Source organism: Silene latifolia, chromosome Y (genome assembly GCF_048544455.1).
Source record: "Silene latifolia isolate original U9 population chromosome Y, ASM4854445v1, whole genome shotgun sequence".
Taxonomy (NCBI): domain Eukaryota; kingdom Viridiplantae; phylum Streptophyta; class Magnoliopsida; order Caryophyllales; family Caryophyllaceae; genus Silene; species Silene latifolia.
In genome coordinates this window covers 231,432,973-231,490,943 of record NC_133538.1, presented here as the reverse complement: position 1 = coordinate 231,490,943, position 57,971 = coordinate 231,432,973, and the positions used below count along the sequence as shown (strand labels likewise).

At 37.9% G+C, this 57,971-nt stretch overlaps 2 protein-coding genes across 2 annotated transcripts; both read right to left on the bottom strand.

Moving 5' to 3' along the window:
- Nucleotides 1-25,542: 25,542 nt before the first annotated feature.
- On the bottom strand, nucleotides 25,543-32,361 carry LOC141630229 (uncharacterized). Its single transcript, XM_074443080.1, has 10 exons — nucleotides 32,191-32,361; nucleotides 30,511-30,752; nucleotides 29,713-29,833; nucleotides 29,463-29,638; nucleotides 29,244-29,367; nucleotides 29,005-29,131; nucleotides 28,394-28,743; nucleotides 27,413-28,016; nucleotides 26,559-27,319; nucleotides 25,543-26,445 (listed from the first exon to the last, which is right to left on the bottom strand). The coding sequence occupies exons 1-10, from the start codon at nucleotides 32,359-32,361 to the stop codon at nucleotides 25,543-25,545; spliced, it is 3,579 nt and encodes a 1,192-aa protein (XP_074299181.1).
- A 1,445-nt stretch (nucleotides 32,362-33,806) lies between these two features.
- Nucleotides 33,807-46,612, bottom strand: LOC141627007 (putative WRKY transcription factor 65). The gene is made up of 3 exons (XM_074440530.1): nucleotides 46,479-46,612; nucleotides 46,047-46,196; nucleotides 33,807-34,609 (listed from the first exon to the last, which is right to left on the bottom strand). The coding sequence occupies exons 1-3, from the start codon at nucleotides 46,610-46,612 to the stop codon at nucleotides 34,051-34,053; spliced, it is 843 nt and encodes a 280-aa protein (XP_074296631.1). The 3' UTR covers nucleotides 33,807-34,050.
- Between the last annotated feature and the right edge of the window lie 11,359 nt (nucleotides 46,613-57,971).

Genomic DNA, 57,971 nt, shown 5'->3' with positions numbered 1-57,971 from the left:
AACAAGCGTGATAAACCATGGCATTGGACACACACCACCATATTATAGTATGCATCGGCGATACGCAGATATGTCCGTTTCCACCATTTGATACCATGATTATGGAGAACACATATTGTATGCACGATCTCATTCTCTCAAATACTTGGTTACCTTCAATATATCATCTGATCTTCAGATTGAGGTATTATCGACAACAAAGTTTAGACTAACCAGACGTTTCAGATTTGTTTTATTCGAGTTTCAGAATCATCTATAAAACTATAAGTTGTTGTCCTCCCCTTAGATTTGCATCTCGAGTCGGGATGAGTCCCATTTGATATGGTCTGGCGACCAAAAGAAGATCTTCAAGAACAACTGTCTCATATATCCAAACTTTAAATGAATTCCTTCCAAGAATTCGATATATTTTCCTACTTTTCAAACGCGCTGTTGATGGAGATTTGTTAAATTGCAAAATAAAATAAAATGTAGAAATCGTAATAGCATGAAAATAACCCTTGGTCATTGGAAGTTCCCATAAAATTTAATTCCTACATGAACAACCAAAACATTTTTGTCAAATTCACCCGAATTGGATGCAGGAACTTAATTCCCATGAAATTGAAGTTCCTAGGAAAATTAAGTTCCTGATCAAACAAACGACTCCTTAAAAAGCTATGCTCTTCAGTACCATTAATATGGTTCGATTAATCAATCAAGGGTTCCTTATCTTTTCCGGACAATATTCCATAATTAATTAAATTATGGGTCAATTTCATCCTAAATCACAATATACGAAACCCCTAAATACAAAAGAAAAAGAAATTAAAAACAATCGAAACAACCCAAATAATGCAACCATCATCCTATCATCACTACTATCATATTGAAGTTCAACCTTTACTTATACATTCATATACAACGCCAAATTTCACATATAAATCACGAATTTTCACTTAAGGCACTTTTAAGACGGAATTTTAAGGCAACTTTCTAAGGTGAAAATCATCAAAATTCATTCTCCAATATGATACAAACTATGTATTATACTTAATTCCATCATCTAATCAATGTAAATCAATCAAAAATCAATTTCAATTTTGTAAACCCTAGAATTTTCGGCCCCCTAATCGCAACTTTCTAGTCTAATTTACAGCATTTAATCACCAACAAACACGAAAAGTAGGCATGTGAATCATATTTCAACCATTAAAAGCAACAATCTATCCATACAAATCGAAAATTTCAGATTACATAACCATCCTCAACAAGTTTAAAGCATAAAAACATAGAAATAGAGAAGAAATCATACCTTGATTAAGTAATAAAGTAAAGGAACGAAATTAAACAAGGAAATTAACCCCCAAGAATCACTACTAACCCAAGAGTATATGAGATTTGAGAGGAATGAAGGTTTAGGTATGTCGAAATATAGATGAAGAATGATGAGATTGGGAAAGAATTGGGGCTTTAAGAAACCCGTATGTCTCACTGCACAGTAACCTACTCGATCGAGTGCCTAGGGTACTCGATCGAGTACCACCCTACTCGATCGAGTAGGAGCCATTTCATCGAGTGTCCGCAGAAATTTCTGCATCCCGACGTCATAGCTTCCTAACTTGATCAAGTGAGGTCTACTCGGTCGAGTAAGCACCCGCACTCGGTCAAGTGTAGTTAAGTACTCGGTCAGAAGAACTAAGTAACTTTGAAGATACATGTAAAACAACACCGCGTGTCGATTCCAAACTAAGTTCGGGATTCGGCACTAATTATCACATTCAATCACGTTTTACAATCATTACCCACGCATAACATATCGCCTTCCTAGTAAGGTGTATGCCACCCTACGCTACACAATTACCCAACTCGATTTACCCGCGGCCGAGTCATTCATAAACATAATCATGCCATCATGTTATACTTGAACTTACTTTATACATTACTACCCATTTGCGTTCATTCAACTTGAAACATGTAAATAACATTAATTCATTCTTTCACATGACATATAACTGCATATACTTCATAACAAATTATTCTATCACTTTCCACATTCAATCATAAGTAAATCATCTTACACAAATCAATTATTACGCAGCGGAAAAATTTCGACCAATAAACAAGACATTAACGCATTACTATATGCCACGCTTCAGATTACAACTCAACTATTCTATAGCTATCATCATAGCAATTACGATATAACTCATAAGCTCGTATTTGACTACCGTAAACTTATAACATATACCAACACTTTCACTTTTCATGTCCCGACATTCACTTTCACATTCTCACGCATCTCTACTACGTAACTTTTATCACGTACCTTATAACTATTGTGTAAGCTTACTAATCACGCCAAGAACCTTACGAATGCCACCAAAGATTACTTGACATGGCCCAAACGCCACTATCACACTTATTAATTCTAGCAACGACTTAACCAGAGGTAACTCCGGCTCGGTTAACATACATATCACACATACACACACGGACTCCACATTCCCATACCATGTGACTGGCTTAAGTGTCACGGGGCCAAGATTTTGAAATGAGGGCGCCTACTCACCCAAAATCTAGCATCAGCGGGGCTCCCATTACACATACACCAGGTTCATTTTATTAGACTCACTACGTTCATTATTTTATATCAGTAGGGGGTTACTCGATCGAGTAGGTTGTGTACTCGATCGAGTATCGAGTTTGCAACGAGGGTTTTATATCGCATTTTGTTAAATCCGCAAATCATTTCCGCCTCATTTCTTTCATCCATCAGTCACCTCTTTCCCTTCCCTTCACCACAAAACCTCCATGGAAGCCCTTTGAAGGTCCTTGTGCGTTAGGAGAGCGTAGCTTGAGTCGGGTAGCGGTCTTTTGCCGGGTTTCTCCTTATAGGTATGTCTTAATCATCATCACTTTTCCCATTGTTGTGATTAGGGTTTTGCTTGATAGTAATAGATAGTTGTTTTACCCTTATAGGCTTTGCTTGGTTGCTGGTTATGACATGTGTCGGCGTGGATTGGTTGCGGTTGCGTAAAGGTAGGTTCGCCTACTCAGTTTCTGTAGATAGTCTAGTGTGTCGATTGTGGTGTCGTTGTATTGCGATTGTATTGTGTGGCAGCGTATATACGGTTGTGGTTGCTGATTGTTTGTCTCTGGTTCTCGAGATGCGTTCTCGGCTGAGTGGAGTCACTTGCGGGAGTGGCTTCACGCCCTAGTTTCGCCCTTCGTGGAACCCGCCACGGAAGGGGATGTGCACATTAATGGGACAGGGTTATCGCTCGGTATGATGAGCGGGGCTTAGGTGGGAACGGCTGCGGTTCCCCACTGGTAGGGCTGGTCCAGTGGACAGTCGGTGACGGAGATGGAGTGGAGTATCTGATTGTGGTTGATTGTATTGGGTTGTTTTGTTGGTTGTGGTTAACTTGGTTGTGTCTTATCTCAGTACTGACCTTGTGTGGTTGTCTTGTTTGTTTATGTGTGTGGACAAGGCCCTCGGGAACTGCGTCCGCGGGATCCACACCAGGCATAATCGACTCGAGGTTCTTTCGAATCGAATTAAGACAAATTAGAGTCGCCACCAAGTTTTTTGGGAACTTGGAACCGTTCAAGTCAACTTTACACCTTTCATCGAAAAGCATAAAGCCAATCGACTACGAGTGATTAAAGATAAAGACTTGTACCCTATATCACTCGATTTGAATGACTCTCGTAATCCAATGGTATTTAGACGGATCCACAAACCATAGATCTTGAGTAAGGGGTGAGGGTACGTGTTGGGAAGCCCATAAGGACACCCAACCCCGCCCGTCAATAACGGCCTCTACTAAGTCAAGTGTCGGATTTCAAACAAGGTCATAGCTACTACGATGTATGATATGCAAACGTTGTTTTAACCCTATCATGTGACAACAATTTCTATGTCGTTTTAGATGCAACTAAACTAACTTTGTCAAAGTTGTAATTTAGCATGTGGGTTGATTGATCTAACAACATACAAACGAAAGCAAACAAGGCATAGGGGGAATGGGGGAGCCGTTGGGATCTACCTATTACAAACCAGGCATTTCATGCCGACACAACAACAAATTAAAGATACAACTCGATCTAAATACAAAGCTATACACACGACGCAATACATGGCCGTTTGGCCTAGAAAACCGTGCACAAGGGGGGGTGACTCACGGCCTACATGACACACGGCCTTGGGTCACTCCTCGTAATGCGTGCTTTCACTTAATCTCATCGAATTAGACATAGGGCTACGCACCAAAGCATGCATTAGCATAAACCGGGCCATGTTGCTTTAAACAACACGCGGTTTACTACGCTCCTACAAGCATTGGGGAACAACCGTCTAACCAAACAAGACTAAGGTTTTTAGAAAAGGTTTTGACTCAATAAAAGTAAAACAAACTTGAAAGATTACAACTCGATAAACAAACCGTAAATTACAAGCTACCAAGACAACAAAGAACAAATGATAAACAAAGAAAGAGAAACGAAATAAGAAAGCCAAAACCCACGACCCACTCACGGCCCAAACCGACGGCCACCCTCACGGCCAAGACAAGGCCAAGACAAGGCCAACCTAGTTCCTAAGTTAGGTTCATTAGTTAGATCGAATGATTGCAAAACGGATTAGAAAACGATGATAAAAAAGGGTCAGAAAGCTTCGCTTAAGATCGAGTGTTCCACACGGCCCAAAGGGGTTGAATTAGGTCAAGTTTGCAAATTAGATTAACTCATCGAGTGTTGATAAGAAGGTGCTAATCACGCACTCTTATGCTAGCGAGAGATTAGGTGAAAGAGAAAGATGCGTTCAATTATTTACAGAATTGTTAGTTGATTTTTAAAACTATGTCGATGTACCCTAAAGTGTCTAATTAGGTTATTAAATTAATTTAATGTCATCTAAATACGTCATAGGTTAACAATCAGAGGTTAAACTAACATGCAACGGGTCCTAGGGTATGTCGAATTGGCCGAGAAAACAAAAGAGTCAAAAGCGAAGAGCGAAGTTAGACAATTGTTTTATTTATGCCCTACCTTGAACACGAGGATATGTAAGTGAGACGGGGGTGTACGACCGACTGATGTAGCGGTTTCTTTTCCCATCTCAAGTCAACGCGGGTGTTCATGGTGGTACTTTAACTCATACTCGGACTAACTAGTTTCATAGTTAATTTAAAACAATCGATAAACAAGTGAAAAAACAAACAAAAAAAAGACAATAAAAAAGGCATAAAAAAACGAAATAAAAAGAGAAGAGAAGGGGATTTGATGCACCCTCAACCTACATGTATCGTTGACACCGTCTTGGGTCGTAATCGATGGTAGATTTTATCTCGAGAGGCCGTCGTCGACGAAGAACAAAGCAAACACGGGTTTTGGAAAGTTTCTGGACAGCGATTTTAAAACAGCGATATCTCCCTCGTTTCACGACGAAAATTCGATTCGAAAGATGTTTTGGAAACTAGAAAGAGAGGAGAACAAGGATCTTAAAGCAACCCCTGCTCTATTTGGGTTAACGGGCACGAAAAACGAGCACAAACAGAACTGGACAGACAAGAAGAAACCGCGAAAACAGAGTGTTATTTCACTCTGTTTTTCGAGGGATTTCGTGTACTCTCAAGGGCAATTTGGCTCGTAATTCTTTGTCTAATGTGTAGATGGATGTTATGTGGTTAATTAGGAACAAGAAACTCGAATTTTTATGGAGTTTTGATGGAGGAACGAATGGGTTTTCGAAGAGGACACACAAACAGTTTCAGTTTGTGTGTCGGGTTTGTTTAGGGTTTTTGGAGGATGTTTAGGGTTTGTTTCTGAGGTTTAAAGCTTGTATGTGATGCTTGGATGTATGGAGAACTTAGAGGAATGAATGTATGGTGAAGGGGTGGTATTTATAAGGAGTTAAAGTAGGGTAAAAGAGAGGGAGAAGCAGTCGGGCCTGCTGAGCATAGCTGCTGTCCAGCAGCTTTGGGGGGTTTTCTAGGGTTCGTTTGGGGGGTTTTCTTGGTGGTTAAGGTAAGGTAATATGGGTAGGATATTAGGGTATGGGTTAGGGTTAATGGGTACGGGTCTTGGTAGTGTTTGAAGCGGGTTTGGGCTCGGGAATTGGCTCGCAAAACAGGGGACTGTTTGCGGTTTGGGTGCGGGCTGCTTGTGGTTGGTTTTGAACGAGAATTTGTGCCAATTCGTAAAGGAAACGGGCTCAAAAACCGAGCTAAAACCGAGCTCAAAAACAAGTGTTCAAAACGAGTTCTTTTCGATTTTCAAATCGATTTTTCAAATCAATTAACCCATTAAAATAAATGACTTTTCAAATCAAATATACTCATAAAATGATTTTTCAAATCAAATATCTATTTTATTTTCAATAAAATAAACTTGGGAAAATAAATTCAAAATAAAAATAAATAAAATGAATTAAAATTCTTAATTTAAACATCGTTTAAATTAAATAAGAAATAAAACGTTTAAAATAAATATCATTAATAAAACGCTTCATCAACGACGCCCATTCTACATCGTAAAACGAACTCCAAATAATGACAATGCCAACTAGTGAATACATGTGTCCTATCATCATCGGGTGTTTGTCGGGTTCTCTATAAATTCCAATATCGACGGATACGGGTACCTACAGAGCCCCCACTTTGACTGAGGCTTGGACAAGGCGAAAGTCAAAGTATACCCCAGGTCCCTTTCGACCTGAGGATTCTTGGTCGTTTATAGTCCATTAGACTTGCGTATATAAGCTCGCTTGACCATAAGAAGAGATCATACCTGAAACTTCGTTGGGGATTGACTCTTGCTTCTGTTGTGTCAAATTATCGTCATTGGTCGTCGACCCATAAATTGCATATATGGTGGATTGAGCCTTATCCTTAGGCGCCTACGTATCCGTTTCTGACGGAATCAAACCCGCGTCGTAGTTCGGCAACTGCTGACACATGCCCAAAGTTTATCATCTGCTGGCATTTGTCCAAAATTCATCATCTGTTGACATTCGCCCAAAGTTTATCATCTGCTGGCACTTGTCCGAAAAGGACGGAACTTTCCGAGGAGGTTGCCGCCGCTTTTATCATTTGCTTTCAGCTACGGAATTCTTCCATTTCATACTCTTGTATCGAATTGAATTCTCGGCGGATGTCATCCTTTACATCTTGATAATGGTCTCTGAAGCCAACGGCTTCAGAGCCCCGAGTTTGCAATGGCTCTAAAGTCGAAGACTTTAGAGCCCCCAGTTGAAGCATATCCTGCTATATTTGAAACACAAAAACGCACTAGCAATAATCATCACATGAGCACATTTGGATCATCGATCTTGAAATTGGATCATTTTGAAAGATTGGGTCATCGACCCGAAAATTGGATTTGAAAATTTTGAATAATTGGGTCATCGACCCGAAGGTTAAATTTGACATCACTTGGTATGTTGGGCCATCGACCCTTCTAAAATTGAATTGGAAAATTTTGAATGATTGGGCCATCGACCCGAAAATTGAATTTGAAAATTTTGAATGATTGGGCCATCGACCCGCAAAGATTCTACTACTTGGATCATCTATCCACAATTCGCAAAAAGTTTTTGAAATTTTGAAATTTTGAAATATTTGGCATTTTGAAATCGAACCTTGATGGGTGAGCATGAAATACGACTCAGACACTCTGTATGACTCGTAAACAACGTGGGCGTAGCCCGCTACCGTAAAACAAAAAAGGAAAATAAAACCCTAAGTGTGCACGGGCTTTAATTCAATTATTGACTTGTTGGGGGTAGAAAGGTAAATTGGCCGTTCCGGCGCCAAAATATGGCAAATGGGAATCACAAGGTCGTCGAACTTGGGACGGAGATATCGTATGGCACGGGCGTGCTCCTGAGGGCACATGGGAATCAAGATCACTTGGCATTGACAAGGTGGATTAAACTCACAGAGCAACAACGTTGGCTTCGCCCAGACACTAAACATAGACTGATTTTATGAGAACACTTAGACATCACACATCACTCTTGTTGGGAACATTCTGTCACTCTTCTCCTCGCCTCCTTTCTTTTCAGCGAGTTTCATCATTTCTTGCCACCGCCTTCTTTCTTTTCAGCGGGCTTTTACTATTTTTTCTTCCACGCCTTCTTTCTTTTCAGCGGGTTTTTCATATTTTCTGTTCCCAACACAAACCCACATCTATGTGCCTCAGCATCTTTGCCTAAACCGTTAGATAAAGCTCATTCCGAGACTTGACACTACTTATCTGCACCTATATCCTTCCTAGCCTACATCGAGTGCTAAGACCGACTCAAACAAAGGTGGCTTCATTTGGACTTGGTTAAGACCCATAAGAAACCGACAAGATGACAACTTGGATGATGGGTGGATTGAATCCCTTATTCTGAAGGACTGCCTACGTATTCGCGTGGAGCGAAATCAAATCCGACGTAGTTCGATCATGGTGCATAAACATGGCATTTTTATTGTGTGTACACACTCGAAGGTTTCACCTAAGGTATCATGTCGTATCCTATTCTAGCCTGTAAGGTACCGTTGTATCCCGTGTCTAGGGGTTAGGTGTAAAAAGGCTTGGATATTTTGGGATGTGGAGCTTGGTAATAACAAGTTGGAATGGTTAACCATCATTCTGAAGGTTTGTTTTGTGGTGCTAAGGCCAAGGGCTATGGCTGCTGATGTGGTTGGAATGGGTGTCTCGGGTTTGATGAACCACGAGTGCAAATGGGTTGAAAAATGATGTGGGTACAAATTTCCATGTCTGGACCCTAAAGGCTGGGTGTAACAGCACAAGCGGAATGATTCTCAAAATTCCCGACTATCCCTTTGTAACTGTCTCAGGAAGGACTTAGAGGGTAAAGAGGTTACTACTTAAGCTTTTGGGCTTCGCCCATTGAACTTCAACTATGGGTACTTGACTTGACTTCTGGCTTCCGTAACTTCGACATTCAACCAAAAGCGTTCTGCAATGACTTCAACATCTTTTTTCTTTTTTCCTTTTTCTTTCATCTTTTTTTTTTTTCATTTTTCTTTTTTTTTTCATTTTTTTTCATTTTTCCAATTTTTCTCTTTTTCTCATTTTTCATTCTTTTTCATCTTTTTTCTCTCTTTGAAAATGATCTTCTATTCATTCTCTTAGTCACAAATGGATACACCTTAAAAACTGGGCTTCACCAACCAATTTGGGTAGGAACTAACAATTCCTTGTTAGAACGGGTTGATATCTCCTCTCTTCGAGATGGGATGATTTTGTTGGGGAAAAGGATTGCCTTCCATCATCGATAGGGGAAACAAGGAGCTAGTCCGGATTTGTCATAGAATCATCTAAAAGCTTGTCACAAACATTGGTTCAGATGGAGGTTTTCTACCACCAGACATGGAATAGGTAAAGGAATCAAACACGGGATCCTAGTGTACCTTACATTTTGAAACAGGGCATATTTCTACCTCAGGGATGCCTTTGAGTGTGTTGTGCATTTTATCATGCTTTCGGAATGATTGAGGATTGAAAACAAAACAAATTTGGAAACGACACTGCAACTTTTTATTGGAATGGCAAAAGCTTAACAGACTCGAAAGAACGATTCCTAGGACACATCCTAGGTCATCGCGGAACAAACGACTCAAATTCAAAAAAAGAAAGTTCTAGACTCGACTCGACTAAGATAAGAAAACAGATCCCGACTCATAATTTTCAAATCTGGTCTTGAGCTTTCTCTTGTTCATTTGTCACTTAGATGCCCGGCTCTGGTCCTTGATCCCTTTGATGGTCGGCCTCCATCCCGAGGTAGTCCTCTCGAGGATCTACGCAGATGATAAAGGTTGGTGAACCGAATTGTCTTTTATTAACTTCGTTAACGAGAGGAGTGCATTCTAGAGCAAGACTCCCGACTTGAATTTCATTCTTCGGGTTTGGCAAGAATTCAAAGCAATCCACAAATATTTTCCCGATAAACACCCCTTTCATGTGACATGGGCGGATAAGATGGGAATAATCGACATTGTCTTCGACAGAAACAAAGTTAGCGTGATCGGCAAATGGATTGGTGATGTTATTGGGTTTAACAGTTGGGATGGGGAGCGTTCCGTTCTCAATCATGTCTTAGATTTCGTGCTTCAGTCGATAGCACCTTTCAGTATCATGGCCTTTCCCTTGATGAAAGGCACAGTAGGCATTTGGTTTATACCATTTACCTTGTTGATCAGCGGGAGGGTCCGGAGTTGGACCAATAGGCTTCAGCTTTCCTTGGGCTATGAGCCTTTGGAGAGCGTATGTATAAGTGCATCCAATATCGGTGAATGCCCTAGGTGTTTGACGTTGCGACTTCTTCGATTGTCCTTCTAAGAGATTGATGGCTTCATCAATATGGGTCGTTGCTGGGGCCTTGGCCTTAGACGATGAGGCCCCTTGGTACCCTTTCGGCTTTTCAGCCTCTGCCCTTATGACATCATCTTCTACCTTTATCCCGATTCTTATCAATTCTTTGAAAGAGCCAAAATTCTGGTATTTCAGAGCATTGCGGTAAATAGGTCGTAGATTCTTTACGAACTTATCTACCATTTCAACTTCATCAGGCTTCTTGGCTAGTTTCACGCTTTCAGCGCGCCATCTTGCGAGGAATTCAGTAAAGCCCTCTTTCTCCTTTTGTGTCATAACCTCCAAAGTTCTTATGTTGGTTTGAATCTTAACATTGTCAGCATAGTGCTTACAGAACTCCACCGTAATATCTTCGAAAGTGGGGAAGTTCTTGAGGTCAAGGTTATAGAACCACGCCTTTGGGTGTTCACCCAGAGATTGGGCGAAAATTTCAGAGAGCATATCAGCAGGTACTCCCTTCAGTGCTAAGTACCCTTTATAGGCCTTAACATGGTGGATCTGGATCTTGGTGCCCTTGAACTTTGGGATGTCGGTGAGTACCATGTTCGTGGGCAACTTATCTGAATCAGGGCATAGGCCCTAGCATTCTCATAGTGAATGTTCTTCCCCTGGGAGAGCTTCAAACGGTCTTCGATGAACTTGAACCGTTTTTCCAGATCAGTCAGTGGTGGAGGGGAATCTTCACCCAGCTTAGACTCGATTGCATCCATTCGGGTCATCATGAGGTTCACGGCCTCAGTAAGCTTGTTAACAGCATCTTCCATCGCTTGACGTCGGGTTTTTGGCGGCCTTTCTACAAGAAAACCCCGTACTGAGTCAATATTTAAAGTAAGGGCCCCTGCACACTTAAGGACTCGACCCCCAACTTGACTCAAACAAAGACTCGACTTGAGATTGGCTAAACAAGGGTTTGACTCACGGTTTGATTTAGACATCGGTTCATTTTAGACTCGACAAAACGACATGACTCAAACTGTCATAACTCGATTCTAAACTGGACTTGGTGTAACTAAACCCGTGATTGGGCTAACATAGACCAGGGGTTCATGTGAAACGTCCATAAGGGCCTAGCTTGGACGTTTTTTGTGGACTATCCTAGACCAAAAGGTTGACCAACATGACTCAAAGCCCAAGAGGTGAGTTTGGGTGACCCAACAAGGTCGTGTTCTAGACTCTTAGAACGAAACATGCCCGGCCTAACACGGCCATGACCCGGACACGACTCGACGCATTTCATGCTTGGTTGAGGTTCGAGAAACATTTTGGATTGATTTTGAAAAACAAATGATCGATTTGAAAAATGGGATTTGAAATGGGCAGCAAGCCGGCTATAAAAGCTTGTTTTGGGCCGAAATTCTAGTCCTATTTGGGCAGCATTCCGCGTTTTGAAAATCATGCTAGGTTTGAAAGTAAGTTGTTCAAAAGTTCGGTTTTGAAAAGGACTTGGAATTTTCGAAAAAAGGACTCGGGAAAACACATTGCACGTTGTCATTCTCATGTTATAAGGATGTATGCTCCTAGACATCTCTAGGTCTCGGCAAGTCTTCTATAAGAAGGTCTATGCCCTCCATCCTTTTGCGGTCTAATAGAGCGAGGTGTCTTAAGGTAAAGTACCTAGAAGATCGTCCCCACCCTCAAGAACCACGCGAGGCGAAGTGGAAGCGAGCAATGTGCAGCTTCCTGGCATAGTGGGACGTCGCCCCCCACGCATCACGAAGAAACGCTGGGACGGCCCGGGCAAGTCCTTAAGGGTTTATGCATGAATCGTAGCACTATGAGTAATGTTTTACTTTCCAACACTTTCTTTTCAAGTTTCACCTCGGAGGAAAAGACCCTAGAAACACAATGTAACTAGTCCTCTTTTCCCACGGAGTCGCCAAATCGTGGACAAGGCCCTCGGGAACTGCGTCCGCGGGATCCACACCAGGCATAATCGACTCGAGGTTCTTTCGAATCGAATTAAGACAAATTGGAGTCGCCACCAAGTTTTTTGGGAACTTGGAACCGTTCAAGTCAACTTTACACCTTTCATCGAAAAGCATAAAGCCAATCGACTACGAGTGATTAAAGATAAAGACTTGTACCCTATATCACTCGATTTGAATGACTCTCGTAATCCAATGGTATTTAGACGGATCCACAAACCATAGATCTTGAGTAAGGGGTGAGGGTACGTGTTGGGAAGCCCATAAGGACACCCAACCCCGCCCGTCAATAACGGCCTCTACTAAGTCAAGTGTCGGATTTCAAACAAGGTCATAGCTACTACGATGTATGATATGCAAACGTTGTTTTAACCCTATCATGTGACAACAATTTCTATGTCGTTTTAGATGCAACTAAACTAACTTTGTCAAAGTTGTAATTTAGCATGTGGGTTGATTGATCTAACAACATACAAATGAAAGCAAACAAGGCATAGGGGGAATGGGGGAGCCGTTGGGATCTACCTATTACAAACCAGGCATTTCATGCCGACACAACAACAAATTAAAGATACAACTCGATCTAAATACAAAGCTATACACACGACGCAATACATGGCCGTTTGGCCTAGAAAACCGTGCACAAGGGGGGGTGACTCACGGCCTACATGACACACGGCCTTGGGTCACTCCTCGTAATGCGTGCTTTCACTTAATCTCATCGAATTAGACATAGGGCTACGCACCAAAGCATGCATTAGCATAAACCGGGCCATGTTGCTTTAAACAACACGCGGTTTACTACGCTCCTACAAGCATTGGGGAACAACCGTCTAACCAAACAAGACTAAGGTTTTTAGAAAAGGTTTTGACTCAATAAAAGTAAAACAAACTTGAAAGATTACAACTCGATAAACAAACTGTAAATTACAAGCTACAAAACAACAAAGAACAAATGATAAACAAAGAAAGAGAAACGAAATAAGAAAGCCAAAACCCACGACCCACTCACGGCCCAAACCGACGGCCACCCTCACGGCCAAGACAAGGCCAAGACAAGGCCAACCTAGTTCCTAAGTTAGGTTCATTAGTTAGATCGAATGATTGCAAAACGGATTAGAAAACGATGATAAAAAAGGGTCAGAAAGCTTCGCTTAAGATCGAGTGTTCCACACGGCCCAAAGGGGTTGAATTAGGTCAAGTTTGCAAATTAGATTAACTCATCGAGTGTTGATAAGAAGGTGCTAATCACGCACTCTTATGCTAGCGAGAGATTAGGTGAAAGAGAAAGATGCGTTCAATTATTTACAGAATTGTTAGTTGATTTTTAAAACTATGTCGATGTACCCTAAAGTGTCTAATTAGGTTATTAAATTAATTTAATGTCATCTAAATACGTCATAGGTTAACAATCAGAGGTTAAACTAACATGCAACGGGTCCTAGGGTATGTCGAATTGGCCGAGAAAACAAAAGAGTCAAAAGCGAAGAGCGAAGTTAGACAATTGTTTTATTTATGCCCTACCTTGAACACGAGGATATGTAAGTGAGACGGGGGTGTACGACCGACTGATGTAGCGGTTTCTTTTCCCATCTCAAGTCAACGCGGGTGTTCATGGTGGTACTTTAACTCATACTCGGACTAACTAGTTTCATAGTTAATTTAAAACAATCGATAAACAAGTGAAAAAACAAACAAAAAAAAGACAATAAAAAAGGCATAAAAAAACGAAATAAAAAAGAGAAGAGAAGGGGATTTGATGCACCCTCAACCTACATGTATCGTTGACACCGTCTTGGGTCGTAATCGATGGTAGATTTTATCTCGAGAGGCCGTCGTCGACGAAGAACAAAGCAAACACGGGTTTTGGAAAGTTTCTGGACAGCGATTTTAAAACAGCGATATCTCCCTCGTTTCACGACGAAAATTCGATTCGAAAGATGTTTTGGAAACTAGAAAGAGAGGAGAACAAGGATCTTAAAGCAACCCCTGCTCTATTTGGGTTAACGGGCACGAAAAACGAGCACAAACAGAACTGGACAGACAAGAAGAAACCGCGAAAACAGAGTGTTATTTCACTCTGTTTTTCGAGGGATTTCGTGTACTCTCAAGGGCAATTTGGCTCGTAATTCTTTGTCTAATGTGTAGATGGATGTTATGTGGTTAATTAGGAACAAGAAACTCGAATTTTTATGGAGTTTTGATGGAGGAACGAATGGGTTTTCGAAGAGGACACACAAACAGTTTCAGTTTGTGTGTCGGGTTTGTTTAGGGTTTTTGGAGGATGTTTAGGGTTTGTTTCTGAGGTTTAAAGCTTGTATGTGATGCTTGGATGTATGGAGAACTTAGAGGAATGAATGTATGGTGAAGGGGTGGTATTTATAAGGAGTTAAAGTAGGGTAAAAGAGAGGGAGAAGCAGTCGGGCCTGCTGAGCATAGCTGCTGTCCAGCAGCTTTGGGGGGTTTTCTAGGGTTCGTTTGGGGGGTTTTCTTGGTGGTTAAGGTAAGGTAATATGGGTAGGATATTAGGGTATGGGTTAGGGTTAATGGGTACGGGTCTTGGTAGTGTTTGAAGCGGGTTTGGGCTCGGGAATTGGCTCGCAAAACAGGGGACTGTTTGCGGTTTGGGTGCGGGCTGCTTGTGGTTGGTTTTGAACGAGAATTTGTGCCAATTCGTAAAGGAAACGGGCTCAAAAACCGAGCTAAAACCGAGCTCAAAAACAAGTGTTCAAAACGAGTTCTTTTCGATTTTCAAATCGATTTTTCAAATCAATTAACCCATTAAAATAAATGACTTTTCAAATCAAATATACTCATAAAATGATTTTTCAAATCAAATATCTATTTTATTTTCAATAAAATAAACTTGGGAAAATAAATTCAAAATAAAAATAAATAAAATGAATTAAAATTCTTAATTTAAACATCGTTTAAATTAAATAAGAAATAAAACGTTTAAAATAAATATCATTAATAAAACGCTTCATCAACGACGCCCATTCTACATCGTAAAACGAACTCCAAATAATGACAATGCCAACTAGTGAATACATGTGTCCTATCATCATCGGGTGTTTGTCGGGTTCTCTATAAATTCCAATATCGACGGATACGGGTACCTACAATGTGTCTGCCGTGATCCCCTATGGGGAGCAGTCTGTCTTAGCAGGTGTTGATGTGGTCGCTAGCTGGAGTCCGGGCAGGGATGAGTCGCCACGAGATTTAATAATTATAGCAAGTAGTCCTTGAGTTGTATCTTTTATATCATTAGTTGGATAGATGGCTTGTAAAGTAACTTAATAGTTCTTTTATCGACATTTGATTATTACTATCCTCGGGCAACCGAGATGGTAGCACCTTTATATGCTAAGAAAGGCCTAGTTAAGGCTCCTCTGTATATGGGGGTGTTACACCACTAGTTTTTCAGTGTCCTTCCGGTTGTTTAACCGGACTTTTCCGATGACGTTAGAGGAGTTGGGTAGGAGACTTGGCCTCTGCTCTACAGGTGAGACTGCACCCCCTAGGAGGGTCTTTCGTCAGCTTTGGCGGACCCTGGCCCAGACCACTTTTGCGGAGCGAAAGCTCCAACAGGTCCACCTTCCCCATGTCCGCTATTTTCTTAGATTGATGGGGAGCACTATTTTCGGCCGAACAACATCACAAACACCGAGCTCTCCATCCTGGGCGGTTACCTGAACATTGAATGTGAGGGTCCTTTTACCCTCTACATAGCTTAGTTGACCGCCCAGTACCTTCAGAGCCAGGGGCTGAAGGAGACGGGAACTATTGCTTGCGGTGGCATAGCCACCATTCTTGCCCGTTCCTTCTTCCCCGTTTGGCCTCGTGACTTACAGTACCTCGAGGGAGAGAGGCTACTGAGTCTGGATGTCATGCTTTCTCAGCATTGGCTTACCCCAGACTACCATACATGGAAGATAGACGGCTTCCTGTCTGTAGAATTACCTTGTGACACTCTCCCCCGTCTAGACCCCTTGCCTACTGTTGCTAGGGGTGCCCGACTTCCACCACTGCCTGACTTTCAACTTCCACGCTGACCACCTCCCGCTGCACCCGCCGCCAAGAAGCGGCGTCTTGAGACTGGAGAGGGGTCTACACCTTCAGGGAGTGCTCAGCCTTCCACGGCTGCTCCCATTTCGACCCCTACTCCTACCCCTACTACCACTCCCACTCCCACTGACCTGACACAGGCTCAGCCGGTCCTACCGGCTACTTTCGTACCACCTCCACCCTTTGTGGCGTCTGCGGTCATGGACCAAGGGCACCGTGACGGTTTGTTGCTTGAGATTGTAGAGCGTCAGGTTCGTATGGAGAGGGACATCGCCCTAGCCTTGCACCCTCTGTACGAGTACCACTTGAGGCGACACCGTCCGATCCCAGAGGGTTGGCCACACCCTTCCTTCTACCGGTACCCAGCTGAGGGGTACCCGGAGTCTGCTGAGGAGGAGGAGGATGAGGACGAGTACCCTGAGGTGGCTGTGGAGAGAGCTCGAGCTGAGGAGCGGAGGAGGAGAGAGGAAGAGAGAGATCCGGAGTACACGGTGGTGGACGACGACGACGCTGCTGATGGGTAGCTACTGGTCTACTCACTTCCCCAGTTTTCTGGCTGGTTTGGGGAAGCTCGCGTTTTGTATGTATCTCTTACTCTTTTATTTTTGTCTCCTTTTTATTTATTGTTTTTATTTTCTTTTTGGTTGTATATTCCCGTTCCCCTGTATATATCTCATTTGGTGTATCTTTGGAGGACAACGAGGGCGTTGTCTGTTTTGGTTTGGGGAGGGTCTTGCATCCTATTGAGTCTGCATTTGCATTTTTTTTTGCATTCACGTTTATTTTTCAGCTTTGCATTGTTTATTTATTTCATTAAAAATCATAAAATTCAAAAAAAAAATTAGAAAAATTTCAACAAATCCAAAAATTTCACGTTTATTTTTGCATATAGGTTGAGTCAGAACGGTAGATTTCCGTGATGATAATGCTCTATAACTTGTCATTTTACTTGAGCCTTGCACTTCTTTTGACAGTTATTAGTTTAGTCTAGCGCATAGTCTACGAGTTTCTGTTCAAATATAGCTGACTGTTTAGACTTGACCTGATAAATTGGCAAACTACTTGATAAATTCTGAGTTTTAGAGCCATAACTGGTGACATTCATGACCAGTTTATTAGAAATTGAGAGTAGTACTCCTTGCATAGCATGTTCATCATTTTTGCACATTTATGACATTCAATTTCTTGTCAAATGCACATATTCGGTTTGTGGTTGGTGTCACATGCAGGGAGGTGCTTGGAAATCTCCTTTTCCTTATATTTTTCACCCATTTAGCTCCACATAAGCCAAAACTTGCCTTTTTGACCCATTAGCTACATCCCAAACTAAGCCTGCCTAGTCAAGCTAGTTAGTATGTCTTTTGTGGTATGATTTTCCATCTGCAGTTTGGCCCGTATCTCTTTTGTATAGAGTTGGTGTAAGTATAGAGGAAGGAGGAAAAAGAAAAGAAGGAATTGAAAAAAAATTGAAAAAGAAAAAAAAAGAAACAAGAAATACGTGGAAAAGAAAAAAAATGGAAAAAATAAAGCTGGATCACGTGAGAAAGAAAGAAAAAAAGGAAAGTTTGAAAAAAAATTGTTTTGTTTCAGTTAGTTCATTCAGACGGTATTAAAAAAGGGAAGTATGTGTCCGTTTGACTCCTCCATTATTATTCTATATTTTTGAGGAGATTGTGTTTGAGTTTAGTGAGTTGTGTGCCAAATGAAGGGTACTTGTACTTAGTTTTTCAGTCATTTGAGATTCGGATGGTTTATTATGGTCCTGTTAGGAACTAACTTGACGCTTTTACCTCCACATTTCCATAACATGTTTTGCCTCTTCTCACCTGAACCTCACTATTCCCATATTATTTGTAAGCCCTCGGCTGTGATGGACATTATTGGTTGGAGTGTGTGCATTAGTACTTGAATTGTCTTTCATTTTTGTTGCATGCATGCTATGTAGGTCGCAGTTAGGTGAGTGACTGTCTTTTCTTCTCTCTTTTACATATAACATTCACCCTTTGCTTCATGAGAGAAGAGTGACCGCGAGAGAGTCCGATTTTGTTGGTCCTGCAAGGTCGATAGGTTGGCTATATTTCTAAACAGCTTATAACTCGTTTGCGTATTGACTGCTTAGCTTTAACTGTTAGTTTTTGTTGCATTAAATTGGTTCAAGTAGACAAGTTAAGCTAGCTCTGAGTTATCATTTCCGTTCCATTAGTTGCATTTTAGTTTACTCGAGGACGAGTAAAGGTTCGGTTTGGGGAGATTTGATACGTGCATAATATAGTCTTTTTAGCCTATTTCAGCACGTATTTCTATGCATTTTTATACTGTTTTTATAGTATTTTGCCCCGAATTGGCTACTTTGGTTCGTTTTGTCCATTTTGTAGAAATGAACGCGAAAGTAGTGGAATCGTACCCTTTTTCATCCTTTTTGCATGCATTTAGAGGAGACGGGATTTTCCAGAGTGAGATACTGCATTGGGAAGCATGAATGCACGGATTATGAGGCAGTCGGGCATGGACTTGAGCTGATTTGAAGACAAAGGACTCAATCGAGCAGTTTTACCACTCTATCGGGTGGTTTTTACGTCTCTTATTGGTCGATCGAGTAGTTTTCTACTCGATCCAAAGTTGCTGAAAGTTGAGTTACTCGATCGAGTAACTATCTACTCGATCGAGTATATTGCGCTGAGGTTTGCTCGATCGAGTGGTTTTATTCCACTCGATCGAGTGGTTTTATTCCACTCGATCGAGTGGTTATTGCTGTTATGGGCTTTAAATTAGCCCGTGAGTGTTTTATTTCGTAAAAACTTATTTACTTTTCTATTTAAGCACGCTTTACTAGGTCATTAGGACTATCTAGCTTTTATCTTAATCAGTTTTACAGAGAACTTTACTACGTTGCTTTTTCCCTTTCACTGTAACCTTGTTCTTGGATTTACTTTGCTCGGATTTTGCAATCTTTACGCCGGATTCGCACGATTGTAATTCCTTTCTCTTCTCTTAATAATATTAATCGTTTGGTTACTTTAATTTCTCGTTTACTTCATTTATTTCCTTTGCCCTAATTTACTCTTTATGCTATTTAATTATAGTTTTAATATGTTGAATGCTGGAGATTTATCTGCTGTTAGTTTTGATAGTTTAATTAGCAATATAAGTAGCTAAACCCTTTTCATGTTGGGATTAGGGGATCTGCGGTAGGAATGTAACGATGTAGTAAATGAATTAGATGAATTAATTGTGAGATTCCGTCACCATAGCAATTTAATTGTATTTATCGACTTAGTTGAGTGCACGCTTCTGAGTCATCTCTTTAATCTGGCTAAAATTAATCCTAGATCGAAAGATTGGACTAAATAGGCCTGCTATGAATAGTAGACTACCCTGACGAGAATGAAAGTTAAGTTAGTGGTATTTTAGGATAGAAAGTGGACCGAAAGGACCTTTCCACATCCGTCTTACATTAATTCGTCTCAGTCATTACAGCTGAGTCACTAGACTACCGTAGTGAACCGAATTCCTGACATGTCCCTCTCTATCTAATAGTTTAAACTTATTTCTTGCCTTTACTGCTCTTGCCTTTATTTCTCTTTCTTTAAACTTCGTAGTTTAGAAAACAATTCAAACAACCCCCCCCCCCCCCATTTGTGACCAAATAGACGGACTTCTACAGATATCTTGCCTCCCTGAGAAGATCGACCTGACTTCCCTAGCTATATAGTTAGTTTAGTTAGTTTATTTTTGACAGGTACACGACTGACGTGTCAATGCTCCTATTTTGTATAAAAGCTCCCTGATTAGGATCAATGACAGAAGGCAACACTTCAGCTAGTCTTGCACATAACAGCTTGGATATTACCTTGTAGACTAAATTGCAGCAGGCTATTGGTCGAAATTTAAGCACAGTTTGGGGCCTGTCACATTTAGGGATCAAAGTCACATTTGTTGCATTCACTTGCTTCAGCAACTGCCTGGTTCTGAAAACATCTTGGACAATATTAATCACCTCCCCTCCTATCTCATTCCAAGCATCCTTTAAGAACTTTCTTGTGTATCCATCCATCAGGGCCTGGTGATTTGTTATCAGGGATACTGAACACAGCTACTCTAACTTCCTCCCCAGTGACAGGTCTCAGTAAGATAGACCTGTGCTCCTCGCTGCATCTTTGTCCTTGGTCAATGATCTTCCTGTGTATTTTAGTGGTTGCTTGTTTAGTCCCAAGGAGTTGCATATAGTATTCCAGGAATGCTGTCTGAACCTGCTCTGGACTGTCACACATCTTTCCATTCATGTCCTCAATCAAGATCACCCTATTCCCATTCCTTCTCTTTTTGAAAATGCCATGGAAATAGGCACTATTTGTATCCCCCTCTTTCATCCAGAACTGCTTTGTCTTTTGTGCCAAGAAGCTATCCCTAGCAGTGCTTAATTTTTTTAATTCCTGAGAGGCCTCATATTCTGCATTAAGCAACTAAATATCAGTTGGATTCCTTCCAAGTTGTTCCTGCAAATCATGGACCTGTTTCTGGAGTCTGCTAGGTGAGTGCTCAATATCATTATACCCCTCTTTATTCAAACTTTTCAGAGCTGGTTTCAGGTGTTTTAGATTTTTAACCAGCCTGAACATGCTAGTACCCATCATATCCTTGTCCCAATTACTTTTAACAGTGTGCAAGAACTCCTTTGCCTCTCCCCACATGTTGAAATACTTGAAGCAACGTTTCCTCTGGGAGTTTTTAGAGCTACTAACAATACAAGGAGTATGATCCATTAATCCCTCAGGCAATAAATGGGCATAAAGATCAGGCAAATGATCACACCAATCCTTATTAATCAAGAACCTATCAATCCTACTATAAATCCTCTCCTCAGATTTTTGTTTATTGTTCCATGTAAAGAGAGAACCTGTAGCATCTATATCAATGATTCCACAGTCTGCCACACATTGCCTAAAAGGCTCCAACTCACCTGAAGGTGTGTTGCCACCAACCCTCTCAGCAGCTGATAAAACACAATTAAAATCTCCAGCAATAGCCCAAGGACCACTGACCTGACTAGCAATTCTTCTTAAATGATCCCATAGAGGAGCCCTATCATGAATAGAGTTGAAGGCATAGACCATTATCATATAGAAGATGCTTCTAGTCTCCACTTATTCAACTCTCATATGCATGAATTGTGCATTATACTCTATAAATTGAGCCTTCACGGCTTGTGGTTGCTACAAAATCCAGATCCTCCCACCATTGTGATGACCATTATTAGTTGATATGCACCAGTTATTGAAATTATTTACAACTTTCTTCAGAACCTTACTCTTTATTTTTGTTTCTAAAAGACCAAACAATCTGATCTCTTTATTGTGTAAGAAAAAATTTATAGCTTTTTGTTTTCCTACTTTATTCATACCTCTCACATTCCAAAAGCCTATCTTATCCATTAGAAATTTTTGGTCGAGGACTGTTACCATTTGAACCACCACTTCTTCTAGGAGGAGATGAGACCACCTCTTTGTAAGAGTGTGCACCAAAAGAGTCAGAGCTGTATCCACCTCCACTGTAATCCTGCCTCTGCAACTGAACTAGCCTTTTAACAGGAGTAACACTCCTAGCATCTGTATTCTGAATTGGGCCTAGCATACTCCCAGGAGGGTTAGCAGGAGGAGGTAAAGAAGACTTCTTCACCACAGGTCTCCAAACCATCTGAGTTTTCTGACCTTTCTTTTGATCAGTCTTCCTGCAATTTTCCTCCATATGTTCCATTCCCATACACTTTTTACACTTGACTGGCCTCCATTCATATTCTACTTCAACTTGTATGACATTGCCATTTTCATCCTTGAATTTTATCTTTTCTGGCAATTCTTGATCCACCATTAACACTGTCATCACCCTTGCATAACCTAAACGTGTTTTTTCCTCAGTAGCTACATCACTCTTGATGTATTTGCCTACCAAAGAAGTTATCTTAGGCAGCCCCTTTCCCCAAAATTTCAGAGGTAAATTATGCATCTTAATCCACGCAGGGACTGAACTTACCTCCTCTTTTTTCATCTCTAAATCTCTTGTCCAGGACTTCACATTCATGGGTTTATTGTCAAACATATAATAGCCTGAGTTCAGCACCTTGTCCTTCATTTCAACAGACTTGAAAGAACCAAAAACACACCATTTGGAATAAACGATATTTTATCAATGTTGAACTTGGTCCAAATCCTTCTAATAAAGCCTTCTATCACCTCCCAAGGAGGATTAGCTCCTAAGATATAGCAGACAACAGCCTGACTCCAGTATTCAATCTCCTCCTCCTCTACATCCTCTTGTTCAATCTGTAATAAATCATCATGCTCTGTTTCTGGATTCTCCTCAGGATTTTCAATACTCTGTTCTACCGTTTCTCTTACAACTTCCTCCTCATCCTCTATATCTTCCACTTCTTCTTATTCATCCTCAGTTTCTACTTCCAATTCAGGAATTCCTATTATCTCATTAATGTTTTTTGTTTTCCATGCAATCTCACCATCCGGGCATGTTTGAAGTTCATTAGGGTTTGTTCTACCATCAGTTTCCTCTATCTCTTCAACAGGCGATGATGCCTCTGCAGTAACTTGAATACTACGTCCTCTTAATGTCATCTCACGATGCTTCTGATGGATTGATTTCCTAGCCATTGGCTCGAAAATCAAATCAAAAATCAAAATTAAAGAGCATTAAATTCGCATTAGGGTTTTTTCTCTCATTAGGGTTTTTTCTCTCATTAGGTTTTTTTTTTTGAAGTTTGTGGCACCATTTGTATTACTAATGTCATTAAATGGTTGATTTATTATTGAAAATCAAGGTTTGTTTATTCTGATCTACAATTTTGTCTAATTTTTTTTTTTAAAATTCCGGTAAAGTAGTAATTGTTTTTTATTTTGTGCTATAATCGTTTTTTTATTATTGCATGTTGTTGGATGTTGTTGCAAAAGAATGCCAGATCTTACAAAATGGTGGATCTGTTGCTATTAAGGTAATTATTGTAGATCAAGGTTCGTTTTTTATGATCTACAATTTTTGTCTTAATTTTTTTTTTTAAAATTGCCGTAAAGTAGTACTCGAAGTTTTTGAATTTGTACTGTAATTGGTTTTTTTTATTGCATGTTGTTGGAAGTTGTTGAAAAGGATCTACACATCTTCTAAAATGATGGATCTGTTGATATTAAGGTTATTATTGTAGATCAAGGTTAGTTTATTCTGATTAACATTTTTGCCTTTATTTTTTTTAATTCCGGTAAAGCAGTACTGCTTTTGAATGACGCATACTATGTTATGTGCTATGTTAAGGCAAAATGACCCTTCTTGTAACTTTGTATGATGGATGATAGTTGGGTTTTGATCGGTGGGATTTGTTGGCAGTGGCAGAATGAGAGGCAAGGATGATATTTAAATCCTTTCAAACACAATGTCAGTGTAAAATGGTCTTACATGGGAATAACTGTGTTTGGTATGTTTTGTTTTTATTAGAGAAAATGCGCTAGATTTGAATGAATTGTTGTGTTTTTGGTGGTAGTTTGATGAATTAATCTAATATGGAGTAATGTGCTGCTGGATGTTTTTGACTGAAATGAAAGATTACTACTGTTTTAGAAGTTTCATCATGTGTGTTTCATGCTATGTTTAAAAATCACAATTTAAGTTTGAAACATCTGACTGCCAGCATCCTATTGTTTGTTAAGCCATACTTCCTTCGTTCCCTTATACTGCCTCCTTTTTTGGCATTGAAAAGTTGTTGAATACCATTCTTATTGCACTACACAATGTATACAGGTACGCGAGTTAGCTGAAAAAGACACTGAGAATGGTGTATTCAAGATGCTTCGCAACGATGTAACTCGGTTCTTTACAACTATTCTTATTGGAACAACATAATAAAGATTTTCAAGTTGTTTAAATATATTCGAACATGTTTCAAAAATTAATCTAATACCTCCTAATTGATTTTTTTTTAACATGGTGGAGTTAGTGTGGTCAATATAGCAGCCACTGCACTTGTGACAGAGGCAGCTACTACTTTGTTCGGTGAAGCTGGCGTCAGTGCTGCTAGTACTAGACTTGGCAAACAGATCGGGTCGTGTCGGGTTCGTGTTCGTGTTGTATGTAAACGGGTCACAAACCCTCTAACCCAAACCCGGCCCAATTAAATATCATGTCATGTTCGTGTCGACCCACTTACATAAATGGGTCATCAAGCCTCAACCCTAACCCGTTAATTTCGTGTCGGGTTTGTGTCGTGTTTTTGTGTCATGTCCATATTTGGAAAGTTTAAGTATATTTATGTGATGGAGGATCAAGAAAAATTAGGATTAATTAAGTAAACAGGTCATTCGTGTCGGGTTCGTGTTTAGAGAGCTCAACCCAAACCCAACTCAATTAAATATCGTGTCGTGTTCGTGTTGACCCACTTAGATTAATGGGTCATTGAGCCTCAACCCAAACCCATTAATTTCGTGCCGGATTCGTGTCGTGTTTTCGTGTCGTGTCTTGGTTTGCCAGCTCTAGCTGCTACTGGTGTTATGACAGTAAGTCCTGTGTGATTATATGCCTCATGTTGGACTTTTAATATTTGTTTGCAAAAGACTGTGGATACTGGATACTTCATTCAACAAAAGACCAACAAATATTTTTCTAAAGTAAAGTCTTTTGTGTTTTATAAATTCCAATGTTCTCAATTGGCTGTTCTCTCTTCTTTCTACGCTTCCTGACGATTCTGATATGCATGTTTTGATGATCACATGACAAATATTACTGGGTAAACGGGTCAATGTGTGTGGTATTAGAAAAGGGAGAGCAAAAGGAACAGTCCGAGTACACCTGTTTGACTTATGTGTTTTGTATTATTTTTTGTTTATATATTGTTTTATTCTGGTATTTTGTTTGGTTGGGTGTAGTTAAGATTTGATTTTTTGGTGTCTATATATTTATGTGATTGATTTTTAATATATCCTTATTGCTAGTATAGCTTTTCGTAAAGTAACATTATAGTGAATATTGTGGTTATATTAGTTGCATCAAATTATTAGATTTATAAGACGAATGAGAAAGGAAAATGAAAGAACAAATTAATTAAAATAAAAGATAAGTTACTTTAAATAAGTTTTTAGTACAAACAAAAATAGAATAGTGTATCAAATTAGGAAAATCTAAGACAAATTTATAGTTTGTCGAAAATCTCCTTGTAAACAACATTAGATGTTCTATTGGTCACTCCTTTGTCTTCATCTAGAAGAAGGACTTTTAGACCTTTCTTACTTGTAACCCTAGATAAGGCAACGTACAATTGCCTATGGGTGAAGACTGGTCTAGGAAGATAAACTCCAACACGGGATAGAGACTGCCCTTGACTTTTATTAATAGTCATGACAAAGCAAACCGCTAAAGGAAATTGTCTCCTTTCGAACTTAACCGGGAACATGGTAGTGTCGGAAAGTGTCAACGTGATCCGGGGAATATAGACTTTGCTACCAACATGAGTTCCAGAAATAACTGTTGCACTTATCATTCGATTTCCTAGATGATTTACCTCCATTCGGGTGCCATTGCACAATCCATTTGCTTGGTCGATGTTTCTAAGAAGCATGACTATAGCTCCAACTTTCAGTTTTAAGCTGTGATGGGGTAAACCAGAACATCTGATAGAGTTGAGAAACTCAGTAGAGTAAAGTTCCCGAACCCCACAATTGGTCTCTTCCTTGCTGATTTCATCAGAGCTTAAGTAAACTTTCTCCTCCTTTTGAATTTGATCCAAGACATAATCATTTACCACTTCGACAACATCATGAGTAGGTGCTAGTACAGCTCTTTCAGTGAAGTATCGAGGGTCACCTAGGTGATCTTTTAAAGATGGGTATGTGCTCTCTACAATGGTAGCTATTAGATCTAATCCAGGCTGTATTAGTATATCTTCGGGTAATTCAATGTTAGCTACACCATCATTTGGGCCACCAGCTAAACCATCACCGACTTCGAGAATCCACTCTGAAAATTGTCTGATTTCATCAACGTCTGACTCTGCACTTCCGACTTGGAGTCTCATATTTTTTGTGAGCTTCAAAACCTATCATTTAATAATTAAATAAGAAGGTCAGAATTGAATTACTAAGTAAATGTAATTATCGTAGCATTATAGTAGATTTTTTAGGTAAAATAAAATAGACGTTATGTTCTAACCTTGCAATATCTCCATAAAGGAGAATAACTGATAGCAGCACCAACAATATCTTGCCTGCTTCCTTTAGGTATAACAGGCAAGATTTGTCGAAAATCACCGCCAAAGACCACAACTTTTCCTCCAAATGGTTTTTCAGGGTCTCCTTCCGGAGAAGTTCTCATGATATCTCTCAAGCTTCTATCAAGAGCTTCAAAACAATAACGATTAACCATAGGTGCCTCGTCCCATATGATAAGCTTTGCCCTTTTTAGTAGCTCTGCCAAATCGGTTCCTGGTCGTATTCCATGACACGTGGAGTTTTCATCGACATTAAGAGGTATGCTTAGTCGGGCGTGGGTTGTCCGCCCTCCTGGAAGAAGGATAGCTGCAATGCCACTTGAAGCGACAACTATAACGATTTCACCTTTCGACCTTATTCCAGCGCATAAGGTTTTCCATAGGAAAGTCTTACCGGTTCCACCATACCCATAAACAAAGTATACACCACCTTGACCATTTTCAACGGAGAACATAATTTTTCTATTAATTGACTTTTGTTCATCTGTCATTGAAGAAGTAAGCACTTCATGTTCCTTCTTCAAAGCATCTTTATTGTAAGATAACTCATCAGCCAAGAGCCTATTGGAGCACGTAGCAAGAATATCAACGTCCGGATATGGCATGTTGTCAAACTTACGCAGGGAACTACCATTTCTTTGCAGCCAAGATTCAATCTCGGATAGTGCGTAATTCTGCAACTGCTCGTCTGTAAGTTGCAGATCTATAATCACGAAAAATACAAAAATTTAGGTTAATTGAAGAGAACGTTAGTATATGAAAAATATTGAATAACGTAATTTATGGATCCAAGTACCTGGGTTACATAATTCCGTTCGTATTCTGTGTAAGATATCATCTGATAATAACTTCCACGTCTTCTTCCACACTAATTCCGGCTTCACTAAGCTATTTGTGAGCAAAAGGGTGGAGAAAAGATTCCTAAGATAAAACCCCGTGCCCCAATAACTCGCTTCCTGATCAATGGCATCAATGTACTCTTTATCATCACCAAGTAAGCCTAAAGCGTAGCATGCCTCTTTAAAAGTTGTGTGAGGGACTCCATTTACAGTTCGAATATCTTTATATGATTTGGGTCCTTTTACAAAGTTCAGAAGAGTTCTCAAATAGTACCTCTCACCACCATTTGGAGACATATGATACATTCTGCCAAGATTAAATCCTTTTTCCCTCGGTTTCCATATCCTTTCCTTTTTTTTCCATACAAATTTTTGTGGAAACTCGCAATAGGTTAGATCTCTACCATCAGATTTCAAATTCTTATATTCCATCCAAGCTGTGAATTTTGTCCTACCTCCTGAAGACCTTTCGACCACTTCGTCAATTGGATCGTCATCATGGAAAATAACGTTTTGCTCATTAGGTAGATGATAATCCAACCTTAAAACAGGGGGGGTGTCCTATAGTGAATAGGAAAGGCAAACATATTCTAAATTGCTTCACATGGTGAAATGTAACGGCAATCGTAGTATTCTTATATTTGATCAATTTGATTTGGGTCTTGACTACCTATTTAAATAAAAAAAAGGCATCATAAGACATTTAAGTGTAGATTTTTATGACCGAAAATATGAAATAGAAAAGAAATGAAAAAATTAAGTACCATTATTGAAGCGAGTCGCACTAACAGTGACAAAGTCATATCCTTTATTAATGTACTTGAATAAGTACTTGATGGATCTTGCTTGGTTGCATCATTCAACGTTAATGTGAGCACGATATTTCAACAATAAATCAGCATTGTATGGAACAACATATCCGTTATGAATGGTTTTACCATTTTCTCAATTGTTGTTCCATTCTCCCTTCTCTTATAAACTGGATAACCATCACCGTCCACAGTAGTTCTTTCATTAAATCTCTTTGGAAACTTTTTAGAGCAAATTCCGTCAATCATGCTTGGCGCATGTGGGTTTAGTTCTCCGCATGGACCATGAATCATACAATCTTTCACTGCTGTATAAAAGGCTGGGTTTTCTAAGGGGTCTGGAATTTCAGCACTTATAACACGGTCAACATCGACGGCTTCTGGGAACTTGTCTTCCCTTTGTAAAAATAGCAAAATATGAGCATGAGGGAGGCCACATTTTTGGAATTCAATAGTGTAAACAACTGGGAAAAAAAAATCTGACATAAAAAATTATTTAATTGAATGGAGTTAATTATCAAAATTATTCCAGCTAAAGATTATAAAAGATATGTTTAAAAACTAAACTAAATAAAATGAATTCATCTCCGCCTATTAATACGTCAAAGGTAAAACGGTTAATATAATATCTTATTTTTGAAGGAAATAAGAATTCGGTTTAAGAAAATTGTAGCATACTTTGAAAATTTCAGTATATCTTTGATGCCATTTATGCGCAATGTCAGGGTTGGCAGTCATACTGGCAACGGTATAGCTAGTACTACCATTTTCCACATTGTACTTAGGATGTATATAAATCTTGAATACAAATGACTTGTCAAGGAACACTTCTAGGTCGCGAGGTATATCTTGCGGATCACCACCACTCTATGAAAAACATAGAATATAAATTAGAAATAAAAACATTTTTTATTTATTTAATAACTCGGTTATTGAAATTTGAGGGAAAAGAGAAAACGATGAAGTATAAAAGGGTAACCTTTTCAATTTTTGATAGCATCTCAGTGGCTGATTGAGTGACAAATTGATGAACTTGACTATCAAATACAACAAAATATACCAAATCATCAGAAGGGTCCGAAACCTGAAATTTAATCTGGAATCTACAGTTAATAAAATTAAAATTAGTCTCAGTTTTGAAGTTTTGAAACAATACAAACAAATTTAAAGAGGAGTCTAAAAATGATGGAAGTTGAACCTGGACACTCTAGATGTAAAACCATTTATAAAACCGTCACAACTCTGTCTGGAACAAACCCACTTCCCTTTGTTATTTTTCGTAGCCTTAGTCCAACAGAGTTTGCAGTTGTCGTAGTACCAAACAGCTGTGCAGTCAAGGTCGATTATTTTTGCGTACGTGTAGTAATAACCATCCTGAGAAAAATACGTTATTTAAATATAGTATTTGGTACAATTTTGATTAAATAAAGACATGGGCAAATAACTACCTTCTCATTCTCTTTTATGTCACTGATTGACTTTATACTATCAAATGTCCTGTCATCATTTTCGTCGTCGTCGGTCACGTCAATAATTTGCAAAGAGTTGCTTGCGGACGGAGTGGAAAGACTGAACAAAATAAGTTAGCGTAAAGTAACCATATAACTCAGGTAACTGTATAAAAATATAAAATAGTGATACCTTTGTTCAAAATCTTTGACTTCCAGTATGTCGGGATTGACTTAAAAACAGTAGCATTGAAAGTCGTTTGGACGCGCCAATTACCTAAAAAATTATGTATAAGAGGTTGAATATTAGAGACTTATATGAACATTAAAATTATTTTGATGAATAATGAATGAGTTATAGTATCTTCATATTTTTTGTTTGAACACATTGGATGACAATGACCTTTGACTGTTCTGGATTGGGAAGTTTGGAAATGATATCGGGTATTTGAACCGTGAAAGGCTCCCATAATGTGCATGAAAGCTTTGTTCCCCTAAAATTTTAAAGAAAAAAATTTTAGCTTAAGATATATAAAATTTATGAAGGTGAAATATTTTGAAGTCATTCCAAAATAGAGAGTGGTTACTGAAAATATTCAAGCTTAATTGTACGGCATGCAAATTTGTTTGGAGTTTCTGTTATCGGACCAATTTCATACAACTTTCCAATAACATCTGCAAAGGTCAAAAATGAAATATTTTTTAAAAAAATAAATAGTAGTTCGAAATAAAAAAATACCAAAAATAAATATTAAATTTCTAGAGTCATACCTATATAATGTGTATTGGGAATTTTACCCTCCAAGATGTCGTTGAAACTTGCAAATCGATATTAGACTAATTGGAATCGCTGGATCATTTGTGGAATGAACTTTTGTTGAATACTCAAACTTTAAACGGTATGGATGAGGGGTTGCCTTGTCTAGGCCAGTGTTGTTATCTACTGTTAAGTTGCGAATGGTGTACACCCCACCAACACACAGTTGTGATCCGAAATGGGAAATTAATTGTTTTCGAATAGTAGCTTGGATAACATCATTCTATTAAAAAAAAATTGCCAAAAAAAATTGTTAACAAAAAAAAAATACTAATAATCTGAAATTACAAACAAATTGCTATATGCAGCTTCGAGTTTCTACTTATGGGTTCTGTTCGATATTGAGTTTTGGAATATTATATTATTCCGTATATGCTGTTTTCATGTACTCGATTACGGTCTCGAAATGTTTGTCTTGTGCCTTTGTGGGAGTTTTTAAAACTTCATAGCTAATACGGTGTATATTTCGTGAGAATCAGCAATCGGTTTTTATAAGAAAAGATCTTTGAATTTTATTCTTACATTTGTCAATTAAGTTAATTTGATAGCTTTTTAATTAAAATGTCTTATTTTTGACGGATTACATATTTTGATATATTTTTTAAAGTGTTCTTCTTTGTGTCAACATGCTTCAGTATTGGAATTTAATGGCCTTCAATTATCTACAATGCATTAATCAAAAACCTAGTCCATCACAATAGAAGCTGGGAGAAGGAGCCCCAAATTGATTAGAAAGAGGATTATAACTGTGTTCCCTTTTCAGATTGTGGCAGCAGTAAAAAATAATCTATTTGAATGACTATAGCTCCAACTTTCAGTTTTTCCCCTGATTTTTTGTGTTCCCTTTTCAGATTGTTGAACATTTGTCAATTAAGTTAATGTGATAGCTTTTTAATTAAAATGTCTTATTTTTGACATATTACATATTTTGATATATTTTTTAAAGTGTTCTTCTTTGTGTCAACTTGCTTCAGTATCATTATATTTTTTAAAGTTTCTTTGATAGTGAAGTCTTGTAAAAGGCATAAGATATGCTCGGCCTGTCTGGTTTTTATTTTCCCGAGCGGTTTAAAAGTAGTATAATTGGCTCTTACATATCTGGTTTTCTATACTGATATTTTCTCAAGTTTTATTCATATTGGTTGGACATGTAGCTTTGGTAAAATCTTAGTGAATTTTGCTAATTTTTTTGTTTTGTTTTAAGAGCAGGTGCCAATTGTACCCTATGGGGGTGCCACATCTATTGAAGGTCACACTTTGTCCCCAGATGGAGGGGTTTGCATTGATATGTCCCAGATGAAAGTATGTGAACCATTGTTTATGATATCTGTTCTTTAAGGAGGTTATTTAGGTGCTCTCATTTTTATGAAGAAATCCAACACAAATTTTTGAAAAATGCTTCTCAAGTGAAGGCCATTAAGCATACAAAGTAAAACATCTTATTCAAGGTGACTTTTTTTTAAAATCGAAAGTGATGCATATTTATATGTTGATTTATATATAACATTAAAGAACATACGAAGGAAACATAAGATATGAATGAATGCACTTATCAAAAATGAAGTACCAAGATTTGACCTTTTTAAGGTATAAGATCTATATTGTTGGGAAATTTGGTTATATACATAATCCTCTATATTTTGAAAAGAAAAAAGACGTACCTGTGAATCAACAAATAATAGTTCAATGGCATCGAGTTTCTTCTTATCATCTTTGTTGTTCTTGTTGCTAAATTCTGGCCTGGACCATTTGTGAACAACCCTAACATTCATTTGAGTAAGTCTAACTCCATACTTGAGTTGACTAATAGTAAGAACATTTGTCATGGCCATTTGAGAAATTGAGAAGAATAATTTGAGAATAATTTTACTGTTTTTTTTTTCCAGGGTGAAAGATGGAGAAAGATGTGGAACGTTTGAAGAGGAAGTGAATGGGAATTAAAGAGGTTTATGGAGAATATAAAGAATTATGGACTGTTTTTTAATAGGGTAGATTAACAGTAAGTGGATTATACATCTGATGTAGTACATCAGATATTATAGTTTTTGAGCATTAATATAAAGTTTTTGAGTTTTAATCTAAAATTTTTGAGTTTTATTTTAAAGTTTTTGAGTTTCCTTACTTAAACTTTAATCTCAAAAAGTTACATTATAACTCAAAAAAATTACATATAAGCTCAAAAAGATTTGATTTTTGACATCATAAGACTAAAATGTAATTTATAAACTCTATAATACTCGAAAAAAATACACAAAAACTCAAAAAGTCATTAAATATGATGTAGTACATCCGTTGTACAATCCTTTTTCTCGTAGATTAAGGGTTTTATGTGTAATTTATGTAGTTTGTTGTTTTTTTATGTAATTTATATCGGTTGTTCTTTTTTCCGGTTTTTTAATAGGGTAGATTAAGGGTTTTATGTGTAATTTATGTAGTTTGTTGTTTTAAATGTAATTTATATGGTCTGTTTTTTTTAGTAGGGGTTTTTTTAAATTGGGTTTTCAATGGGTATGTTGATGATTGGGTTTCTTATGGAAAATTGAAATCTGAAATTTGCTTGAATCAGCCGTTTTTTATGGAAAATTGGGCTGAAAATGCAAAATTGAATTACTGGTTTAATATGTGAATGGTGATTAGTGGTTTTTTAAAATTGGGTTGAAAATGCAATAATTACACACGGTTTAATATGCTGCTTGAATGGGACGTTTTTTATGGAAAATTGGGGCAATAAATAACACGGTTTTTATGCTTGAATGGGACGTTTTTTTATGGAAAATTGACTGCTGATTTTAAACGGTTGACATGTCAGTTGACATGGCAATATGGTTACTTTTGATTGGCTGAGAAAGACTCAGATTGTGAGAGTGAAGGAGAGGGCTTTTCTTAATTCTGGTTGCGCCACATCAGCAAAATTATAAGATTCTTTTATATATATATATATAATAATGATGATTACCTTTGTGACTCGACCATAAGGGGTTGGACGTTAGGTAATGCCAGATATTACCTAAGTGACTCGTAATGATAACTGTTTAGGTTATTCTGCTGTTTGGCTTCCCAGCTCTTTTGTTTAGTAAGTGCAAACAATTAATCTCGCTTGATTCTATCATTTTTAAAATCAAGATCGAAAAGAGGAAAGGTACGTCCAGAATACGGAATTCACAGAATCACAGGGTAAATACTAGTACTAAATCTTGCATCGTAAAATGTTTGAAATTTTTCATAGTGCTATAAATGTTAAACAGTGAGTCAGTGAGAAAGAAACTTGGCCAGCACATGAACAAAGTAACATAATATTATTTCATTTCAATGCTACAATTTACAAAAGAATACAAGAAATCAGATGAGCTCTCGCTATTTGTGTGTATAACCAAAATCCAAAATGTTGGGTTGTATAAGTGAAAAAAGGGAGAAAAAAAAAAGAAAAACATAGTCGTACTCTTGTGAGGTAAAACGAAACGCCAACGCCCTCGAGCAAAATAATTACCACCAAGTATAAAATTATCTCGAAACAATTTTCATTATGTGCTACCACATAGCGGAGTGACGTGACCACACATCTCGGCGCTTACTTGTCGACGTCGGAAAACCACCGAACACTCTGGTAACTCGTCTAAATCACCAAATAACGATTCATCTTCCTCTCTCATAGAAAACGTCGCAACTTCAGTCATAGTATCATCACATTTAGGTCCCACAAAAATTGGCACGTTAAACGTGAAGTCAGGTATCCAGTTATATTCAATCCCCAAATTCCCCAACATAAGCATATCTCCAACAAACTCAAGATACGGTAGTTCCCCAAACGGATTAACTTCAACCGGTGATAGAGGTTGTTCACCTCCGTCATCAGTGGAATCATCAGCAGCAACCGGTGTGGAAGGTGAAGCAACCGGAGGGGCGGGTGGAGAGGCGGAAGGGGGGATTCGTGTGACGGACTTGTGGTGGTGTTTGGAGGTGGGTATGAGGTGGTTATGTTCACTAGCATAAGTTATTACAAGCACAGTAGGGTCCATACGACTCCTTTCGACTTGCTTTCTAGCAGGGCATCCCTTAGAGCTACTACATCGATAATATCCCCTGGAGAAAAAGACAAAGAAAAGGCATGAATATGGACAAAAAAACACAGGAGTGTCTAGCCATTTCAATACAATATCAGTAAAGATAAAAGTGGGAGTTGGTTCACACGTAAACCAACCAATTGGAGTGAAAGATAAGAATGTGAAAACAAGAAACGTGATTTTCCAGAAGCGCGCGTGTAATATTGCGTACTGTATTTCTGATTTCTCCTGCCTTTTAGGACAACGGTCGAGATTGATAAGCCTAATTTTAGCAAAACGTCGACAATTCCCGGTTGCAAAATGTCGTCGACGTTTTAAAACAAATCGTCGACGTTTTTCATAAAAAAGACGATACTTACCTTCCCACTATCTTACCCTCTCTTTCCTTTTTACACATTACAACAACCACAACCCGATTCACCACTGTTGTCTGCTGCCATCACTACACACCCACCACTGCCACCACCGGTCCAGCTTTGCTCCTCTTTTGTTCTTTATATTTCCGTAGTAGTATATGACCGACATGATTGTAATTGAAGTGTACGCATTGTATATCCTATATTCTAATGTATCAAGTCAACGAGAATGATCAAGGAATAAGCTTCCTTATAGCACAACACTAACTAAACAAAGTTCAACGTTGCACTTGCACTTATATGCGTTAATTTGTTGTTGAGGACTTGGTGGGGTGGAGACGTTGAAGATCAACGTTTGTGGAAGACGTTGAAGATCAACGTTTGTTGTTGAGGACTTGGTGGGGTGGAGGACTTGGTTGTTTGATCTTCAAAGTCGGGAAGGGACTAGAACGTTGGGCTTCAACGTTGAGTTTGGGTTGAAATGTTGGGCTTCAACGTCGGTCATGGTGCAGGACGTTGATGTTCAACGTCTACCATGGTGTGGACCTTGATATTCAAAGTCTGAGTCGGACTTTGAATATCAACGTCTACACCATGGTCGATGTTGAATATGAACGTCCAACACCATGGTTGACGTTGGATTTGAATGTCCGGCCACGGTTCGGACATTGAATTTCAATGTCTATCCGTGGTTCGGACTTTTAAATTTTATTTTTCACCGAGATTTTTGTAATTAAATGGGTAATTTTTTTTTTTTGCGTGTTTTTCGATGTTTTTTTACCGTATTAGTTCCGTTAATGCAGATGAGAGATAGATGAAAGTATATAATAATTCAATGTCATGCAGATTCGAACATAAAAAAAATTACAATTCGATAGATTATAAGTTAGTTAATTACCGATGATTGGTCATTCGCTATTGATTTCGATTTTCAAAATGTTATATTGTTTTTTTTTTTTAAATTTGTTAGTAAAAAATGGTTTTGGGAGATTTGGTAGAGAAGAGAGAGAATGTAAAAGGGTAGTGTTCGTCTTTTTTTTTTTTAAAACGTCGACGATTCGTTATAAAACGTTGACGAGTATTACCATCTTAGTGGTCATACTTAGCTCAAATTCGATTTAAATGAATGATATATCTAGGGTTATTCTTGATCTTTCTTTCAAATAAAGTGTGCCAATCACGGGATTTGTGCACGACGGCTGGTTATGGTTTCCTACCCTTCTCTTTTTCTTCGCTGGGAGAGCTGGATACGGATGTTGTGGCTTTGCTCAAGCGGATCCAGAAATTCTCTGTTTCTCAGGATGCAGGGGATCGCGCGGCCGATTACATTTTTACTAGACTTAGCTTTGTCTTATCGCTAAGGGAGTGGGGGCCCAGATTGTATCTCGGCTGCCCACTAATTTCTTGTAAAAATGTTGATTATTTTTAATAAAAGTTCCGGTTTAAAAAATAATAATAATAATAATAATAATAATAATAATAATAATAATAATAATAATAATAATAATAATAATAATAATAATAATAATAATAATAATAATAATAATAATAATAATAATAATAATAATAATAATAATAATAATAATAATAATAATAATAATAATAATAATAATAATAATAATAATAATAATAATAATAATAATAATAATAATAATAATAATAATAATAATAATAATAATAATAATAATAATAATAATAATAATAATAATAATAATAATAATAATAATAATAATAATAATAATAATAATAATAATAATAATAATAATAATAATAATAATAATAATAATAATAATAATAATAATAATAATAATAATAATAATAATAATAATAATAATAATAATAATAATAATAATAATAATAATAATAATAATAGTGTGAAATTGTTTTAGAATGAATTAATTGTTAGATGTAATTTATTTTCGCAGTACGTTTTTTACTCAATACAGTACATTTTTCACAATACTTTTTTTTTTTGGTAAAATGTGAGTTGTATTACTATTAATCAATGTTGAGTCATTACAATATCCATTACAAGCATACTCAATTAGAGATAACTATGTCTAACTTCTTCAGCCACTCTGCATCCACCTGACTCACCTTCCCTTTAACTAGTCCCTGCACTCTCATATGAACTAGTTTTTTCACCTCATTCACAACTTTATCCGGCCTACATATACTGAATTCAACCCTACATCTGTTTCTTTCAAACCAGATATTATACCAACCTGCCATCAACACCAAGTGGCATACCTGCTGCTGTAATCTAGACAAGTTAGATAAATTGCCACCCATCTGTACTTGCAACCACTGCTCAAGTCCAGCAATGATTCTTGAACTAAAAGCACATTCTGTAAACAAGTGTTTATGAGACTCAGTCCCCTGCTCACAGATGACACAGCTATCAGTGTCACTAACTCCAATCCTGAACAGTTTCTCCCTGGTGTTAAGAGCTTCTTGCTTGATTAACCAACCCACAAACGAATGTTTAGGTAAACACCAGACTATCCTGCATAACCTGGTACGGTTTACGAGGAGGGTGCACTCCGCAACCACGAGATAACAGACTTGATAGAATAACCCTTTGGATCCGCAATCCAATGATTATTACGATACCTGCATGACAAAAAGATCCTTCACCTTACAAACATTCCTCCAGTTCCAGTTTGAATCCAGAGGAGGTTGATAATTTTGCCAGTCTTGACCATATATATAGATGTGATCCACCCATTATACCCAAAGCCTATCAACTTTCATGTGAATCCAGTGCACCAATTTTCCTACAGTAGCTTTATTTAGAATTCCTGCCTCTTTAATACCCAAACCTCCACTCTTCTTGCTCATACAGACCTTCTGTCATGCAACCAAAGGAGCTCTATTGTGTTCAACTCCCCCATCCCATAAGTAGTTCCTGCACAGAGCCTCTATTCTTTTAATAACCAATTTAGGAATCAAAAAGATAGAAGACCAGTAATTATGTAAGGTATTCAACACTGAGTTGATCAATGTCAATCTACCAGCATAACTTAGCTTCCTAGCACCAATCCCCCTAATTTTATGCACAATCTTATCCACCAGCACATTACAGTCATGGATAGTCAATCTGCTGGATTGAATAGGAACCCGAAGGTATTTCAAAGGCAAGTCTCCCTCTGTAAAACCTGAAAATAGGAGTATATCCTGCCTGACTGCATCAACCACCCCTTTAAATACCACCTCAGACTTAGTAGTATTAATTTTCAATCCTGAAGAAGCTGAGAAAGTTGCATAAGCCCTCAAAAGAAGCATAATTGATCGAGCATCCCCCTTACAGAACATCAAAATATCATCTGTAAATAGCAAATGATTCAATCTTAACCCCCCAGAAAGTGGATGAAATCTGAAGTACCATTTCTGAGTGGCAAAATCTAGAATCCTGGTCAAGTATTCCATACAAATTGTGAAAAGCAAAGGAGACTTAGGATCACCTTGCCTCAATCTTCTCTTCCCATTAAAATATCCAAACTGAGCACCATTCAAGCTTAATGAAAAAGAGGAAGTGGATACACAAGTCATCAGTAAGTGACTAAACTTTGCAGGGAATCTCAAAGCAGCCAACATTTGCTCAAGGAATTTCCACTCAATTGTATCATAAGCCTTTTGTAGATCTAACTTGAACATACATCTAGAAGACACATTAGCTCTGTTGTACAATCTGACCAAGTCTTGGCAGATCAAGATGTTCTCAAGTATACTTCTTCCTTTCACAAATGCTCCCTGATTTTGACTAATCACATCAGGCAGTACAGGTGCAAGCCTGTTACAAAGTAGCTTAGAGATGACCTTTTCACAATACTTTCCATTTGCTTACCCTTGGTGAAAAACTAAACAACAAATAGTAAAACTAATCCTCTCGACAAATTACCTCCTCAGATTTACCAATTTTTCAAATGTAAATTCCAATTCAATTGTACAACAATATTAAACTAATCATAGATTCATGGATCAATGTTGCCTTCCACTTTCATTTGTACGGAGTAATTCGCATTTCTTTTATCGAAATTTGGTGTTTATTAGGGTTTGTTGTCGATGTTCGGGTAAAATTATTGCCGTAATTAAATATGTACTCTCAGGCTAGTGCAATTAATCAACGTAATTCCCATTTGTCTTGTCCATTAAACATAAATATAGGCATTTATTTGTAATAATGTAACAAGAGTAACCATCTTGTAGAGCATAAACTAATGCAAATTAAGGCGGTGTCACAATTAAAGCGGATCACCATAGTCGGCGAGGTGTTTGTCGGAGGAGGGAGGGGGCGATAGATGGGATGGTGAATGCAGTGCACAATACATTCTTTCTTATCTACCTTTTCCTTTCTTTTTCTTGGGGCAGAACATGCCATAATTTTTAGAGTAGAAATGAAAGGGGTAATTTGGTCAATAGCGTACTGCGATTAGTAAAATGTGTACTGCGAAATTGTGCAATTTTATATTAACTATCTATCTATCTATATTATTAAAGGAAGCTTTTTTCGAGCGTTTATAGAGTCTCCAACTTTGTCGAAACACCTAATTCTCCATATAATGAACTATATCTAAAATATATATTTTAATACCATATAACTATTTGACTACTACCACAATCCTACAGCTACAATCCTATAACAAACGTACTACGGAATACAATTCTATCTACATAGCAAAATTGATCTGTGTTGGAGACTTAGCTACATCAATGATCAACCATTATTTATATATTGTATCCTACTTTCACAATAACTCTCTTCCATTATATATAGGCAACAAATACAACACTTTTACCATTGTTAATTAATTACTTGCCTTAGTTAGCTTTTACAGATTAGTTTTATCTATGTTCTTAAAGCTCTTTTTTTTTTCTTATGCTTTATTATTGTACAATTTAGTTTGAATATATGTCTCCTGAATCATGTTTATTTTTATTTTTTATTTTCAGGAATTAAGCATTGACGATTTATCACCACGTGATTGTTTGACATCGACCATCATACAAACTTGAGTACTCTTACCGGTACATAATCCGTCCTGATAGATTTTGACGTTGTATTGATAACGAGAACCGTGTTATTGCTAAATAGATCACTTTAATATCTATTTTGGACAAGCGTTCAATTCGTTCAGGTAGGAAACTTCACGAGTAAAGCTTCCACGGTAAGGCGGCTAAAAAGTTGTCAATGTAACTGAATAACGTGTTCGGATAATTGTATGCGTATTGCAATGGTGATGATATGAAACTAATCTTATGTGTGCTAATAAGTCATTATGAACGTCATCAACAACAACAACGATTTACATTGGAGATTTTTGCCTAATTCCTTATAAAGGTAATTACAAGTTTACCATGTTTCTCTCAAAAGCTTTAATTTATAAGTTAAGTTGTTAACAATGATTTTATTTTATTGTTTTTTTGCTTTGAAAAATTATGATACTCTTACTCTATAAGGGTATTTGATATGCAATAATTAGCCATATATTTTGGCCAGGGAGGCGGTGCGCAATTGTTAGAGGGAAGTGAGGATAACTAACGTCAATCAAGCCAATCTGATTATTATTTACTTATCATTAGCCATATACATATTACGTGGTGAATTTTTTTTGTACAAATTTTAGCCATACACAAAAATTATTTACAGAGATAATATCTCTGTAATTTATTGTCTAAAACTTTGTTTTTTGCTAATTATACATATAAGAGATACATATCAACAATGCGAGATACAATAAAAATCAAGCCAAACTGATCATTAGTAGTATATATATACAACAAATACGATATTACCATGTTTCTCTCAAAACAATCTGTTGGTCTTTTACAAGACTTATTATATCGCCTTAGTAGCTAATGCACATGCCATATATATAGTAATCATATATTGATGTAGGGAAACTTTCAACGTAACTCTCCACATATTTCTAAGAGCTCAGTAGTATTGCCATATGATTTGAAGTTGATGATGTTTAGCTAAGACTGTTAGTAGTAGTATCCACATCTTTAAGAAATTTGTATCATGTTAATGTTTCATATGACCTAAGAGCTCAGTAGTATTGCCATATGATTTGAAGTTGATGATGTTTAGCTAAGACTCTTAGTAGTAGTATCCACATCTTTAAGAAATTTGTATCATGTTAATGTTTCATATGACCTGATGTTCCATACGTGACGAATGAATTATTATTTTTAGAAAAGGATCGTCTCACACTGTGAGACCGTCTTATTTTATAATCCGTGTTTTTATATATCCAGTTCAAGAGCTACTGAAGTAATGCCACATTCATCCCTCAACTATACTCAAATCTTTTACTCTTAGTTGTCAACGTAAACAAAAGACATAACATACGTAAACTTACTAATTAAGTTTATTCTTTGAAATTTTTAGAAAACACGGGAATGGATATTAAAAATACGATCATTGAGATAATGAATATGGTCATGAATCATGAACCAAAAAATTTCGCCAAACAAAAATATTGGGAAAAATGAATGCCTTTTATGTAAGGGATCATGGATTTAGGCTCTGTTTGGTAAAACTGACTGAAAAGGTACCTGAAACCTGAAAAGGTACCTGAAACCTGATAAGGTGACTGAAATTAAAAAGGTCCTGGAAAAGCTAGCTGAAAATTGGAAACTGATAAGGTAGCTGATTAACTGTAAAGTGTTTGGTAAAGCTAACTGAAAATGTAACTATTTTTTGTAAAATGACATAAAAGGACATTAATAATTATAATAAATTAATTTAAATAAATGGTAAATATGTAAAGTAGAACATTTCAGCTACCTGAAACTTTAAAAAGCTACCTGGAGTAGCTTTTCATTTCAGGTACCTGAAAAGTCATTTCAGGTACCTGAAATGACTTTACCAAACAGCACTAGATAAAACAACTAACTGAAATATTAGTTAAATCAGGTTGTTTGGTCAAATCAGTTACCTAAAATGTCTTGTCAAACATAGCCTTGGTATTTTAAGAGTTGCTTGACAACTACATATGACACTAAAATTTATCAATTAAGATTCTAATTCATGATTTTTCGTATACAATGTTATAGGAATCTAGGAATAAGAATTCTAATTATACTGTAAACCTAAGATCACATATATTTACAACGTAAATGAAAAAAAATCAGTTTGGGTTATTAAATTTTGAAACAAAATATAAAGACTCGAGTTTTTGAACGTTTTTATTCCAAATAGCGATTAAATAACCTTTTTAAAATTAATGGAATAAGGAGACATGATATTTTGTGTCGCGTTCGCGGGAATGAATAGGGAGAACACATTTGTAAATTCATGTTTTCATTTAGTACAACTCAGTTAAACTCGGCTTATTTAAGCTATTCATGTAAGCAAATTTCAAGTTAATTCAGTTCAGTTCCAGCTCACTCTAACTCTATTAAAAAAAACAAAGCCTTTATATATTTTATAACTTAACGTTTAACAGTGGTTCAAGAGACAAAATATTACAAGTGACCCGGGCATCGCTCGGGCATTAAATCTAGTTATAAAATAATGTAAAGATAAAAGCTTGCTAAAAAAAGTTTGGATTAGATTATTTAACATCAGTCTATTTAATGGTTATTTGGCACAAAAGTTTTATTAAATATAGGGATATTTCGAGTTAATTTATACAATTTTACGATTCTATGATCCAGTTTTACTAATTTGATCCTAACTAATATGCCGATTCGAAGTAGAATCATGAGTTCTAACCACATTGATCGCACCCTTTACTTTTAAGTTTGATACAAATTGCAATCGATTTCACCAATATTGTCGATATGTTCGTCGTCAATCACTTTTCTTAATTGTGATACAAATGTACCGTGTACTGATACATTTGATAGGAATTTACAATATATGTTCATAATAAATCACCAGAAAAAAATATATGTTCATATATATAATAAAAAAATATAAATAGTCATTTTTGTAAAAAAAAGATATATCTAAATATATGTATGAAAATGTGATATTCTAGAAGATTCTTATCCAATGATTTGCTTGAAGGACTTGCTTATAATATTTACAAAATTGCAAGCAAGTAGCTTACCATTGGATTAAGAAAAAAATGATGTCGTTTTTGAGCATTGCAGCTCTACCAAGCATGTAACTTGGTTTTAAAAAAAATAAAAATAAAAAAAAAGGTAAAAGTTTATGATTGGAGGGAAATTTTATTATGGGATCCATAAAGTAGAAAGTGTAGTAGCCAATCATTGGAGCGATATGTAGCTGAAGAGCAAAATAGCTTAAAAAACCGTATTGACAAATCAAGCTACAACGTATTGTAGTTGTCCATTGGAGAAAATATCTTAAACAATAAGTGTATATAGTTAAATTAGCGCGGTTGTGAGTATTTCTAATAATATAATGGTAAATTTTGTACAACAATTTACGAAATGAATTGAACTAATGAATAATAACTCTTAAGACTTATATCGACATGTCGCCACAATGTAACATTTTGTACAACTTATGAAAGAGAGGTGTTTATGGTTGTAGAATTTAAAATAAGAGGGTCGAAACATATATTGAAATTTAAATTGATATTGAGTAAATTACGAAGTAGTCATTTTTTAGGAGTGACAATGACTAATAACATTTTTAAAAAATATAAATTTAATAATAATAAATTAACTAAGAATTTATATTTTTCATTACTTACAAAATATGATATTTTTTTGGTACGAACTTACAAAATATGATTATGGTATTATAGCTTTTCTTACTCTGTCATTGGTCCTGTTTGGTAAACGGTTGATTAATTTCAGCATAAGCAGATTGCAAAAGCGGATTATAAATGACAGATTTTATCAGCAGGTTTGACTTGCATATTATAATTAGTAGAATTAGTTTGGGTGTTTTGTAATTGGCAGATTACTATTAGTAGATTGTTAGTTTTCTTTGTAAAATAGAGTAAAATTTCCTATTTTAGAATACGCTAACCAATATGCTGGGGTAAGCAGCATATTGTAAAACAACATATTGACCCCAAAATATGTTGTTTCAATATGCTGTTTACCAAACACTAAAATTAGCATATTGATTGGTCATACATGCTAAATCTCTTTAATATGCTAAAAACCGACCAATATGGCGTTTACCAAACACCCCCATTATGGAACTTTTTTCCAAAATGAGTTCTCTAACAAAGAAATTAACGAAATGGGTTGAGTTTCAAAGTATTTACCCAAAATGGGTCCACGTCATCACCGAACCTATGCTCGGATTCAAGTCGCTCTCCCCCTCAGCGACCATACCCAAGGTGTCAGTTAATGGGAACCCAACCCTTGGCTTTGTGACTTTAAGTCAAGTCGCTCAGCGGGGTGGCGTTCTGAACTCAGGTCGTCGTCCCCCTGAACGACTTAGAGCTGTTCATTCTTCAGCTATGCTACACATTTCTTCTCCATTTTCTGAAAAAATTCTTCGTCTATTCCTCCATTAGCCAAGCAAAAATAAATCATCATCAAGAACAATAACTTGATGTTTAATCAAACCAATTGACTGATTTAGGGTGGTTTTTGAGGTAAAATCAAGTATGGACGAGTTAGGGTTTCAAATTGGTTGTTTTAATTGGGAATGAACGATGAGGGAGAAAGGGGGTTTTGTTGAATGTTGGCTGCAAAACAAGTCGCTCTCCCGCTGAGAGATTTGACTTGAAGTCGTCCTCCCGGTAAGCGATTTGACTTCTTAACCTAGCTTCGCCTTATCCGATCCTACGTGGACCCATTTTCGATAAATACTTTGAAACTCAATCCATTTCGTTAATTTCTTTGTTAAAGAACCCCATTTTGGAAAAAAAATTCCCAATTATGTATGTGTGTTTGGATCCGGCCCTCCAAAACCAAAACTATATCTACATAAGAATTTTTCCTAGAATCTATAAACAACTATATACCTCTTCTTTCAATTAGTAGATTATACAAAGAAAGAAGAGCTTTCTTTGTTTTCATGTAAATCATTATTTTATTATCCTAACATGATTAACAAATTATGATCTCCGTATAAACCGGGGTGTGCTAACCACGAACATTAACGATGTGTACCAAGTCTTATGATTGGTTCTCCACCTACTCCCCAGCGTACGGTAGCACCAGCCGCCTCCTATGCTAAGTTACACCATCTTAACAGGTTGTATAATCTACTCATTGAAAATTCCCGATTTGTAAATATTGTCGACGTTTTAGTAAATATCGTCGACGTTTTCATTCCAAAAGACAATAATACCCTTTGCATAATTACACTATTTTCTCCCTCTAAACAATTTTCTCTCAAATTCTACTAAAAACCAACTACATTTCGATCTCTCATTACATTTAAACCAATTAAAAAATGTTAGAAATTAACGCACATCGACTAGAAAACTTAAATAAATTTAAAAAATCGGCAAATAAACGTATTAAACACGTTTTTTTTTTTTAAAAAAATGAACTAGTTCATGGACTAAATGTTGAGATTTAACAATCAACCATGGACCAAACATTGAAAACCAACATTTGCCATGGTCCAAACGTTGGAATCTCACGTTTGGCCACGGAGATTTTTTTTTTTTTTTTTTTTTTTTTAAAAAAAAAAATTCTCCGTTGGCAAACTTGGGATTTCAACGTTTGGACCACGACCAATGTTGGTTTCCCACGTTTGGCCCAGACAAACGTTGGTTTCCATCGTTTGGTCCATGATTGAACGTTAGATCTCAAAGTTTGGTCCATGGTTCAACCTTGGGGTACAAATTTCAGATTTACGCAGAAAAATTGCAATGTTTGTTATTACTAAGTCAATACGTGAAGGAAATCAATTATCGAATAGATTTAGCGATGCCGAAAAAAAAGTAATCAAATAATGAAGCGATTAAGTTGTTTAAGTACCGGTTATTCGAGATCCGTCGTGTTATTAATTGTTGTTGTTTTTTTTAATTTAGTTGAAGTTGTGAGAAATTTTTTAGAGAGAGAAAGTGTTGATGAGTGGAAGGGCAGTTATCGTCTTTTTTTTAAAAAACGTCATCAATATTTACTAAAACGTCGTCGATATAAATCAGCCACCAAAAAATTACGATCAAGTATGGTAAAGAGTAGAATAAAAATGGTACACACCTGGGGTAAGGTGAACCTTTGATTGGTTTTTGACCGTATTTTCTCCATGCCCATGAATCCGACGGCGGGTACGCCTCCGTTTTGCTACTCCTTGATCCGTCTCCGTCGCCAATTGGCACTTGTATTACTCTCTTTTGTATACTCCGTCTACTATTCCAATCAAATAATTTCTCTTATTTTATACTCCGTAACATTTTTTATAATTTTATATTTTTATCGACTAAATTAACTGATATGATGAGAATATGATTATTTCTTCGTAAATTACTATGTTTATAACATAACATAGTAATCAACGAAATGACTAGCTAGCTAGCTAGAGCTAACTTGCAATCTCCGAGCCTAAAGTTAGCTAGTTAGCTCAAAACTTAATACGGAGTACTCTTTAGCAATGTAGAGAGATGAAAGCATGTTTTGTAAGGAGTGACCAACCTTTTCTTAGGGGAAGGTGCGGTTGCAGTAGCACGTTCATCACCGGAATCGACACCGTTTTCCGAGGAGGTTTGTGGGTCATCCTGATCCGTGGTGACATATAAATTGCTTCGATATTGACTCTCCATAACCATGATTAATTAATTAATTACCACCTTAATCAACTTTACAAAAAAGAAAGGTATGGGCTTTATTTAAAGGGTTTAGAACATAAAAAGTGAAGGATTTTTGTCTGAAAAAACAAAAGGAGAAGAAAGGAAGAAATAGAAGTGAGTGATTAACATGAAAGATTAAGGGAAAAGGAGGGATATGAAGAAGGGGATTAAGTTTGTATGGGTTTATAATTAAGAAGGGTAAGGCTAGTGGTTAAGTTTACAGATTGGCAAGAGGCCATTTTTTTTATTAAGGTCGTGCGAGCAAATACGCAATCATTTCATATTTCTTTAATCAACCATAAATTCATCTTTATTTTATGTTTTTTTTTTTTTTTTTTTTTTGAAGTAAACCCACACGGGTTTAACTAGATATATTATCAGAATCAGCACGAACTACATCAGAAATGTCCAACGGAAAAGACGCCAACCATCTACGAGGACCTAGAGTCCATGGCCTCAGATGAGCTAGCTCATGAGCGGCCTTATTAAAACATCTACGCGACCATTTAAACGAAACAAAATCAAAAGAATTACATAAAGCATAAATGTCAATATAAATCAAAAAAATACTACTGCGTCCCTTCCGTTTCAGCTGTAGATCATGGATAACATTCGAGCAGTCACCTTCCACGATAACCTTTCGATTATTCCTCCTTCGAGCCTCCTTAAGTCCATGCAAGATAGCAGCTGCTTCCGCTTCTTCTGGATCCATCACCACCGAACCTTGTTCCACACTACACCACTCAACCTCCCCCCTATCGTTTCGACATACAGCACCCAACCCTATCCCCACACCCTCCACAATAGCTGCATCCACATTCACCTTTACCATCCCATCATCCGGTCTAATCCACCCGCCAACACCAGCCGCCTCTTCCCGGACCTCCACCGCCACCTCCAAGCTTCCCTTTCCCTCCATCTCAGCAACCAAATCCCCAACCCGTTTTACCACTAATTCCGCCCTCCAATCTCCATCTTCAAAAATTGCTTTATTCCTCCTCTCCCAAATAGCCCAACACCCAGTCATGAAAACCACCTGTTCCCGAACCTCCAAATCCTTCAACGCTTCCTCCACCCAGTCCCTTACCTTAGCAAAACCAACACAAGACGACACCTCCACCTCCAACCCCTCCCAAACGCCACCAACCCATCCACATCCGCGCACCACATGTAAACAAGATTCCAAACAATCCCCACATCGAACACACTCGCCTCCAATTGAACCCATCCTCGCCGAAATATTGCCTCTGGTAGCAATGGCCTCATTACACAGCTGCCACATGAACACTTTAATCCTCGGTAAAACAGGTACTTTCCAAATTTTATTCCACAACCAGCTATCTGAAAGAAAACTCGAAGGTCCCACCACATCCCCATCTTGCTTAACCAAAATTCTATAAGCCGACCGAACAGTATATACTCCATCTCTTTCCCCACTCCAAAACCACTCATCCCGAACCAGCTGCTCACCAACACGCATTCTGAATATCCTCTCACACTCGAAAGGGAGAAACAAAGATTCGACCAACTCCTTATTCCACCCCCTTCCCCCTTCCTCCATAAGGTCCACCACGCGCAACCCCACATCAGCCTCCCCCCTAGGCGAAATTACCATCCCCGAACCAGCTCCCCTCACCCACGGATCCCGCCACACCGACGTGGAGAGCCCATCTCCCACCCTTCGCCGTAACCCCAATGACAGCACAGACCGTGCTTCCCAAATGCTCCTCCACGAATAACTCGGATTTGTTCCCAACCCTGCCTCCAGGAAAGAAGTAGAAGGAAAATATTTACCTTTTAACAGCCTTGTCATCAAACTATTCTCATCAGTAAGTAGCCTCCATGCCTGCTTACCCAGCAACGCACTATTAAACTTGACAAAGTCTCGAACCCCAAGCCCCCCACGGCACTTAGGTAAACAAAGCTTCCGCCAGGCGATCCAAGGTATCTTCCTCCTCCCATTCTCTGTACCCCACCAAAACCTCGACACAAGGGATCTTAATTCATCACAGAAATTAGATGGAATTCGAAAAACACTCATCGCATAAGTTGGTATAGCTTGGGCCACCGCCTTTATAAGCACCTCCTTACCCGCTTTACTGAGAAACGAACCCTTCCATCCCTGCAACTTCTTACTCAACTTGTCGCGAATCAAATCCGTTAGACCCTTCTTAGACCTCCCCAAAACAGTCGGCAAGCCCAAATATTTCTCCTGACACACTACCTGCCTCACGCCAAACACACTCCCAATCAGCTGCTTCCTCGCCAAACTGGTACCACGGCTAAAAGAAACCGTGGTCTTCGGCAGACTCACTAATTGCCCCGAGGCCTGCTGATAGCGATCAAGGATAAGCTTAACCTCCCTAGCCTCACTCTCCTTAGCCTTCACAAAAATTATACTATCATCAGCAAAGAATAAATGTGAAACACTTGGGGCCTGCGGAGCGATCCTAATACCATGGATCGAACCCATCTCAGCTGCTCTTCTCAACATTCCAGACAACACCTCCGCACATAAGAGAAAAATATAAGGCGATAACGGGTCCCCTTGACGTAACCCCCTTCCCGGTAGAAAGGACTCAGACCGTCGACCATTAACAAGCACAGAATATCGTACCGACCGAACACACCTCATAACCGTACTAATCCATCGCTTATGAAATCCCATCCGACATAAAACAGCCTCTAAGAAGTCCCACTCGACCCGATCATAAGCTTTCGCCATATCAAGTTTCAACGCCAAATGACCCCCACTACTTCTAGTATTCTTCATATGATGAAACTTGAGTTCGAAGCAACAGAATATTATCACTAATCAGCCTACCAGGAGTAAAAGCTCCCTGATTCTCTGACACAACATCACTCAAAAACCTCTTCACTCTATTAGCTAACACCTTCGAAACTAATTTATAAATAACATTGCACAAGCTAATTGGCCTAAAATCGCCATCTTATCGCGCCTTCTTCTTCTTGTATTAAAACAATATTAGTATCATTCGGACCATTTGGAATAGGGGCCCCATTAAGAATGTTCAGTACTAACCTTATCACCGCAGGTCCAACAATATGCCAGTATGTCTGATAGAAAAGGCTGTTCATGCCATCTGGTCCCGGCGCCTTCAACGGATGCATCTGATTCAACGCAATAGCCACCTCGTCACCCGTATAATCTTCTGCCAACCCCGCGTTCATCTCACCCGTGACACGACCCTCCACAACCGCCAAAATATCCTCAAAGCCCGCCGGTGACCCCGAACCGAAAAGCTCACCAAAGTAATCTACAGCACATCGTGATATAGCCTCAGTACCCTCTAAAACATTCCCCAAATCATCACTAACCTTAGAGATAAAATTCTTCTTCCTCCTCTCGCTAGCAGCTCTATGGAAAAATTTGGAGTTCCTATCCCCATCACGTAGCCAAATAGCCCGAGAACGCTGTCGCCAAAACCTCTCCTCCTGACGCAAGAGTGCCACTATCTCCATCACCACCTGCTTCCTCTCCTGAACACGCCCTAAACTCCTCACACCTTCATTTAGCACCTTCAAACGCGCCCTCTTCTTGACAAGGCTCTTCATGATCTTCCCTATACTAACCCCCTTCCACTCCACCAATTCCCGAGCGCACCAATCAATACATTCCGTAAAATCACCACCCCCTCTGCTCCACCCCCTTTTAATAGCCTCCTCACACCCCTCCTCTCCTACCCATATATGCTCAAACCTAAACGTCCTATCACCCCGGCCCTCTCGCCCCACCCGCCGATCTCCCACAACCTTAATCGGACAGTGATCCGACCATTCCCTGTTAAGATGAACCACTCGAGCATAAGGAAAAAGATCAAACCACTCCTCGTTAGCCATAGCCCTATCAATACGAGACTGTCTGTTATCCTCCCCAACCTGCCCATTATCAAAAGTAAAAGCATAGCCTTCCATAGGAAGATCCCGAATACCCACCTCATCCACCGCATCACGAAAGTTATTCATCTGCCATTGCGCCCTCGAAGCACCTTTCATCTCAGTAGAGTACAAAATCTCGTTGAAATCACCCACACACAACCAAGGACCATTTCGCATTTCCTCTTCCTCTTATCCTTTCTTCTTCTACCTACCGTCGACAGGCACCACATCACCGACGACGGCCGACATTCCTTTATAAAAAAATACAGATCTGACGACTAATGGTGGTTGGAGGAGTCAAGGTGGTTGACGGTGGGGCTGGTGGAGAAAGGGCGATGTCGCCGCCTTTTTACTTTTTTTTGGTGAGGTTTTTTTGAGATCGATTTTTTTTGAGTGGTGGTGGTTGTTGTTGTTGTTGAGTTGATGTTGTTGTTATTGTTGGCAGTTGGTGATGGTTGTTGTTGGTGTGGGCAGTGGTGATCGAAGATGATGATGGGGGTGGGTGAAAGTTGAGGCTTTTTGTGGTGATTTTGAAGAAGATGATGATTATGGATGATGATGATAATTAAAGGGTAGTTTGAGATTTAGATATAATGTTATTTAATTGTATAAAATAAGGATTTATGCATTATTAGTGTATTAAATAACAAAAATAAACGGTCATTAGTAAGAGGACTAACAGAGTGATGACGGAAGTTTGGTAAAGGGCATTCTGAGAAAGAAAAAGGTAAACACAGGGGTACCATATGCAGAAACTTAAAATGAGGGGTACCATGTGTAATCTTCCAAAGTTCGAGGGTACCACGGGAAATATCTGTAAAATATATTCGTTAATACGATAGTTCACTAATAGAAAAAGTGTCATTGACATTGGTTATTTAGGCTCATTTACATCGGTTTTGTGCGATGCTTTTGGGGGCGTTGTTTATTGAATTTATAAGCAAAACATTGGTTTTAAAACCGATGTTAATGGTTTAAAATTACATCGATTCAGGACCAAAATGGATGCTAATAGCATATAAATTACATCGATTCTTGACCAAAACCGATGTAAATATATCTTTATTTACATTGGTTATGATTAAACCCGATGTATTTTTAATGATATTAACATCAGTTGTACTTAGTAACCGATGTAACTTATAATTACATTAACATCAGTTGTACTTAATAACCGATGTACCTAACTTTAACATGCATTTCATTAACATTGGTTTATTAAAACTTCTAAAACTGATTCAAATACTTCCTTTAATTCATGAGAGCAATACAGATTCAATAATTTACACCCACAACTAAATGCTACCTATAATACGCTAAGCAACATGAGCTTTGCTTCCAACAATTCAAACAAACACACCCATTTATTATATACCAAAAAATATTATACGTATTACAATAATTCCGTCCATTCATAAAACTAGTTAAAACACTACTAACTGCTACGATACAAAATGTTAAATGTTTTCAATTGGAATTTCTACGAATCAAACCATACATTAGACGTTCTTTACACAATAAAGCGACCAAAGCTCTCGAACCTCATTCATTTGTTCAATTGTCATTTCCGCACCTGAAACACACTACATAAAAGACGGAGGCTTAGGAAATTGTAGGCAGTTTAAAAAAAATACGATCAATATGAGTTTGTGAAATGTGGGAATATATTAACTTTAAAAACAATGAATGAATAACCCCGTATAGCTTCCCACATATATAAACTCAGGTAATGTTAGAAATTTTAGGGCCGGGAGTTTGGAAAAGCAAAAATACAGTTTTAGAGAATAAAGCAATTCAAGTACCTTTTCTATGTCGTCCTCCAATGATGCATAGCGTACAGTAATATCATACATCCACTGATCCACTTCATAACATAATACCTATGAGCCTCCTGTAAACTTCAGGATCAGGCAATAAGGACCCACACAAAACCAACTCGCCAAACCTACATTCAACAGCCATCAGTCAGTAGGAAATAGCGGCAAGCAGCAAACATAATATTTTGAAATAATAATTGAATGAAGCAATGTATAACTATACAAGTTTAACCGTGTGCAGATATAATTGTTAATAAATATGCAATGAGCTGACTGAATTCATTAGTATCGAAAAGTAAATTCCACTTAAATATATTTAAGTCACTAATACAAATAATACACATTAGGAAACTTCAAATTTTAAATTTTGCAAGCAATGTACGGTTTTAAAGAGTGTCGGCCTATATAGGTTATACAATGTTTTTAAATTTAAGTTTTATGAACAATGGTTTAGATCTGATGATTGATAATTATTGTTTGTCCTTTTTATCAAAATTATCAGTATCTTAGATTTGATCATTAATTTTGCCAATCAATAAATGTAATTTTTTTTATGGAATTAGTAGCAAATGTTTAATTGTCAACAAATTAGGATTTTGTAATTTTTTGAATTAGAAATATTTATACAAAGATATGTGTAAATTATGTATCGTTTTATAATGTATGGTTATAAAAATGCAAAACAAATGTGTAATATATTATTTTGTATAGTTTTTATTAAACTTGGAATCACTTCAATTATGAGAGATAGTAATTATGATGAAAGAGAGTAATTAAATCCATGAAAAACATGGGTGGGGTACCTATAAAGAAAAAAGAAAATTTATTTTTTACTTCCTAAAATCAAGAGCCAATCAAAACACTTTAAATATTATGGCTTTTATAGAAAGGGGATATGGATCTTTTTTAGTTGAATCTTTTTTTTTTTTTTGAGTTTAATGAAAGGGTTAGTTGTTGCTTTTGTGATGGAGATTCAGGTGAAATGGTGATTATGTTCTCCATGTTTAGTTGTTTTTTATTGAAACTAATTGATTTGAATTTATCTACGGAATGGGTTTTTTTGTTCTAAATGGAGCCATCATGGTGATTTTGATGCTGACGGAATTTGAACCTACCTAGGTCATGACTCATGAGCACCACCAATCCATTCTTGATTTTACAAACTAAACTAATTGACATTTATTTAGATTCAACAGTGGATTTGTAGCAAATGTAATTTGGATTGGTTTTTGCTTTAGATGAATTGGATAGGATAGGGGATGGTTGTAGACACCTCGTTTCTGCACCTCCCGCAAACCACCCGGTGATGATTGGGCCGCATGTTTGATACGCGGAACGATTTGTGACAGTTCGTAAGATTATCGTCAAGTGATTGCTCAAACACTAATGTCTACCTCTTAGTTGTCATCTACGTGCCGATACGGTCGTTTTGACAGTAATTAGAGTACATTTGGAGTCCGGGTCAAAAACCGTCTTCATTTCCTAAAACCGTCAAATCCCGAGTCAAAGCAATGTGCTTGTCTACCTAAGGTTAGGATGTCATAAAATGTTGAGATTATATCTCATTTTGAGTCTCATGTCACTTCATTAGGCTAAATTAAAAGTTTACATTACAAAATGTGCATTTCATTTAGCTAAAATGACAACTCGACCTTTAGGCCCATTTTACGAGCTCATAACGACTTTTTTGGATCAGACCTATTTCACATAAAGTTATAGATCTCTTTCTTAGCTTTCCAACGCCACCGAAATCACCTTAATCCGAGTCTTGTAGAGAAAGTTATGCCTAAAATACGACAGGCTGTCAAACGCGTTTTACGCGCGAGAGGAACCTACCGGGAAAGGGGCGCAGCAGAGCCGCGCCTCTTCCAAGGGACGCAGCACTTGTTGCGCCTTTTCCTGGGCTTTCTTTTTGTCCAAGTTTCGCGTTTAACCTAAGTCGGTTATTTCCGGATCTTTCCTTCCGTGTCCTACTCTTACCATAATTCCGTCGCGTGATTAGTATAAATAGGAGCCTTCGTTCCTCATATTTCTCACGCGAGTGTCCGCCCTTCTCTTCTCCCTTTGCATTCTAGACTTCGTTCTTACTAATTGGCGCCTACGTGCTTGGACTTCCGACCACGTAAGCTCGGATCTTTCCGGTACCACCTCTCCGTTGCATGACCGACCAATTTGACCACTACACTCAATCAATCTAATTAATCAACTTGTTAAATCGTTTTCCTCTTACGAGGGCACTCTTTCCTTGCATTCGCGTCGAGCATTCACTAATCGATCTTCTTAGTTCTCCTCGTTCCGTCAACATGTAAGTCTGAGGGTGTATTAATCTCTCTTTTATTTATTGTATTTTTAATTATTGCATAACAATTGTAAGGTTTATGTCGAAAGCATCTCATTAAAACCGATTTCTAAAACCGTCTTTAAAACCTTTTTTTGCGGATTTCCGGAGAGACGTATCGTCGAGAAAAGACGCAGCAACCGCTGCGCCTCTTCGAAGGAGCGCAAAGCACTTGCTGCGCCTCTTCGTGAGGGCCGCCGCAGATTCTCGCTTCTTTTCTTCTTCCTCCGTCCTCGTAATTCGTATCAAATTAATTTCTTTTGTTTTGTTAGTCTATTAATTCGTTCACTTGATAGTTTGATAATTCATATGTATATTAACCATCGCCATTAACATGTTTAAATCGTCATAAATCCGACTTAAATCCCTAATAATCAATATTTGCGGGTTTTCGTCATTAAATTCAAACCCGGATTTTAGAGATTCAATTTAACCATGTTGAGTTTCTGGGATTCATTGTTGATATATTTTCACCTGTTTAGTCATTAATTCATCGGCAATTCATCATGTTTAGTTAATAATTCGTTTAGTTAGTTAGTTTAATTAATCATTCATTAACATCGACCCTTCACATAATTAATCCGTTTAATTCCGTCTTAGCCATGTTTTGCTGTTTTATGACCTTAATCATATGTAAATAATCTGCTAATAACTTTCATCCGAGTCTAAAATCGTAATCAATCCATTAATTTACCAAATAACATTAACGGTTTGCAGTTCCGGCTTCACAGCCAGAACTCACCCTTGGAACAGACGCGGCAACTGCTGCGCCTCTTCCAGAGGGCGCAGTCCTGCTGCGCCTGTTCCAGGTTGAGCTCTGCCTCTGAACTCCCTTTCTGCCTTGACCTCGTTTAAATTAGCTACGTATTAACTAACTATTAATCGTATTATCACCTTCCGACTTGTTCGTATTTCTTTGTTTTATCCTTTTGTTCCATTTTCTCAAATTATCCGTTTTAGCGGTATTTTCGACATAAATCGCCTGTTCCATTGTAATTAATGTAATTTTCTTTATTGTGATTTATTATTATTGTATTTTGTATCATTTGTATGTTTCTCACATGTAAATCGACCTTAAATCCCAACTTCGACATTAATTGTTTGCTAATTACATGTCAACCGACTTAGTCTAATTCTCACATACTAGGATTAAAACTTGGATGTTGCATTGCATGCATATAGCCGACGATATATCGAGTACGAATAACTTCCCTAATCATTAGTAGAGGCCGCTATCGAGGCGGGCGGGATTAGGTGTTCGATCAAAAGAGCTTCCTAATACGTACCCTCACCCCTTACTCCAGATCTCCGTGAGCACCCGTGTTCATTGGCATCCACGAGAGTCATTCTAGACATAGAATGCTAAGGGTAACGATTGCTTAGTGTTCATGTCACTACTTTGTGTCTTGACATGACACGAGGTATTCGAACGGTTCCAATTTCCCATAAAAATTGGTGGCGACTCCATACAAAATGCAAACGCTTGTTTTCGCTTCTCACCAAGCGCCCCCGTGGGCGGCCCGCTGTCCACAGTTTGGCGACTCCGCTGGGGATAATACACTTACGTGTAGCCAAGGGTGAAACTTGAACAAGGTTAGGGAATAGTTTGTACAAGACAATTGTCGGTTTTCATAACTCGGTCTTCCTAGACCGTTTAATTCGGCCTTCCTAGGCCCAACCCAACCCATTCGACCAATCGTCCCGTCTAAACGGTCCTAATTCTTATTTGGGCCTAAGGATGGATAGCGATTGACGTCATCCATACCATGATGCTTACTCTTGTTTGTATCAAGGGCCTTCACTACTTGAGGAAATGGACTAGGAATCGGCCTTACTCTTGTTTGGTACGAACCTCTCCACAGACTTCGGGTTTGATGGTTCGGTATGGCAACCCACCCTTTAAACCAAAACCCTTCTAAATGCACTCAGCATCCCGTTATAATGCTTGTATAATGTTTGATCACCATTTTCTAAACGAAACCATGACGATTTTTGTAAAATTAAAACCTCTTTTTAAAACGTAAATATTTTCGAGAAAAGGCAAAACAAAGTCCAAACTCTGTCCGTATGTCGAGTCAAACTTCGGGCCTAAAACCCATTTCAAAATCCGTGCAACAAAAAAAAAAAACCAAATAAAAAACGAAAAAAAAAAGAAAACGTCCAAAACAAAAAAAAAAAACCCAAAAAGAGTCCAAAAAAAAAACGAAAAAAAAACGTAAAAAAAAAAAGAGTCCGAAAAAAAAAAAAAACGTTTTATTCAAAATATGTAAATGTAAATGTGTAAATTCAATTGGGCTAAGTTAGAGTCAAAGTTCAAACCGACTATGTCCTAGTCCGAACTCTGTCAAGTCATGAACCCGTCTCCCTTTACATTTTGGGTCTTTTCAAATTCAAGTCAAGTCCTAAGGCGTCACGCCGTCATTTTGGACCCCCTACCCCATTTCAGTTAGGATCTAAACACTCGAGTCACACGTTCCGAGACTCAACACACGAGTCTTAATGGGCCTCATATTTGAGTCTAAACTACAACAGTCTTCTTAACACCTATAAGCAAACTCGAGTCCAGAATCAACGTGTATCATCAATCCCGTCAATAAAGTCAACCACATAAGTGTCACTTTGTCAAAGTCAACACTCGAGTCTAAAGGTCAAGGTCAAAACACCATGAGTCCAAACGCGAGAAGTCGCTCACGACATTTCATGAATTCACAAGTCAAGCCTAGATTTGTCATCTTTTCCCTTCCTTTGTTTGTTGCCTTAGTATGCGTGATCCCATGTCGAACCGAGTGTAATGCGCGTCATTTCTGTCGAGTAGGAATCCAGCAAGTTCTGTCAATCAGCAAGGTCACGAAGAAGTTCAAGCCACAATCACCATGTCTCTCCAAGACATTTATGCCATGGTCCTACGAGTTCAAGCTACAGTGGAAAATTTGAGCATTCGCGTCCTCACCCTTGAAAATGGGATGGTGGAAAAGAACATGCCAACTAGGGAAACCTCTAGTCTAGGTCATCCAAAGCTTACCTCTTGCAATAACCATCGTCCTAGAAAGCCGAAAATAGCTGAAAGGAAACCTGGGAGGCATCAAAGGGTGCTTACCGATTTAGGCATGTCTTATGCCGATGCTTTGAAGAGACTTTCTGCCCAAGGCAAGCTACATCCAATAGGACCGACTCCGGATCCACCTTTAGAGAAACAGATGAACCTCTGGAAGGGCAACAAATACTGCTTATATCACCAAGGTAGAGGTCATGATATTGAAGAGTGTTTTCTCTTGAAACACAC

Coding starts and splice junctions, on each gene's coding strand:
- LOC141627007 (XM_074440530.1), bottom strand. CDS start 46,612: ATGGTTATGGAGAGTCAATATCGAAGCAATTTATATGTCACCACGGAT. Junction 46,197..46,478: donor GCACCTTCCCCTAAGAAAAG/GTTGGTCACTCC, acceptor TGATTGGAATAG/TAGACGGAGTATACAAAAGA. Junction 34,610..46,046: donor AAAGGTTCACCTTACCCCAG/GTGTGTACCATT, acceptor CTTTTTCTCCAG/GGGATATTATCGATGTAGTA.
- LOC141630229 (XM_074443080.1), bottom strand. CDS start 32,361: ATGGCCATGACAAATGTTCTTACTATTAGTCAACTCAAGTATGGAGTT. Junction 29,639..29,712: donor ACATAAAAGAGAATGAGAAG/GTAGTTATTTGC, acceptor TATTTTTCTCAG/GATGGTTATTACTACACGTA. Junction 27,320..27,412: donor AACGGAATTATGTAACCCAG/GTACTTGGATCC, acceptor TCGTGATTATAG/ATCTGCAACTTACAGACGAG.